The following is a 70,650-nucleotide window of genomic DNA, read 5'->3' as shown; positions in this document are numbered from 1 at the left end:
TTTTTTATTTTTTTGAATTGTGCACAGGGACTCCCTGAGTATGTTAAGGGATTATATCCACCCACAGTGTGAGCTGCAGATTTAGACATAACTGCAGGTAATGGCCATGTATAGAGGTGTAGACAAGGACACAGATGAGGACTCTATTCTCTGAAAGCAAAGCAGGGGAATAATCTTTCAGGCCTAGATCACAGCTCCAAAAATCTGCCTGTTTGGTTTCCAGGCACAGAGCTGGTTCCCTTCCTCACCTCCATGCTACCTGCCCCAAACCAGCGAGGCTGCTGTGCCTGGGCAGCTCAGCTCCTAAGAGCACGCTGAGATAAAGCAGAAGGCTGTGGAGAGAGCAGCTACCAACCAGCCAGCACCCCAGTGGCTTGGCATCACCTTCACAGGGTCTTCACAGGAAGGACTGAAAGCATCACAAACCTTCACCCATCGCACTGGCTCTGCAGTGCTAGAGGTAAAAATAACCAGCGCTGACAGACTGGAAACCCAAATGCTAAGAAAGAGCACCGCATTGGTACCTTCTCTCACCTCTGCAAACTCAGTTTCTCTCTCAGAAAGTGTTATTTCTCCCTCCTTCCAGAGGCCCCCTCTGACCCAGAATGCAGCTGCTGGCAGAAGGGAGCAGGCACTTGCCTGGCCACACAGCCCTCCCACAGAGCACTCAGTCTGTAATAAACTGCAAAGAAAGAAATGCAAGAGGCATCATCCATCACAGCAGACAAGCCCCTGATATCCTGATCCAGGTCTGCACCCTTATGCTTTAACCCAAAGGCAGATGGATAAAACAATGTGATGTTGCATACAGCTTCTCTCTGACAATAACAGCACTCTGCCTAAGTATTGGGCTGAACAATTTCCAGCCCATCATTTCTTTGCTGATTGTTTTGCCTCTACATGTCACTGTTCGTGCCTGTGGATGTGTAGCTGGTCAGTAGGCATTCTTTCTTCTCTCTAATTGTAGGCTTGAAATTTCTAAACTGGAGAATAATAACTAGCAGAAGGTGAATATTGAATCTCATGCCTATGGTATCAACTTCCAGGTGCATAATAACTCATGCTAGATATAGTGGATCTCTAAGAGTTTCGGAATACTTTCACCACATTATGCTCCTTTTGTTAGGAGCAAAATTTTTTTATTATTTCCTTTTATGCATGTGTGAACATGGAAAAAGCAGGAGCTGTGTCCTATGCATGGTATAACCACACAGGACAGCATATGTGAGGGGCAGGGGAGCACTGCTGCTGCTTTGAAGGTACCTTCCTGGCACAAAGCTCAGACCTCACAGCCCACCCTGATGAACTGGAGTGATGAAACCTCTTTTCAGGGATGCAGCTGTATGCCATCACTGGCTGGCTTTGCTGGGTGGCCCTCAGGGGACGGGTAAGGAAGACCCCAGGCTATCAGTGCTCATGGAGCAAATGCCCTGCTCCCTAGCCTGTTACTTACAGCTGCTCTTGCAGGAAAGAGGGGCATGTTGCTACGTTAAGGGCCAGCATAACGTTAGATCTGATGGTGCTGGAGCTGTGGATGCCAGCGCACACAGAGAAGAGAGCACTGAGCAGAGAGTTGTTAGATGGGATGGCAGCAGTGGGAGAAGAGTGATGCCAGGGCAACGGCAAACAGCCCCTGAGCTGTACGCAGAGCTGACAAGGTTGTGAACATGAGTTGGAGGACTTGTGCTTCCCAAGGTCCTGGAGCTTCTTCTACAGCCAGCTCCTGAAGGCAGGGCAGGCAGGGGCTCCCTGGAACCCTGGAGGTGTGGAATACTAGCATCTATTATATTGCAAGTGTTAGCTGGGGATGGAAAAACCTCCATCTAGCTTCCCCAGAGGAAACCTACCGCATCATTGTACAGTCCCTCTTTGTCAGGAGTGAGAATTAAACAGCCCTAGTAGGTCCCTTCTGGGCCATTTCCCTGAGAAAAACTGAGGCGGTATGGGGTGAAGATTATCTCTTCCAGCTTATCTTTTTCTGTCACTTCTTCAGCCTCATTGAAATCTGGCTTCCCACCTTATCTCTGCGACACTGTCTCACAGCCACACACACAGAGCCCGTATGTTGCTTTCTAAATCTTCCCAGCTGTAGTGCTGCCACTGCCAGCCAGAGGTGGCCTGGGCCTGTTTGCTTGTGTGTGATCTGTTCAACACTGTGAGATCCTGCAGCAGGAGCACCTTGCCTCCCTGCAGCTCAAGGAAGGTGTGTGCTGCCACTTTATGGATGAATCAAGGCCAAAATTTTCAAAGCTAGCCACAAATGTAGCTGTGCTTCCCTCATGCAGCAGTTTTAATGGCAGCTGTTTGGATAAATCCCCTGGACTGCTTTGAATCCCTCAAGAAAGATCTTGAGTCATCAAAGGGCTGTCTGTATTTCCCACAAGAACTATTGTCCTGAGAGTATTTCAGATCAAGAAAACATGTTTTGCTTCCACCTTTCATTTCTGCCGCGTGCAAGATCAGACACACACCCTGCTCTGACACTGTTGGGTATTGCTGACCAGCCCCCGGGGGCCACTTCCAAATACTCTTATTGTCTGTGAACATGGATCAGGTCAGACAAAGATAACCTTCCTCTCCGCCCCTGAGGAGGGAAGGGTGCCACCCTGCAGGCTGGTTCCTCCTTGCGGTTCTTTAAAGCCTCCAAGAAAGGAATATTTTGCCCTGCTTTCAACCGAGTGCTTTGTGGCTTTCCACGAATTTTGGTCTGTGGCCTCTGAATATCTTTAGCTGCCTGGGCAGACAGACAGCTGCACAGAGGATTCAGGCAGGGCCTTGGCTTAGTTTTCCTTTGCTGCATTTCACAGGTCCCACAGAAGCAGCCCATAGACTTGGGCCTACAGACCAGAGGCAGAAAGCTAAACCAGCAAGTGCTGCTCTGCGTCATATTCTAGCAAGCCTTTTCACACAGCATATCCAAGCCTCTGTTCCTCAGAGAACAGGGAACTGTAAAGGCCAAAATGTGTTTCCATTTTAATCATATCATGATTTCAGTAGGTGCCTGTGAAGCAGAAAAGAATGTCTCTCTTCCCATTATAGAGAGCTAAATAATTCAGACACCTTCTCTAGGCCTCCTCCTCTCTTCCAGGGTAATAATTGTCCCACATTTTAGTGTTGTAACAAAACCAGCCACACAGGACTTCACTGTGTTCACTAGGCTTCGTACTGACAGGAGGAGAAAACACAGAAAAGAGAGTTTTATTTAATTGCTGGAACATGAGGCCTGGGTCATAGCTGCACACGTCTGGTTCCCTGAGAGGACGGGCGGTGCAGGCACCCACATGTATGGGTACGTGCTCACACGTGGGAGCACACTAAGGAGGATGTTTTTGCAGCCCAAGACTGGGGATTCGGCTGAAATGGGAAAAATCTTGCTGCAGGTTTTCCCTGTGGTTTTGGCCACATCACTTTGCCTGTCTGTGACTCATTCCTCCACCTGCAAAGAGAGCAGTGAAAGCTTGTGCCGATGAGCATGGGTGGATTCAGCCGATTAAATGGAAGTTCCTGGGCCATAAAATTATACCATTATATATTGTATATTGATCAGAACCAGGGTAAATTTGTAATGGGTGTACAGATTATGGTCCTTACCTTACAATGTAAAACAGGCAATACCTCCAAGATAAAGTAATTATGAGGAAAAATGGTCAGGAAAGGAAAAGTGGTAGTTAAAACAAAAACCAAATACAAGAACAAACAAAAAAATCACCTCCCCTAGATATTACAAAAGTTAACATCATTTTTCAGTAGCTAAAAATATGTGTTCTGTTAAAAATATCCTGGCTGAGGGGAGCTCTGGAGAGAGCCAATTTGAGTAACACGCGTATAGGCAGTCTGTGAGTAGCTGTGAAAATGCATAACAAAGAGAAGAAGAGGAGGCTCTAACAGGAGTTGGAAGAAGTGGTGGCAAATCTATGACTCAACAATATCAAGATGGATAAAGTGGATAAAAATGTTCTGAGAACAAAGGAAATCCTGAACTTGTTATAGAGATTAAGATATCTTCTGATATATCTAATATTCCTGTAGGGAAACAAAACAAAACAAAACAAAACAAACAAAAAAAAGAAGCATCCAATTAATCTCTATTTTTTGTGTACTTAAAGAAATAAAATGGTATATTAGTATCCTATGAGATTAATGAATTATTCTACTCTATTATCTGTTAACAATCAAAGTTATTGAATATAATTTTCTACTGTTAAATATTTCAAAGTCAGGACATCCAGATAATGTTTAAAAGGTTTCTAAAAGCTCCCTAGACACCTCTCTAGATAGTTAATGCCAATTTTTAATAAAATTTGGGAAAACTGAGAAATGGCTGCAAACTGTCATACTATTAGCACTTTTAAAGTATGAACAGGACAACAAGGGTGCCGTATCCTGCTAAATAGAAACAAATTCTAAGCAAAGCAATGAACGATACAACACAGGATGTGGTGAGCGCAAAACTAACCAGTGGGAGTGTGAGAGCATACACTTTGAATAATATTGATACCAAAACAAGCATAGTCAGGGTATGAGGTGGCAGTGGAGGCTATGCACTTTCTCCTTCCTCCCCCATTCCCCTCTCCAGTTACCTCAGTGCTACCCACAAACACATTCCCTTTCCCAGCCCCCTTGCCCCCACTGCCCCTCTACACCCAGCTGCTTGGCTCCAGCACTGCAATGGACAGCAGGGCACGCCACTGGACCAGGGGAGGAAGGGAGGCAGGGAGATGAAGGCTGCCTCCAGCCCATTCCCTAGGGAAAAGTATGCAAGGAGGAGGCAATGGCATGTGGGTATGTGTTATCATTGTGCAGAGCAGAGTGCAGAGCAGAGATTACAGATACTGTGATGTTGTGGTTGTGTCTGAAGTCATCTGGAGCAAGGAGAACTGCAACTGCTGGCTTGGAACAGTGCCCATCACTAAACTGGCTAAATTACGCCAGGTCCCTGGGGCTCGTATTTCTTGCATTGCAAATTGACTGATTGATAGACCTAGGAGCATATTCACCAACCAGGAGTCATCAACGTATGCCCACTATCTCAAGAGATTTCGTAGAGGCGCCTTCCTGTCGTGCTGCTTTCTCGTGTTCCAGCAGCCATCTGGAAGGGAATTTAAAATCATTGCCAGCAAAGTCCTCAGCTCCCACTGCTTGTAAGTAATGAAGAAGGCTGTGTATTTGCCCAGGTAAATTTTGGTTACAGTGACAGAGAAAAGACTGTGCTCTCTATAAAATCATATTTCTGAACAGCGCTGTAGGAGCACAAGCACATGCAGCACAACAGCTATGAGCTGCCAAGAGCTGCTATGGCCAGAGGGAAAATTTAGTCTTTGATACACCAATGCGGTCCTGCAGAGCAGGTGCCCTGGCTGTATAATCCTGCATACGGCTGTGCGAGATACTGGCCAGACCTGCAATTACTGGGCAATGTGGACATCTAAAAAGCCGGCAATTTTTCTGCAAGAGCAGCTCTTCAAAAAAGCTCTCCTTGTTTCAAGACATTCCTGAGATGCTGAATTTGGACAAGGCAGATCTTCCCAAGCATTGCATGACTGAGCCAGCAGGGAAGCACCCTGAATCCCAGGAAGGACATGGGCACGGTGAGCAGCTGGGATTTGGGTTCCCTATCACCTAGCAAAGCCTACGCAGTGCACCTGCACGCATGCGGTCTATGCTGGCAGAAGAGGAGCACAGCCTGGGCATGAACACCTCCAGGAATGGCCACAAATCTGGCATTGCATCGTCCTTCAGTATTAAGGCTTCCTCTGTTTTTGGATACTGGCTGCTTCTTAAGGTGTTCTGGGGTGATGACCTTCCCACGTGGCTCTTTTCTTCTCCCAGGACCTTCCTCAGGTACCTGACCTCGCATGTTCCCTTGTAAACTGGAAACGCCTGGACCTGGTCACCATGGCTAAATCTAAGATAAATACAGATATACAGAGGTTATCCCTGGTTTTACTGCCTACGCTGCAACTCCATACAGTTGAGGTTAACTCTTGCCTGCCTCTACCCCACTGTTTGGGTTGAAACTGTAGTAGCCGTCCCCTCTCTTTCTATTCAATGTTTCTTAGGTAGCTTATGAGTATCAGGGATTCTGTTACAAAAAAAAAACAAACAAACAAAAAAAAAAACAAAAAAAAAGAAAAAAAAGAAAAAGATGGTCTTCTCCTTTTTTTTCCGTGATGCCGGCAGCAGCTTTTGCTAATGGAGGAGGGAGGACCTGGGCACTTGAAAAGGCTGCACATAGAGGTACGCTAATGCACTTGCACAGAAGAGAGAAAACCTCAAATTTCTAAGGCACTGGGAGGGGCATGAGGAAGTCATCTCTGTGTGTTTGTGTGTGAGGCACTGCCAGAGAAGATACATTGCTTTCTTTCGTGTATTTGAACACTTCCTATTTCTTTTGATACTTGCTCTTGTCAAACTTTTTCCCTTTGCCTGCAGATTCCCTGCTCCCTCCTGGGCATGAGGGCTGACTTATCTACCCACTGCATCAGCTTCTCTAGGCAGAGAGGTAAACACAGGCTCAGGGAAAAAAAGCTTTGTCAGCTTTATACAGGAAGATTAAAAGCAGGCAGTTACCAAACCTAAGGCAGCACCAGTGCCCAACGCATGAATCTCAGTAAACACCACAAATCCCTCCATTTCAGAGGCTGCAGCAGAGTGGGAAATGTGCCCCACTTAGCTGTGACAACTGATCTGAGCCCCAGGAAGCTAAAGCTCAGTCAGCCATGGTGCTCCTTATTCTCTTGCCGTGATTATTGCTTTGCCCGCCCTACGACAACACACTTACTGTATCAGCTGAGGATGTGCCATCCTCTGACACCCAGCCTGGTGCTTCTGATGGCAAGGTGGGCCCTCCTGCAGTTCCTCCATCACTTCTTCAACTGCATCTGGGCTTGGACTGGACATGCAAAGTGGCATGTACAGAGGCAATCAGCTAGCAGGTAACATGTGCCCATGTCCTCAGATGTGGTGATGGTGTTTTACAGGGCAAATGCATCACTGGGGAGCTAGACAGACATGAAGAGAGGGAAAATTGAAATGATCTCCCTGCGAAACATTGCTCAGGGCTTTTGCGGTATTCGCTGATACCACTTTGGGTGGGATCACAGCTGCTTTGAGGCTAGAGGGGTCAGCTGGCTGTTCAGAAAGTGAAGAAAGGTATCATAGTTCAGTGCGAGGGTCTGTGAAACTGTATCATAAGACACCCACTTACAAAACATGATGTGTTATGCCACCACGACTATCCAGAAAGACTGCATGTGTATCAACAGTAATGAGAGAGGAATACATTATTTCACTGTCTCCTACAAATGAACCCACGTTTGAATGGCCTCCTGGCCCAAAGTGGTGTAAACGACAGCGTAGGGGTAGTACCCGAGATCAGCCTGACAAAGTATTTTGAGCATTCATTTCATGCGGCCCTTCTGGGTGGCTCAGGCACACACAGAAACGCACAACCTGGACTTCAGAAGCTTTGCACAAAACCCACGCGGTGAAGCAGCTTCAGGTTTCAGCTGAAGATCTCTCATGCCCCTTGCTGGAGAAACTGTGCAACAGCAGAGCTCCTGACAACGGCTGGATGTGAAGAAAATAAAGCAGAGAATTACAGACAGTTAAAAGTAAATAAATAAAAATCGTGGATCTATATCCCCATGGATAATGGGTTTTCCAGAAACTCATTTACAGGAGTAAACACTAACAAAGAAAACCGCACAACTTAAGATGTAAACTAGGACATGCCTGCCACATTTTGGCACTGTGTCTGATGAAATACAGTGCAAATTCTCATGTTTTTAAAACCAGAAGGAGTGTTTCAGAAACTTGTAGTACACAGGAAATTATATTCGATGCTTATAAGAGATTTGGCATAGAAATAATTTGGTTGTAGTGTAAAGGTATTGAAATTAGCTTCAAAATAAGTAGCTGGTGTCCTGATAGCAATTTGGCTATCAGGTGTCCTGTTAGCCCCTGCTGGGCTCTGCATTGCCCCAGGCTGTTTCCATTGCTCAAGTTAGCAAGTTCCAGGCCAGCTGGGGAGTCTCTGTTGGTACCGCTCAGAGTCTGTGACTGCAGCTCGGGCACAGCCAAACTGCCCGAGCAGCTCCTCCACACAGACAGCAAATGCCACGAGAAGGGCATTAACTTAAAAAGAGAAGTGGTTTGGATTTGTTGCAGTTACGTGGAAAAAGGAAATGCTACAAAAAGTTCCTCAAAAGTCAGTGAGACTGCTGTCCTTGAAGGTAGCTGGAGCTTGCTGCTGGTGAGGGATCAGCAGTGCTGTGGAAAGGGGCTTTGCAGGTTTCAGCATCACTGCCTGACAAGATAGTTGCATTTGCATACTCGGCCAGCTCCCATCAGTGTGTTGTTGTTGTTGTTGGTTTTTTTTTGTTGTTTGTTTGGTTTTTTTTGTTTTGTTTTGCTTTGTTTTGTTTTGTTTTCCCTCTCCACTGCTCCACTTTGTTCTGTCCCACGTACAGGCTATCCCAATCCCCAAATACCTTCCTGACAATTTCCTCTTGCTCTGGCTTGTTTTCCATCCTCAGGGAGACACCTTCCTTGGAACTGAGCTTGATTAGAAAAATGGGTAAGTCCCTGTAAGCAGAGTCACAGCTGTGTTCACAAATCAGTTTGCACTGGCTGATTCAGGAGAGGCAAGAGAAGTGGCACCTGGCTTTGAGGGAGACACAACGCTTTCCTTGCTGTGCATCAGGTGCAGGAGCAGCACCAGGAGAACCTTGCAGGAGCCCAGGCTGAGGCTATGGTTCTGCACGCAGTCTTTGGGAAGCCTGAAGAAAGCCCAATTTGCTTTAAAATAGCCTTTATTATTATTATTATTTAGTAAAGATGATCGTGGTTGTTTGCTATTTAATGTGTTCCTAATGGAGCATAAAGTGAGTGGACTCATCTTTTAACATTTCATTTCCTCCTTTCTGCTTTGTCTCTTGGTAGTGACAGTAACCAAGCAGCCCAGAGGGAATTGCTAATGAAATTTCTGTAGCAATCCAAAACAAAATTGTTTTTAATCTAGGTCCTGCATAAACAAATGACTAATTTTCTGATGCCCTTTCTTTTAATTTTTAGTTTTCCAAAGTTAAAAGCAGCAGTAGCCACACATTTCTGATAACTGCGAGGGAGGAAAAGGATTTTTTACTCTCAAAAGAAATTCCTGTGTCCGATGAGAAACTATCACATTTTCTAGTTTTATCAAATAACAGAAACTTTGATAAGAAAATAGTCAGAAACTGAGTCTGGAAGATGTCTGTCGAGTAGGAAATTGGAAAGGAGAAGACATGGTTGAAAATGGCACTGGGAACCAGTCAGAAACAAAGGAAATAAAACAAGAAGGAAATACTTAGAAACTGTCAGAGGTGTCTCCTGCAGAAGTTGTTTTAAGTTGTGCATGTTGACCATGAAAGAGGGAGATGCTTTTCCAAAACACTTGGCAGTATAACACACCCCATAGCTCAGAGAGATCTCTTGGAGACAAAAACCCTCCTCTGGTAGCACAGCTGAGGAGCTACATGCCCCAAATCACAGCTACAGAATCCAGGTCCTTCATCGTGTTCTGTCCCAGGCATGTAGCAGTGGAAGTTACAAGATGACTACATCTGCTTTTTGTAAAAGAAAAGCAAAACCAGGCTGAGCTTTTGCTCCCACTTCAGCTCTGCTAAGCCTCCTGTCACCGTCCCTCCTTGGCACACAAAGGAGTGAGCGAGGGTGTCCCTGGCTCCGGGGGTATCTCTGAGCGTTAGTGGTTTGTGGGCGCCTGTAAGGATGATGCTTAGCCTCTGCGTGCAAACAGGAGCATATAACTCCTCACTGAGTACACCATGGGTGGCCCCGCTTTCCTCCTGTCACCCGGGGCTGCCACCATCCTCATGAACTTTCAGGCCAAGGAAAAATAATGTGCAAATGCAAAAAGCTTGGCCACGGCCGGTCTGAAGCCGGTAAAGTCTTCCGCCTGCCAGCGATTGTGGGCTTGCTGTGACATTCTCTTGGTTCTTTTTTAAAGACCCACACAAACAGGGGAAATTGCCTGAGTGCCCATACTGGGGGAACAATGAAAGGGAATATACACAATGTGCTATCATATTCACAAATAAACTGGAAAAAGAAAAGAAAAAAAAAAAAAAACAATATTTTTTCCTCTCACTAAAAAGGCCACTTATAAAAACACAAGACAAACAATTTTCAGACAAGACTGGACAAAACTGATAGTGCCAATTTAAAAGAAAATGAAAACTCTTTTAGATGGAAAGTCCACCAAACCCACCCCATACTTTTAAGGCATTTCTTTGCCCATGCATTATGTGAATTGACTAAAACATGAAACTCCATTTGAGTGATTTTTTTTATGCATTGAAGTTGTTTTAATCTCAAAACAGAAAAAAATGAAAGAAAAAGAAATAAAAAAAATCCATATTTTTTACTGATTTTGTCTCCATTTCCATCTATGTTACTGAAATAGTTGTTAAAAAACACTTTTGACATTTTCTATTAGACAAACACTTTGTTCCTTTGATGAGCAAATCCTTAACTACGATACTAGCGAAAAGAAAATAGAATCCAACTTTTGGGGAAAACCTAAAGCTTTCACCTGGTAAAAACACAGTGTTTTAGCTAAGAAATTTAAATTGAAAAAAATCAAACTTGTTGACATTTTCCTCTTCCCAACACAGTTTGAAGCACACCTTCAAAATTAAGCTCATATATTAAAAAACAGAAGAAGGAAAATGAGAAAAGAATCTTCAGGTATTTTTTGAAACATCTTGCAGTGCAACCCTTCCCAATGGAAGCCACTGTTTTCAGTCATTTTTGTCCCATTTTCAGCTCAGTGGGACTTTGATGAAGTTCTTCATCTTGAACAGGATCTGTACTGTTAGTTTTCATGCTTTTGATAAAGTCATTTGCTTAGCTTTGAAAATGCCCTGCATCACAGTCATTAATATTACTTGTATTAATGTAAGATTTAGAGACTGTTAGAAGCCCCAAGTGCTGCACAACCACACAATACAAAGGTGGTTCTTGCCCTAAACACACCGCAGGAGTGCTGGCAGCATGGAGAGAGAAGAAGAAAATAGCCAACAACTAAGCAGCCAGAGCTAACTTTAAAATCATGGCATGCAAAGAAATAAAAATTTAAAATAAATAAATAAATAAATAAATAAAAAGTTGCCTTTTATTTGCTTCTGGCTTGGGAATCTTTAAATATTTTGTGTGTAAGCTCAGGCTTTCTGCAACCTCTTAGCCAGAGGACAAGAAAGCACTATTTTTAAAATGAAAGCTGAGAAACCCAAGTAATCAGAAGCTTTAAGGAAAATACCAAGTGTCATGAGAGTTGGCAAAACTCTACCACTGTTGGTTTTGGTTTTGGTTTAGTTTTTTTCCAGATACTGTTTTTAATGCAAAATGAAGGTTGTTTTCCCCTTACATTCTTCAGTACTATAGTTAAGGGTAATGTGTTGCCCTTTAAGCAAACACTTCTTTAAAAAAGCAATTTGATTATCTTCAATTATGCCATTATCAACAGCTGAGAGCAGCAAAATATCAAAGGTTTATAATTATATTCAATTTTCCTCTCATTACAGACAATGAAGTCTGGATGGTCGTTTTCTTTTTTGTTTATAATTAGTTTCCAGTTACAATTATTTTCAGACTGTGATGCATTAGAACAACAAGAAATAGTTTGGATGGCAAAAAAGCAGGAGACAAATTACTTGCTACAAAAGTCTTTTTTTTTTTTTTTCTCCAGGACTTCAAAACCACACGGAAGTATTTATTTGACATAGACAAATGCTTCCTTTAAATAAAACTTTAATTCAAAGCTAAATTTGATCTACACGTCTCTAATTTGGAAGGGAGAATCCTGAGGTTTATAGATCATGTTCTCATGATGTAGTGCTCGTAACATAATACGCCGGGGCAGCAGCGAGCAGTGGAGGCTCTGTCCACGAAAATCTGCTGGAAGTATTTGCTTTAGTCCTCTGGTCACTCGGCTGAATTAACTTCTTTTAATAAAGTAGCCTGTAAGGGATAACACACAGCTAATAGATAACTGTTGCATAGACAGTCTGTAACGTACTGTCCTAACAGTTGTGGAAGCGCAACATCCCTGCCACCCCTGCAATAAAATGAATTATTAATAAATGACGTGTGCGGGAAGCACTCGGTCTGGCTGCACTTTCAAGCTGTAAGAAATTCCTGACCAGTGCTGTCCCCTCACGGTGCAGCGAGCTGCTAAGAGGGTCCCCAGCCCCCCAGCACAGCAGTCGGAGCAGGGCTGCCACTCCGTGGTACGAGAGGGTAGAGGATGCAGAAAGGTCAATGTGGAACAAAGCTACGGGACATACTGCAAAACTTGGGCTGGAGCAATGACAACATCTTGCAAATTGTGTCCCCTAGTCAGCAGCTCAGCCTCAAAGGTACTGTGATAGAGAAAATACTGGTGAGGAACCCATAAATATCCCAGGGAGAGGAAATGATGCAGCAGCATAGATGATGCCGTGGACCTGAAAGCATTCCTAGCTCTTTTCTCAGTGATGTGCTGGTCCCACAGGACAGAGGAGCAGGGGGTACTGTGTCCCACACTTTGGCGTGCAGCTGGAGGGAAGCCAATGCAAGGAGTTTGTACCAAGAAATCCCCCGGGGTAGGAATAAACTGCACATTACCACCATTACAGAAACCTGCTAATGTAGTGCTGATGACACTTTTAATTAATCCAGAATAGAATGATTTATATTAATAATGCACCCATTAACTAGATTAAGAGCTGGTTCCTTTTAGATCTCAAAAGTTAATCGTCGGTGGAGAATCCCCAGCAAACAGAGATGGTGCTGTGGTGGGGTTTTTAAAGGAGGGGTATTTATATTTTAACCGGTACCAGAAAGTTAAATATAAAATTACTGCTGATAAAATTCAGAAGTGACATGGAGATGTGCAAGCTAGGGAAGAGACAGTGTTATGCTATCTGATCTGGGAGTGTTTGATTTAACAAGCGTGGGCCCATTCACAAAACAGGGGGGTTCCAAGGGCAGTGCCATGCCCAGTGGTGCAGGCACAGCCCATCCCCACAGCACGATGGACCATCCCCTGGCAGCACCGACTCTGGAAAGGGTGAAAGGCTAAAAAGTTCACTGGGAGCTAGCAGTGTAACGGCATGACAAAATACTAAGGTGACCCTGGAAGCAAAGAACAAAGAAGCCATTTGTGTACATGTGCGTTTCGGGCTAGGTGGACCCTAACCACGTTTTAAAGGGGAAGTTTAAAAACTGAACAGAGTTCACAGCAAAACCTGGAAAGCAATACAAAGACTGGTGAAAATGTCTTGCAATGAGAACTTTAAAGAGATCAGTTTGTTAACTTACCCAGAAAGAAAGACTTTGTGTTCACTAGACTACAGTCTAGATATATCTTCCCAAGAAGAAAGTACCAAGACTGTATCAAAGAATAAAGGAAAGCATCAGAAGAACCGATGGCCACAATGTGGATGCAGTCTAAGTCATACAGGGAATTAACACCCATGTTCATAACAGGGAGGGGGAATGCAAAGGGAAAGAGAAGTTATTTGTCTCTTGATTCCTTCAAATCAGAACTTGGTGCCTTCCCTAAAGATAGCTTTTTAGTTAAATGCAAGTTATTTGGCTGAAGTCTGGGTAGCTGCTTGCGATATATAGAAATGCACATTCCTACAGACTGCCAAAACATGTGACAGATGCCTAGAAACAAACCGCTGAGTTTTTAAGTGTTTGTGAGTGGAGACATTCCTCACCCTGCAGCCTTTGGGGGAGCTACAGAGAAAACATTTCATATGGAAAAGCAGTTCTGATCATTCATTAAGAATACACCAGCGCAGATTCTCAGGCCCCAGTGTTTTAAAAAAGGCATTATTGGTATGTGTCTCACCTAGACTAAACGATTTCAGGACTGACCTTGGTCATCTCTTCTCTGGATTTCTGGCTTTGGTTTGAGTGCTCGCTCCTGCTGCTGTCCCTGCAGCCCTGTCGTGGAACCATGCTGAGAACGGGATCCGGGCACCGATCTGGGTAAAAGGCAATCTGCATGCACACACTAATACTACAATAACTAAGCAGATTTTTTTTTCATGGATTATTTTTAACCTGGTCCAGCTCACCGCTCCAGTTCCCAGCCTGCAAACAGCTTTGTCAGCACTGCCAGGGCTGGGCAGAGCAGAAAATCCTAAAGCCAGCACTGCCTGGGGGCACACGGATGCTGAGGCTGATGCTGCCATGAGAGAGGTCCTGCTTTCCTCATCTCCTCTGACAGCAGTCCCACCACCTCCTCTTTGCTGGTGTTGGCACTCACCTGGCTAGCTTTCCGCAGGGTCAGCCAGCAATTTCAGAGAGGAGGATGGTAGTGCCAGTATGAGGGACCGGTCCTGCTGGAGCAGCTCTCCCTACCTGCAGCATCACTCCAGTTTTGACAAAACCACAGCTCCAAATTCCCATACAGCTCTACAGTGCTCCCAGAGAGGGCTCCCTGGCTCCATACACAGATCTCAACCCCAGGCAGTATCATCCTACCCTGCTCACTGACCCTGTCAGTGCCTTGTCCTCCTCTCTTATGTTACGTGGCCACCAGGTGAGCAGGCTCGGGTGGCCTCTCAAGGTGGGCTCAGCAGACGGTGGCACAACTGCCAGGGATCAGAGGAAAGAAAAAGTTGGAGGGGGTTGCATCTATGAGTCTGGATTTAGATCAGCAACCTGGAGGCTTCTTGCTTTGCTATTGAACTCAGCAGGATTTTGTGGCCTCCCTGGGGGCCTGTTCATCAGGCTTAACCCAGAGTCATTCATAATATACCTGCAGAGCACTGCATTGCCAACACATTCATACACCTCTGCCATTAATGGTGAAAGACTCATACACCAAAGCGAGGAAAAAGACATATCCCTGCTGGGTATGGGTGCAGTTCTCCACAGACGCATGCTTTCAAAGAGCTCTTCCCCACACCTCCTTTAGGGCCTGTCCCACCCTGCTGCGGTCACTGGTAACTGGGAATTTCTGGCTGGGTTTCCTTCTTAGTCATGTAATTTCCTTTTTGCCTTTTTTTGTGGGACTTTTTCAGATTTTCAAAGGGAAAAACCTCTATTCTGATTCTCCATCCAACAACCATTAGTGTAGAAGAGAAATGTCCTTAATTTTCGTGTGGCTTCTCCCTGGTGCTTCTAGAGCTAAAAGCTGGCTGGCAGACTCACCAACCAGCTCATTTCGCACTTCATAAGAGAACCAACGTGACAGTCCTGCCAATCTGAGTCCTTTCCATGTGAGGAAAAAGTGTTGTTTTGTTAACGGCAGCACAATTTTCCTTTCTGCTTGCAACCACCTGACCTCTCCCAGAAGAAGGGGTAGGCCGGCCCCAAGGAACCTTTTCCTCGAAGCCTGGAGAGCAGACGTGAGCCCCCTGCTATGGACACCGTGTCCTGTGGTCACATAGCAATGTGATGGACACTCTGCACGTGGACTTGTAGAAGAAACTGAATGCTTTTCTGCCTCTCCCTGGATCCCCTATGGATGATAGCCAGGCAACCCCAGGGGAGCCAGCAGGAGGAACTCCCCACCCAGCCTGGTGTCCCCCCTCCTCACAGACTTGTGCTGGAACCCCCGAGGGTTTTTAGGGAATTTTTAGGGAATGCTGTGGTGCAAAGCACATCCAGCAGCTCGCGTGGCAGGGGTCAGACCTTCCAGCTGAAAGAGGTCCCCACCAGCCCACAGCACCACAAATGCTGACGGACATTTAAACACAGTTGTTGATAAGCCAGATTCTGTTTCATCCACTTTTGTGCACAATATTTTTTACACAACTGGCTAAAAGCTCGGTGTCAGTAAAGGAACCCTTTTGTCTCTCTGGGACACCATCCAGTAGTTCATGCAGGAAGAGATCTGACAGTCTAATGCCGGAAAATTGACACCTAATTACCTCGTTCCTAACTGACGTTGCCATTTATAATGTTTTTATTTTGTAAGAATGCAGCAGATGGAGGGGACTTGCTGTGGGTGGCAGAATGGGGTCTGAACACCAGCAAGTCCAGCAAGGAGAAGTGCTGAATTCAGCACGTGTACGAAAAAATTAATCCTATGTCTTCTTAATGAGGGAGGGGGCAGTTTGCTGAAGAAGGGGGGCGCCTTTCCAAACCAAAAAGGTAGGTTTTTTTGCAGAGATACCTCAGCCTTGTGCTGTGTTCCTTATGTGCCTAGTTTCTCAACAGAAAAGATGCAAAATCTTCTTTGTGGGGATTTTATTGCCTGACTATTAAACACATAGGGACACACTTTAAGACAAGAGAACTCCCTCCCAATAAATTAGCATGCCCGTGTTTGCAAGGAGACATAATAGCTGTTATTTATACTGTACTTAAATATTTAATTTTCTTTGTAAATAAAAGCTTTATGCCTCCCTTTGAGCCTGCTCTTACCGCCTTAGACTGCAACAGCTATGACAAAACTATTACTTCAAATTAACATGGCATTCAGCATGCATTTGTATTACTTCCATGATTTTTATTGTGTTTTTAATTATTTTTTTTTCTCGCAGTTCATTCATCAATCATATTTACAAGCCCATTGTCCGCCTGGCTGCCAGCGGAGTGTTCTCATACTTTTCAGCACATAGACAGAAACTGCAAACTAGAGCAGCTCTGCTAGGATCTCTAATATTTCTGAGGAGTCTGAAGGTGCTGACAGCTTATGGTATGCCTGTCCCAGGCAAGTGCAAGTGCCTCAAAGTCCATCTATCTGTGGTTACTGGTAAGGGTAAAATTACACAGCACGTTTACCCTTTGAGAAGGAATCCTCCCTCGAGAGGTTAGAAATGGGGAACAAAAAGCGTACCGCAGCTGGGGACCTGACGAACGGCACTCATTTAAACTTCAAAATAATCATCTGTGCTGCCGCTGTAAAGCAAGCTCATTCTGCACTTTTGTTGATTACCTTCCTCATTGTTTGGCCAGACAGTATCTTTAGCCAACTCAAGTAATATACCACGACCTGGTCCTGAAGTCCTGCCACCCCCAAGCCCTCAGTGACAGCAGTGGAAGCAGCTCAAGGATGGCAGGAGCAGGCCTTGATTTTGTTTAGGCTACGTCCTCACTACTCTCCATTCCACACCTCATCCAGTCCCTTTACAGCAGGCACCTCAGGATGGCAAGTAATAGGGAAGATCTGTATTTCTTGGGACTGCAGACGAGGGTATTTCTCAGGGCTGCAGAAAAAGGGAAGTAGCTCCAAGCACCGGAGCATGTACATTGCCACCACAGCCCTGTTCACATACAAGCTCATTGTCAACCAAAGGAACTGAAAAATTACGGCCATTTATCTATCCCTCTCTTTACCCCCCACTGTGCCTCTTTTGGCAAAGCAGCCAAGCAGTTTGCATTGTTTCAAGTTTAATGCTCGCAGATGGTTTTATTTAGAATTTGTTTTATTGGTGAGACGTTTCCTCCGTTTATTAAATTATGCCTACTTTTTGTCAGTCATCGCGCTGCCCGTAATTTCTGCGCAGAGCTCGGGGGGCTGGGTTCTTCTTATTGCTGTCGGGTGGGTTGGGTTGTGTTTTTTTGGGGGAGGGGGAGGATTAGAAACGAGTCCCCAGGCTCGCCTTTTCCTTGCGGGGGGCAATGACGCCTCGGGAGGGCCAGGGGCACCCGCAGGAGCCCGCAGGAGCCCGCAGGAGCCCCCTCGCTGCGGCCGAGGACCTCTCCTCCGCCTCTCCCCGGGCTGCCAGCGGCCCCCGGGGGGGCGGCCCGGCGGGCCCGGCCCGGCGGCAGGTGGTAGCCGCGGCGGCGGGCGGGCAGCGCGGGGGGAGCCCGGCACGGCACGGCACGGGGCCCCTCGGCCACCGGCTCCGTCCTTAAAAGCCCCCCCCCTCCCCCCCCGAGCCCCTGCCCGGCCGGGGCGGCTGCGGGCACAGATCGCCGCCGGCTCGGCGCGGAACTCGCAGGCTCCGGAGCAGGAGGTGGGAATTGAGGGCGGTTTGGGTTTCCTCGCTATTTTTTTTTTCCTGCTTTGTGCGTGTTTTTTTCTTTTTCTTTTTTTTTTTTTTTTTTTCCCCTTCTCGCTTCACCTCGCGCGCCAGGCACCGGGGCGGGCGTTCGCAGGCGAGGCGGGAGCGGCGCGGCCCCGGGAGAGCCCCAGCGGGCCGGGCCGGGCCGGGCCAGGCGGGCCGGCGGCGCCTCCCCCCGGTTCGGGGGGTCCCCGGGCTCGGCCCCCGAACGCCCCTCTCTTCCGTTCTCCATGTCATTTCCTGTGCTAATAAGATGGTGGTCACGGCCGGGAGGGAGGGAGCCGCCGCCGCCTCCGCCGAGCCCGGCCCGGCCCCGGGACCCGTCCTCGCCTCCGCCTAGCGAGCGGGGCCGGCGGGGCGGCGGGGAGGCAGGGCGCAGCCAGCCGGGCCCCCCCCCCCGTGCGGAGCGGGCCCCCCCCCCCCCGGGACGCCGAGGCGGGCCCCCCGCGCCCGCAGCGCCGAGGTGAGTCAGCCCCGCTGGTAGCCAAGGTGGCCACGAAAATGGCTGCGGGGGACGGGCGGGCGGCCAGCGCGGGGGCCCCGCCCGGGGGTCGCGCCGGAGGGCGGCGGGACGGCGGTGCCCGCGGCGGGGCGGCGGTGGCGACCCGCGGCCAGGTAGCGCCCCCTCCTCTCCTCCTCCTCCTCCTCCTCCCCGCCCGCTCCCTCCCGGCCCCGCCGCTCCCCTCCCGCCCGCGCCGCGGCGGCGGGAGCGCGGCCGCTGAGTGACGGCGCCGGCGGCCAATGGGCGGCGGGGGCGGGCGGGAGGGGCGGGGCGGAGCGGCGAGGGGCTCCCCGGGGGCCGCGGCCGGGAGCGCCCGGCGGGGAGGGGCTGGGGTGGCGCGGGGGGGGGGTGCCGGTGGCTGCCCCCCTCTGCCTTCGCCACCAGGAAACGTCTATAAAGTTCGTGACGTTGGAATAGCATCATTAAAGTGGTTATTGTTGATCCGGTGGTCGTGGTGGCGTTTGTGTAAAGGCTTGCGTGGAGAGGCTAAACATTGTCCCAGAGACAAAGTGACTGGGTTTAGGTCGATAACCAAGTAATAATACCATAGCTGAACTGGGGGGCCTCCAGAGGGAAGAAACCAGCTGCTGGAGCTTGATCTGGAGATCCAAGCCTTGTTCCCGCTGGTGGGAGGGCAGGTGGGAACTGTTGGTGTGGATTCCCAGCTTACGGAGACCTGTGAACAACCAGTTTTCCTGAAAAAGCCAAAACAAGCAAAAATAGCTTTCCTTCCTCGGTTTGGGTTGCAGCTTTCTGGCATTTTAAGAAATCTGGGCTCTTTATGACACACGTCAGGGTAGGCTTGAGGTTCTTCTTACCGCAGCGTGGAGCTCTCCAAGCACAGGTCCTTCTGCCCCAGGGCTGAGAGTTGCTGGAGGCAGGGACATGTCTGGTGACAAGGAGCTGGCCCGTGCCACCACGCTGTCGTAGAGCAAGTCCCAAGGCCTGCTGGTGGGCAGCAGTGCCATGGCGCTGGCCACAAGCATCCCTGCTCTGTATCTCTCTTGTTGTTTCTCTGCGTGTTGAAGTATTTCATCGCCAGCACTTCTCTGCGGTGCTGCTGCCTGAAGCTCTGTGGTGCAGGGGGAAGTGGCGTGGACCAGAAATCCTGTGCTGCTGCAGGCAGTTTTAGTGTTGTCTTCTGCACTGACCTCCTCTGCAGTAGTCGGGTGAGGAAGGCTTTAGTTTCACAGGCGCTGACTCCTCCGTTCTCCCTGTGACCTCTTTTCTGCTACTGAAGGTTCTTTTAAATAGGAGAAAAAATAAAGCCTGTGGAGCAGTGGTCCTTCTAAAATGACACTGTGAAATGTTGCTTTTCGAGAATCCCTGCTAGCTGAACTTGCCGGTGAAAGTGGATTCCAGTAGCGAGTCCAACCTCCTGAAGAAAAAACAGAGGACAAGGCGAGAGGCAGGCTCTTGCCTTGCTGAGCAGCATCTTCAGAAAGAAGGCTAGGGAAAAGTGCTCCAGAAACAGAGAAAGTGTGCAGGTAGAAGAGGCCGAACAAAGCGCTGTGGAAAATGCAGAACAGTTGTGTGGCTTCTCCGGAAGGTGAGGGCAGCCAAAGTGGATGCAGGAGTGACCTGGTGAGGAGGGCAGCACAAACATCCCACATTAGAGATGTTTTTCTTTAAAATGCCCATCACACGGTTGGCAGGCACTACACTAATACCAGAGAGAATTGGGAAGGGTGAGAGCAGGGAGGGAAGACCGCAGAGGGGAAGGGGTGCAAATTTTGACTTGTCATCTGGAGTTGGGTTTGCAGTATGGATCTTAGATGTCTAGTCACTGTCCTTACAGTGTAAGTTTCTGACTTAAGCTAGAGTTGGTGAGGGTAGCACTGGTGCTTTTCCTCCTTCCATCCCGAACTGCGCACATAATTGAAAGAACCTATATGTTTCAGCGGGGAGAGTGAAGCAATTCAAAATATTGACACTTAAACCTTTGCCATTATGCTTCCCGGTCAATGCTGTGCTTGTGTGAGCGGGATAGCCTACATCCCCGAGAGCTGTTGTTCAAAGGGCTCCTCTGTCCGCAACACGGGGAGGCAGCGGTCCAGCCTTTCATACTCGGAACAGCTTCTCTGCAGTCAGAAGGTAAAAACATTATACATGTAATTTAAGGTTTAAGCTGCAATCTGCAGAATCTGGCAGCCTCTGGAGGGGGATCGGTAATGCATACTGCAGAGCAGCGTTTCAGCACAGTCCCTCGGTCGCAAACAGCCATCAATAAGGGGCCCATCAGAAGGGTATCATAAGGGAAGTCGTCCCATTTGAGCATGCTGACAAATGGATTCATTTCTTTGCCCCTTTTCTTTTTTCCTCCTTAGGCTTTGGCTTCTCAGCCGGAATAGTTTTACTTCCGTGGTCTGACCAGTGAATCTATGGTTTCTGTTAGTGGGCAAACTGTACCATGTCCCGTGCCTTGGTAGTTATATGTAATTTCTGCATTTTCCATGAGAAATGTGCTTTAGGCACTTATATGATCATGAGAATTACTGGTGAAGGAGTCTAAGCTGGTGGATTGTTAACATGGAAAGTGAGTGTCTTCCCTTTAAAGGCTTTATGAAAAGTGTAGGTGCCTCGGGTTATGACTGTCAGAGGGAGGTGGAGACAGGATTTCCAAAATTCAGCACCTCTGTCAGGAGCCCGTTCTCCAGTACTGTGCTGGCAGCGGTGCTGCAGGAAGGGTTAGCCCAAGGGGGCACTGAAATGAGCTTCAGTGGCGAGGCCGAGCACTGAACGTCAGGAGCACTCCCAGGGGCTCTGTAAGGTTGCCAGGATGGCTTTTAGGAAGGGGTGTTGTTTAGGAATTCATCTCAGGCTTGCTGTAAGTGGCTTCTCCAGAGAGCTAGCAGCATCACCGCCTTGCACCGGGCACCTGCCCAGCAGCGTGCACCCTGTGCAGGTCCGTGGGCAGGGCACACCTGCATGCCTGGAAGCACTGCTTGCACCTTTCTCAGCGAGCATCGGAGTGCCGCGGGCACGTGGCTTTTGCTGGCTCCCAGCGAGCGCTGCTTCAGAGAGTATCATGTTGAAGGCCAGTAATTGGAGCTGATGTTGGCCAGGGACATCAGCTGTTTCCAGGCTGATAATCGACTTGAAATGTTGTCCAGCACATTCCCACTCAGTACAATGAAGCTTTATTTTGAAAATGTGTCATATAAACTATATCATAATAAACTGAGTGCAGTTAACTGCAGTCCTACACCCGGAGCCTCAAATAGCTGAGCAGACGAGGTTTACATACTATCTTCCTTGAAAGGCATCCTAGGTTTGGCTGGGGTTACCTTTTCACTCCTAGCACATCCCTCTTTACACCTTTCATTTGAATAATCCTTGACTTGCTGGTGTCTGTGTGCTTCAGGGTATTCAGAAGGGTTCTGTTCTTGTGTTGTTTTTTTTTTTTTTTTGTTTTGTTTTGTTTTGTTTTGTTTTTTCCCAATCTACTAGAGAGTACTTCATTAGGTCTGCTGCTTTCCTTCAATTGGAGACATTTTGCTTGGAAAGGCTGATGCAGATGTTAAATATGCCACGGTTTGCAGAGTCCAGTCTTTTCATTCAGAGGAAATTAATGAAAATACTTGGAAGCTAAAGGAAAAATCAGTATTGATGACATACTTCTGTGAACAATAACATACATTCTGGAGCTGTGTACTTGCCTAGGCTTGCAGTGTTTGTTTTTTTTTGATTTTTTTGGTGTTGATTTTTTTATTTGAGCCCATATGAGGTCAATCAGCTTTTGAAGAATAGAAACGAATCAGTTACTGAATTTTTGTTCCCCTTACAACTGCAAAGAAAACTTTGTTATATACAGTGTATAAGTTGCTTTGTTCCTTAACAGTTTTTTCCCAAACCACGTAGTGACGGACTGACTGATGGGTGCAGCAGTACCTGACTTCTTGCGCAGAACCTCGCCAGCCAGCACTGCATTGCTATTGCAAAGACGGCACCTCCAGAAAGGTGGATCCACTTACTGTGTCTCCTAGACGTGTTGAGAGCTAGCACCAACTAAATCAGATGTTAACATGTGCTCCCTAGGTCTGAGGGACTTAACTGGTGGTTGTGTTTCCTTTTAACCAGGTCTCATTCTGTTGTCAGGTGTTGAAATGTTGCCTTTGAGTTCTGTTGGTGTAGTCAGTGAATTTTTGTAGTGTGCCAATGACTCGTGTGCTTGAAGTCACCGTGACATGCCCCCTCTTCTCTTTGGACAGGCATTGAATGAGCTCTTCTGTGCTTCCACTAATCAGCGTTTTAAAAATGCCCATAGTGTAAAGGATTAGCTATTTCTGTGCAACCCGACACCTTTACGTCGAAGACATGCTTGACGAGGGGGTGTTGAAGGGGTAGACCAGAGGTGCTTGGCTCCTGCTGGAAACTTTTTGCTGCATTAGGATATGCAGGATCTGAACACCCCTCTCTCTGTATAGAAGGGAATGTGCAGATCAAGTGGTGGTGGTGGTGAATTCAGCACACGGATATCTGATTTCTTGGCAGATCTGACACTGGGAGTATCTGGACTGCTGCCTGCACCAAGGAAAGGGGGTCGGTGTGACCCACGCTCAGCCAGTACTCATCCAAGCGGTGTAACGTGAGCCCCTAACCTGTAGACAGATTTACCAGCCCTGAATAATGTCTGTTGTACTGTGAGATCTTATCTCCCTAATGGCCTGCAAGAGGGTACAAACGAGAAGAAATAAATATGGCTTTTGCTTTCCCTGCATTTTGTGAGCAGTTGATTTGTGCTCATTCTGCTTGGTGTGTTCATTAGCGCCTTTCAAGGGGTGGGCTAGTTTGTTAGAGTTCTAGAAACAGCTGAAAGTATGATTTACGTGTACCTTCTCACTTTCCCCCCAAATAGCTTGGAGGGGATGGAGGCAGAAGGCTGAATGTGTGCAAAGAAAGGAACTGCTTGCTGTGTCCTGTAGCCCAAGAAGGGTGACACCCCTATAAGAAGCATCAAGGAGCCGTCATGTAACATCCTTCAACAAAAGCAATATGGTACCAAATGGACAAATGATGCCAGAGCAGGATTTGGTATTGATGTTACATCCGTACCCACAGGTCCCAGCTGAATGGGGACCCCCCTTGTGGCTGAGACTGCCTGCCTGGAGGTGTCATTGCTCTGCTGCGGAGGCTTTGGCAGCTGGTTCCTGAAGCTTTTCCTTGGGGTGGTGGGAAGGAAGGGGCCTTGTGCAGTGGCCAGGTGCCTACTGGAAGTCCTGAGGTCTGATGGAGGGGCGGGAGGTGTCTCACCCGCCGTTAGGATGAAGAGCTGTTGGTCGTGATCTGTGAGTAGTGCCGGCTGCTCGAGAAACTTGATGTCACGTGGCCGTGTCAAGGATAACATTGTGTTTTGTGGCTTGTGCTTTTCATGTGACAGAATTTAGGGGAAGTTTCTGAAAAATCACCAGCGTTATAAAGGTGTGTGTATACACTGGTGTGCATAAAGGCGGACGGGGGCTCAGTTACCGCTGTGGAGTGGATTGCTGCCGTGGTGCAGGGGCAGGGTGCTCTGGTGACATGCGCTGAGCTTTCTGACTTGGTGGGGCGGTTTGGATTTCGGGCATAACTTGGCTGTGCTTTGCACGCGTGTGCAAGCCTGTGTGTCCTGCCAGTCCATCCCATCTACCACCAGTGGAAGAAAAAAAGACAGAGTACTTCAGGTAACATTTAAAAAAAAAGTCTGAACTTCTAGAAAAGCATTGAGTGAAAGGCTGTGTTGTTGTAAGATGGATGTGCTCTCCAGAGGAGCTAATTTAGACAGTAAGGAAATATATGTGAGGCTGATCACTGGCCGGATGCCAGTCACTGAAGGGCACCGGAGGCTGAAATGCCAGGCAGCGCTGGTAGTGCTGGCACTTCAGCCCGTGACGGTTGGGTTGCATGAATTATCTCTCTGCCTTCCAGCTAATTTTATCCTGTTGATTTTTCATGAATCATTTCCCATCTTTGTGGGTTAGAAATTGAGGTGGAAGTTTGCTCACCAGAATAGCCACATCTGCTATTTAGAAAGCAGCGACTTGGGTTTGCTTCCTGCCTGCCCCCACGCCTTCCCTTCCCTTTCCTTTCCCTTTTTACCTCGCCAGTATTAAAACTTCGTGAAACGCTGGTGTTGCTGATCCACGGGAGGTTTTCGGCTGGCTGGACACTGAGCTGTGGCGGCTCAGCCTGGCACCGAGCGTGGCCTTGCTCCAGCCTTTTTGTCTTTCCATAGATGAGAGTAGTAGAAGGCCATTTGAGCATGTTCCTTTGAAGCAAAGCATGCACTAGATTAACAAGAGGATGTCTCGGGCTTGCTGATGTTCACATTTCACCTCTCTTCATGTATCACAGAAAGTCCAGGAGAATGGAAGAGTGATTGTGTTGGGACGGTTCTGAAAATGGCCATGCGGATGGCCAAGGAAGTGATGGGTTGGATAGTGTACTGCCAGCTCTGGGTAAATGTAAAGAGATGAATTAAACTTGATTGAAGTTCAGCTGAATGTGATTGTTACGGGACGTGTCTTCTACCTGTCCATCTAACAGGTCTAATTTTATTCTTCAAGAAACTTAAAGTTGGTTTAAAGAAAGCTGAGTAGATGTGATATACTTGGATACTACATACGGCAGTTAACTCGGTGCAGGAGAACCCAATTAATATCCGATGCCAAAGAATACCAGTAAAATACAAGTGGCTTAGGAACTGAAGGTAGTGATTGATAGAGAGTCGGCATCCAATAAATAAACTGAAGCGGCAGTATAAACAGTAAGGAGGATGAAGGATACGCTAAGCTAAAGGACAGTGTTAGCACACAAATAAATCAACCGTTTGTGGTTTAACGTTAAGGTGAATATAGAAAACGGTTTTTCACCGCTGAAAGAGCAAGTCTGGCATTGCCACCTTAGACGAAGGGAGCAAATAATTCATCTATTTTAAGCTAGAGCTTGATCATTTTACAGAAGAGTCTCCGCAACGTGATACGTGGAGCCTGCATTTTCGAAGAAGTAGACTTGGTGACCCTTCCCTTGAACTGAGGGGAAGAAAGAAGCCAATTCTGTTTGACACCTACTCAATGATGCAGAAGAAAGCATGACTCATCACTGGTGAAATGTGTAGCTGAAACAAGTTTGGTGAACTGTAGCTATTGACAAGGGCAGGACAGCTGTGCAGAGTAATCAGTTAGTTTTGGTAAATGGACCGATATATACAAACTAAAAACCATATATAAAATAAAACCATTTTCATATAGACAAGTGGAGAGTTATGACCATGGAGAGGAATGGTCTGACCACAATCTGTGAAATGGGAGGTTGCGTCCCAAGCCATCCCTTGCAAGAGCAGAGGGGTCAGAAGGGGCAGGCAGCTCTGCGGAGCTTTCTGTGCCAAGTCACGGCTGAAAAAGACTACCGCAAGTCTGGACACACCGGTGGGGAAGTAATGAATAGGGGTACGGAGGCAGTTTTATGTCTGTAGCCCTTATGTTTACTTCAGATTCACTCTTACATCAGCGTGGCTTTCCAGTGCCAGCATCTTAAAATAACGTACAGCAAACTGGAACAGTGACACAGAACGATGAAAACTGTTGGAAAGCTGAGAATGCTGGATGGGGACATGTACTGAACTGAGTCATGGATATGTTTTTGTTCGGTGCTTATCGCTACTGCTATCCAAACACCTCTCAGTAGTACCTTAAGGAACAAGGCTTACATCTGTCACTTCGTTGTGTTCTTGCTCTGTCCTTGGGGAGAAAAATGTTGTTTGAATGGCATCTTGTTTTAGTACTGCATTTTTGTTCCTGTTTGTTTAACTTCATACACGTACGTATATATTATGTTGAGGAAGCCAAAGGCGAAGAGGTGCAACTGGCACTCCTGACCAAAGATGGTGAGGTTTCTTACAGCCATTAACCCTGGAAGCAAATCTTTCCATTTGCTCAAAGCAGCCCCCCAGCGTGCTGGGTATTTCAGCCTTTTCCACGAGGTTGCAGGGCCCTTTAAAAGAACTGCTGACTGGTGCCCAAAACTCGAAAGATTCACATATAACTTGTCAGCGGCAGTGATTAACAATTGAAATGAACTTCTGTTGGCTCCTCTTCCCCTTGCCAGACTCAGATGGAGATTTCGTCCCCTTTATAGGCTAAAGGTAAGGGCATGTGACTTGGAGGGGATCAGTCAGGTTGACCTAATTCTCCCTTCTGCCCTTAAACTATGAATCAGGGAGATCAGTGCAAAGAGCCAAATACACCAAAAAGAGAAGTTTTCAGTTTAAGGGAATTATTTTCAATGTACTTTGAAAATGCAAGTCCCGTGCAAATTCTTCTCGCTGCAGTGAGCAGCTGTCTTTGCTCCATAGCATGCTGCACTGTTTGAGAGGCTTGGGTTGCATGGGAGCTTTACTTTGTCAGCATCCTGCTGTGCAAATATGTCCTTACTCAATGCTTAATGTGGAGAAGTTGCGCCAAATAATCCAGTTTGCAGAGACTTCTGTTGAGCCATGATGAGCTTCCTGCTCTTGGATCAACAAAGGGTAAACGCTCTGAAATGACCATAATACAGGGTTTTGTGGTAAATTCTGTAAAGTCAGCAGTGTTTTCCACCTTGACTAGGAGCAACCATGGGTTCAGTAAGACAAACTAATTTAGACTAACTCAGGGATTATTTCAGATGTTGTTTTCCTTCTTCTTCCTCCAAATTATGTCTGTCCTGAGGTAGATCATGGCAGGTTTTGATGGCATGTTTTCTTAATGAACCATATAAGAGTGACAGTGAGAATGTGTCTTGCGTCTACTTGAAATGAAAGGAGGAGTTGAGGAGGCTGGCAAACGGAAATTTCCCTGTCCTCAGCCCTTATGCAGTGAGGATAATACTGGGAACTCAGCATTTGGGTGCCATGACACCGTTTGTCACCTCAGATGCTGGTCTTGAGCAGGTCACTGAAACCACTGACAACTCTCAGCCTTCCCTACTGTAAAACTGTTTAAAGTCCCGTGGTTTTGAGGGTGGTTCTTAAAACTTCAGAAAACTGCAGCAAAATTGGTGGTGTTTACGGTTGTCTTTGGTGCAGTCCTGATCTTCTTAAGTGTTTTGAGAATTCAAAACTCAAAGAAAATGTATCCTACTTCTCTTCCAGTGAGTTTATGGCTACCAACTGTAGTGAAGTAATTGGCAGTGTTTAAAACAAGTCGTGTTTGCAGCCCATGCTGCTCAAATCCTACATCACCCACGCCACTATAATGTTCACAAAGTTTGAATCTGTGAGTGCCCCAGCTTTCAACCTTGTGCAGCTGGATGCATTTCAGCCCTGTTCTGAGGCTGTCGAGGAAGAGCCCGGCAGCAGGCGAGGAGGCAGGTCACCGGTGTCACCGTGTCAGGACATCGCTCAGCTGTGCCACCGGCCACAGGACAGCTTTGACCCCAACATCGTACTCCAGCAGGGGGATGTTAAGCCAAGGCTGTGGCAACTGTTGACTTAGAAGCAATTTTCCCATCATAGCATGGGGTTAGTGTCTGTCTATGGACAGGGACCTCCGCTGAACAAACTGGTTCCCACTCTCATCCTGCGGGATCCATTGGTGTTTACATGGGTTGCGGCCATGCGTGGCCAGCTGTGTAGCCAGCTGATACCTCATAAAGTGACCTGAAACAGTTGGCATGGCCAAGGTCCTTGGTAAGTGAATACACCTCGAGGAAAATGGTCCTCCTAGGTCATTTGTGGCTGTCAGGGGGGACCTCAGCGCCTTGAATGCAGTGCTTTATTCCCCTTCTGGGCTCGTCAGTGGCTGAGTGTTCTGGATTACTATTTCTGGTAATAATATGCAACTGTAGGAAAAGCATATGAATTGAAGTCCATCTTTAACCATGGGCCCACACTTTAAAATGTTATACTAGCTATGCAAGATCTTTCTTAAAAGAAGAGGCGATGACCTCTAGAAGGCCAGCAGTGAGAAATGGAGGGAACGAGCTGTGTACTGAGGAGGGGATGGATTCCTATATGGCTGTTTCACATGCAAGAATGTCCAAATCTGGGAAATGCGCCAGTAAAACGTAAAATTAAAGCTCTGTTTTGGAGCCTGATCCACACAGATAAGAGTCTGTGGCTGTTAACTAATAACTACAAGAGGGGCAGTGATAAAGACGGCATTCTTGAGGACAGGAATTCACAGGTTTGTTCATGCTTAACCCCATTTGGACTTTTCTTCGCACATTTGAGGTTAACAGCTCAGATGTGCTTGTGCCTTCTGTTTCCTTTATTGTTAGCAACATGGTAAAGCCACTGGAGATCTTAACGTGTGTCGTGCAGCGATGTTACAGGTTCTTGCTTGCTTTGTAGTGAAAAAGGGAAAGATGACATGGCACTGCCTGTGCCTGTTGGGATTTGCCGCAGCTGTGCTGGTGTCCCAGGCCTCCTAAGGGGTGTTGTGTCTCACACCATGACTGTCTTTGCTGTCCAAAGGACTTGCTGTTGTGTGTAAACAGCACCGGGATCTTCACAGCATCCGTTTGACTGAAGGATTGTCTTCCCTAATGCGCTGCTGGGATTTTGCAGTAGGCTGTGTGCATGCTGACATTAAGGGGACTGAGTGTCTTGATGGTGACAGGGACATGTACATCCTGGGAATGCCTTCAGCAGTTTACCAAAGCAGCCTGCTCTGAATATGCGTATGCTTTGCTTCTCTACGTTATCTGAAATCTTCAGAGGAAATTGGTATTTAGGTATAAAAACCAACACAGCTATAAAAATTGCCCAAAAATGAAGTGGAAGAAGGCAGTGAAAAGTGTAGAATGTGAATTGGAAACTTGTAATTGTGGAAAACTAGGAGAATGGGCAAGAAAAAAAAAGTGGGAGGTAAAATTTAGAAAAATTAAATACAGCTTTATATACATCAGGAACTTGAAGAGTCCTAAAAGCACGGTCATCTACTGGTACCTGGAATTGGAGAAATGATGAACGTTTCTTTTCTGCAACTCAAGGAAAAGCTAGGTAAGTTGGATGACGATACCAGTTACAGCAGCAGCATAATGCTTTCTGTTGTAATATTAGCTTGGGAAATTAACAAACAACAGCTACTAAAGCAGAACATTTTTAGGCTGGCTGTTCTGGCTAACTTAAATTGAGGGACTTTGAAAGTGCTGGCTGAACAGCTCTCTGTGGGCCATAAATGCAAAAAACTTTTTTTTAATGTATTCATAACAAGTTAGACTGAAAAAAAATGCTCTGTGCTAGTGATTAAGTCATAAATAAGCAAGCTAATACCAAGTTTAATCTGTTCAAACTGGGATGTTAGGCTACCTTTGGTCTGAAGTTGGCATCCAGTAAAATAATATAATAGCTGATAGGGATTTGATTGGTTATGATGAAAGGGAGCATTATTTGTAATAATCCATCTGTATGGATTTTTGGAAAATAGGTCTTTGCAAGCATGATGTCATCTTGTGATGTTGCTTTATTATTGCTCAATAAAGGTAAAAGTGGTGGTGTGTCTTAAGTCTTTAATGCACAGAAGTTGTTCCACAGGTCGTTGGAATACACAGCTAGAATGATTCAGCCTGTCACACTGAATAAACAGAAACCCAACTAAATGAAAGGTCACAGTAACAAGAAGAGAACCATGCTTGATCGGGTGTATTTCTGGTTGTGTCCGCTGGGATTCAGTTTCTTGGCTTGATGCTAATCAACAAGTTTATTGGTGTCCTGGAAGAAAACACAAATTAATCTTGGTATTTGTGGACAATGCAAAGTTTAATAGAGTCGCTAATGAAGAAAAAAAAGGAGTTACTGATAGGGATGTGATCTCATGCTTGCTGGATGAGAAAACAGCAAGTTACATGAGTATTGTATGTAAAACCAGGCACCCAGGAACAGTGACAGTAGGTGTGCTGGCAGTGGTGGTGTCCGGAGAGCTCTGCAGGAGCTAGGACTCTTACAGCAGCGCGGTGGTTTGCTGAACACAAAATCCCAGCCGGGCACGGTGGCCAGAAAGTACATGTGGGACTTGGACACAAACATGGAAATCTTGAGCCGGAGCAGGGAGGGCGTTATCTTAGTGCAAGGTACTGCTGCAGTCTGTGCAGGAACATGGCTGTCAGTGCTGGGCAGGAATGTTGCTGATAAGTTGCAGCGAGTTCAGGGGGGACCATGAGAACCAAGGGCTGGAAAACACACTTTGCAGTGAAACAAGGAACCTCCATATGTAAAATCAACACTACATTTCTGTGTTTTTTTTTTTTTTCCCTGCTCTTCTTGGAGGTATTCTGTAGTTTAGTCAGGAATTCACTCAAGGAAGTGCCACGGCCCGCGTTGTGCAGGAGGTCAGACTGCACAGTCCTGGGGTCTCTCTTGCTTCATAACGCAGGAATCTCCTCAAGGAAGAATGGGAGAGGAAGAGCCATTGTCTGTTTGCAGGGGCATGTGTCTGCAGCTCTTCCTACTAAAAGGCCTTGGGGTTTGTGGGCAACTAAATTCCTCATGCCCTGTCCTCCAAGCTTCCCAAATGTGTGATATTTTTTTCGGACAGTGTTCACTGCAGAACATCTGCCCCACCGCCAGCATCCGCCTCGCCTGCGCCAGCACAGGCCCTGCAGCTAGTCAGCTCTGGGGCAGCATCCATCTATTTGTTTCTTAAGCAATGCCCCACATACACACAGCTGCTGCTTTTTTCCTCATGAGCTGATTTTCTGCAGAGTTCTCAGGAAAGACCTTTGCTTCTCCTCTGGGAGAGGCTGGTAGCCTTGGCCGTGGAGAGGGGATCTTTCTCTTTCCTCTCTCTCTGGAGAATGCAGACCGGTGGCTCAGCCTGCTGAAATGATGAGCACCCCCATCACCTTCTTTTTGACTGTCTATAGTAATTCTAAAAGAAAATGTATCCTGTGCTGGACGTGTTGTAAAGGCATAAATTGTGTGTTTGCATGTATCTGGTTGTACTTAGGTTGAGGCTTTGCTTTCAGTGTTGTATGAACATTAACCAGTGCTTCCTTGATACACACATGATAAAGGTCTTTCAGGCTGCTCGTTGGCATGTGAGAAGTTGGGCTGGAAAAATTAATCATTTGTCCCCCGGCACAAAGAAGAGCCACAAAGGCTGGGAGTAGAGTTCCTTCTTATTGTAAACAGGGTACAAATGCAGACCAGATTTCCATGGTGCTCAGTCCTCCACAAGCGTGTGTGGCATAAGAAAATTCCTGTCCTCGGGGATTTGTGGCCTAAGAACATGAATTTCAGGATGTCCAGAGCCAAGTTGTGATGGGGATGGGCTCTTCCACCAGCTTCCCTGACAGAAGGGGACTGATCAGCTGCAGAGGCCCGTCTGTTGGTTGCTGCTCATATGCAACATATCATCGGGCAGCAGATATGGAGAAGGGGGGGTCACAGGAGACTTTGGGGGAGCAGCCGTGAAGCCTGTCCAATTTGGTAGCAGGCCTGAGAACAGCCAGTTTATGCACTTTAGAGGAAATCTTAAGACAAATATAACAAAGAGATGAGCAACCCTCTGTTTTATTCCTTGTCTCAAGCTGTGATGCTCTGATACTCAGTGGCCGTTCCAAAAAATCCTAAGATTAACTAAACTAATTCTGAATTATCATCACTTGCCATACTAATGTTTTCGGTTCAGCAACACCCTGTGGCAAGTGGTGTGAGAGGTTATTGGTTTGACGCTTGCTGTCTTTAAGCGTCATTAAGTAGTTCCTGTCTCCTGTGATGGGCTACAGGAGAAGCATTTTTGTTATGGTGGCCTGTGTTTTGGAAGGGTGGTGATAGCTCAGCTCCATTCACTGCGAGGGACAGGAAGATGGAGAACATGACTTGTGCAGTTTTGTCAGAGTCCTGCAGGGCATTGTGGGCACTTAACCTGTTTGTCAAAGGTGTCCAAAGTGTACAGAAAGCTCCATCTTCAGAGCTGTAATATGCCTTGCTCTGTTCCCAGGATACCGACGTGTTATATTCATATGCAGCGCCTGGTTCATGCTGCCACCTGTATTCCTTTTTCTTGGCATTCTGTCCCCGAAGACCTGCTCTGAAATAATCGTGCCCTGCCTTTCAGTAACACATCCCATCAATCAGCCTTAAATTCCATGCACAACGTTTTCAGTGAGCGCGGTGGAGCATACTTTGCATTCCCTGTGCCTCAGGTTGCTCCACAGTGTCTCACATTCTTCACCTGACCTGAGACTGAACTGCTGCTTCCTCCCCACCACAGGAAGGGGTTTCCACCTACGTATGCATGTAGGTGCCCCCGTTTCGGCGTGGTGGCTGTTCTTGGTGCCCAGGGTTAGGGCGGAACCTCCTGGCTGGGTCCTCGCCTCAGGGAGAAAGGTTGTGATTTCCTGGCTGCTCATTTTTCTCCTCCCTTGCCTTCTTTTTCAGAACATGAGTGAAAACTTGAAGGACTGTTTGAACCAGACCCAGGCTTCCTTAGGGGAGATGGTGACAATAAAAACAGAGGCCTGCTCTCCGCACCGGGACCAGGAGTATGGACAACCTTGGTACGTGGCTGAGCTTTGGTCGGATGCACTCTCGCCTCTTCTCTCCACCTCCCCGTTACCTTAAAGTTTGAGGGATATGCTCGAACCTCGCAAAGCTGCTAAAACCCTCTCTTGTGAGATCTGCCTTGAGGTGCACGACTGGGATGGTCACCCACTCATGTGCTAGGCACGTGTCTGCTACACACACTAGTTCACACCCAGCCTTGTGCTGGCTTGTATTGAGGGCCATGCTTTGCCTTTGATCAGCACATTTTGGGGGCTGTGGCAGAGCAGCTCAGCCTTTTCTGTTGGTGGAAATCCTGTTGGTGGGTGGGACGGGCCAGGTGCATGTCATATGTGGAGGTGCTCTAGCTGAAGCCACTAACTCCTGTAGGCTTTAGCCATAAAGCCTCTCAAGTATTGGCTTTTGGCAGCTTAGATGACAAATTGAATCACTTCTGTGCTACAGGTGTAGGGACTAAGTGTTGTTTAGTCCCCATGGCTTGATTGCCTCTGTTCCTCTTTGTTAGTTTCCCAGGTCTCAGTAACTTAAAGTCATCTTTCTGTTGTTTTCTCCGCAGCTCTGGAAGGCCTGATCCGCAGTCCATGGATGTAGAGCCCAAGAAACTGAAAGGGAAACGGGATTTGATCGTGACCAAGAGCTTCCAGCAAGTGGATTTCTGGTGTAAGTGTCTTGGTGGTGGGGGAAGAGTAATGCCTCTTCTTAAATAGCGTTCAGGCTTTCCTAATTGACAACCTGTTGATTTGGGGCAGGAAGTAAGCAAGGAAGGAAAAAGCCAGGGACAAACACACGTGGTCTTCTAAGACATTTGATAGGGAAGCCGTTGCACGAAAGTGGCTTGTCAGTCATGGGGCTGTGCAGTGGTAGGGAGATAGGTGGTAAGTGTGCTAGAAACGTGAAAATACAAGTTCAAGTGACATGGGAAAAACCCCAAGAGTCTGCAAAAGCCAAAGGTGTGAGACCTGAAACTAAGAAGGGAGTATGGTGTGGACAACAGCTCTTTGCTCTTATTTTGAGAAAGAAAACATGTGCCAGTTACATTGGCATACCCTGAATATTGTAGGCCTAAGTCCCTGTTTGGCCACAGGGCCAGTGCCTGGGGTGCCATCTCTCTCTGCAGAGCACAAGATGAAGGCTGTAGGTGACGGTATTTTTTTCAGGGATATTAGTTTTCATTTCCCTCTGGTGTGTGGGGAGTCAAACTTCCTGGGTAGAGGAGGTTACTGCTAATGGGTAATCTGCAGGGGTCTCCCTGTGGACAGTGAATGGATTTCTCACTTCATGGAGCCACTGGTGGCACTGCTGGTGCTTGCCCAAGAAGCTGGCGAAAAAGGGACACTTTTGTCAGACCGCACAGGTTTTGTGGCCAGGGACACAGCTCTGGGGAAGGGGGCCAGCCCCTCTGGTCACCGTGGCCTCAGCTGAGCCAGGGCCAGAACGGGGAGCTGAGGTGAGCAGGCCTCAGCACCGTGTGTTGTATGAGCTGGTGTGGGCATCCCGTCTGCCAAACCTAACCCCTGCTCCCCTCACACCCACAGTCTGCGAGTCCTGCCAGGAGTACTTTGTGGATGAGTGCCCCAACCACGGCCCCCCAGTGTTCGTCTCCGACACCCCGGTGCCTGTTGGCATCCCTGACCGGGCAGCGCTGACCATCCCGCCTGGCATGGAGGTGGTGAAAGAGCCCAGCGGGGAGAACGACGTGCGCTGTATGAACGAGGTGATCCCCAAAGGTCATATCTTCGGACCGTACGAGGGGCAGATCTCTAGCCAGGACAAGTCTGCAGGATTCTTCTCGTGGCTGGTAAGTGAGGTGTCTCCCTAACAAAGTGGCTTCCCGGTTGCACAGCTCAGGGCTGGGACTTGCGGGCACATGGAGCCAGAGCTTAGCCATCTTCCCCCTTTCCCAAAGCTCCTCTGCTGACCCATGCGGGCTACGGGCTGACATTGACTTGCCATAATGATTAGTGGCTTAAGGGCAGAGATAAGTGAAAGCAGATGAGGTGCCATGATGCATGAGTTCAGTTCACAGCTGCAGGAAGCAGAGCTTGCTTCTCCTCTCGCTCTTGCCATGTTCTTCCATCCCCACTCAGTCTCAAAGACGTCTCTGGTACCTCCTCTGCTCTGATCATCATTTGGAGGAGAGAGGAAAGATCATATTTAGAGACTGCAGAGCTCATTTTCGGGCCTTCAGCATCCCTCCCATCCAGCTTGAGCAGAGCAGGTGGCCCAAGGGGCCAGGAAAGAGGAGGTGCAGCTCTACCAGTCCATCAGGAACTGATCTACAAGCAGCCTCCAACACCAAAAAAACATTTTTTACCCTAGTACTAAAATCCTCTGTTAGCCTGTGAGGTAGAGGTATCACTAGATCAACAAATATTAATTATTGTTAAAAATAAGATGTGGGACTTGAATTCTAGGTAGGAAAAAAAGGAGAGCTTCTTGTATGAAATGCTGCTCGCACTCTTCTGTCTGAAATAAATGTGTGTCTCAGCTATGCCCTGAAAAGGAAGTTAATCTTTTGTATCTTGGGACTTAACCATTTTGTCCGCTGCATCCATAGTTCTGTGTTACAGATATTTGTACATAGGAAGAAGTCACCAGACTAGCTACAAGTTCAGAGTAGCCTTCACACAAATGCCCTGTGCAGCAGCCTGTAACTATGAAACTTAGATTCTAGCATAGTTAGTTTTATGTCCTGACCTGAGGCTGAAACTGAAACTGATTTGGAAGTCGAAGACTTCCTTCTGTCTGAACCAGCTAGTTCACATGTTTGCATCTCTTCTGTTCTGCAGATTGTTGACAAGAACAACCGCTATAAATCCATTGATGGGACAGATGAAACCAAAGCAAACTGGATGAGGTGAGTCCAGTTCTCTTCTACCTTCACTTTTGGGGCTTTGTGTTCCAGAGAGGCCATCAAACACTCCTTGTTTTGTGTGACAGAAAAACAAATCAGAACGACACAACCACTTCCATAAAGGGTTTGCTTGTGCTCTTCAGCATTTGCTGTGTTAAGAATTCTTCAGAGTCAATGACAGGAACTAAAACAAGGATGTGTGTAGAGCATGGCTATTTTCTGGAATGAGAACAAATGATAAAGACCAAGCCTATTTATCCACTCTTAGAAATGCCGACAGATCTCACTTCATTTTTTGTTTTCCTTACTTTATGTTCAAATATTTGCAAAATGCTTTGAATAAATCCCCAAGGTAGTATTTGTTCTGTTTGGTTTTTTTTGTCCTTTCCTAATTGACAGACATTGAAAGAGGTGTGTTTTTTTTTTTTCCCTTTCTGGACTTCACTTAAAACAGTTGTCTGTGGTGGCTGTCATTGGTAGTGTCAGCTCTGCTGTGTTACGAGAAACATGGAGTGAGTTGCTGCAGCTCCAAATGTAGACATGAACGTGCTTGTGCTCCCTCTGCCGGCCCAGGGACTCAAGAGAGCACATCCCAAATACCAGTTAGTGCTGAACCAGGAGTGTGGCAGGCTCTGGTTTGTTGACTGCAGCAGTAAGAGAAAATGTTTGAAAACAATACAGTGCTTCAAATATCTGTGTATGTAGGTCGCTCTTGCAGCCTCCTGAGGCAGAGGCAAAACACTGATGTGCCCTTGTGCATGTGGTGAGTCACTGGAACGGGACACTGCTGTGTACTGTGGCCTGTCCCACTTCGGACCAATCCTGCCTTCAGGGGTGAATTTTGGAAGCGGTTGTTGTCAGGAAGGCATTTTGTACAACAGTAAGTTAGCGTGGGAGTTAACTGGATCGTTGGCCTGGATGCCTGGGATTTTCGGTTGCCGGTCACTGCAAGAAGAGAGAGCATGAAGTACAGACGTGTAGATGTAAGACCAGTGTAGCTGATCAAAACCAGTAGCACAACTTCTTGCTCCATTTGAGTCCTTGCTAGGATAACAGCTGTTCTGATACTTACGTTCATTAAGTTCAGCAAATGATCTAATTTTTCTGTAAGAATTCCAGCCATTACAGTTGTTCACTACTATGTGAGAGAAACTGATAGTCCTGTGCTGAGACTGGAGTTGTTGCTTCCAAAAAAAGCAGTGGTATTGTGGACAGTTAGGTAGGAGGATGCATATCTTGAAGTAAAGAGTGTGAAGTTCAGAAATCAGTGAGACTTTTCTGCTTGGATTATATCACCTCTTTACGTGATCTGGACGACAGTGAAACTGGGGGAAAACGGTCTTGGAAAGCAAAAATCATATGATGAACTCTTCTTCCTTGTACCACCAACATGGATTTGATATCTGGATTTATATGGGCATTACTCATGATTCCAGCACCAAAGAATAGAATGTACTTGTTTAAACATGTATTTGCCATAGTTAAGTCTTAAGACAAGTGTGGTCTGGGCCATTTTGTACAGCCTTGAAAGGCAGAGAGGTTACAGTTTAATGAGAAGGGTAGGGACAGTAAAGGGGATATTTGCAGCTTCTGGGGAAGAGGACCTGTGCAGGCTATATTTACTGATCTTTCTGTTTTTACTCTTGAAAAATACTTGTAATATCAGTACTACTTGGAGTCTGACAGACAGTACAAGTGGAAATAGTGGTCCTCAAAAAGCGTTGCTTTTGTATGTTGCTGGCCTTCAAACAGAGATGCACTCAATATCCTGCACTAGGGTATTACCTGTCACGGAGATTACCCACAGAAATCATACTTCCAGGACGCTGTAGACAGCGCTCTTTTTGTTTTTCAGATGGTGCTCTTTGCCATCACTCACAGATGGAGTGCTTTGCAAAGCAGATCTACTCACCCTCTGGGTAGGTGGGTATGGCACGGGGAGGGCAGCTTGGGCTGACTCCTCTCTCTTCTTGTAGATCTGGCTATTGTTTTTGTTGTTTGACTACCACATCTGAGTCATTTTCATGTTCCCGCTGAGAACAATTTGTACACCACAGCACTTGCTGTTTTAACTTCAAGTCCCTGTTTACCCAGGGCAGCGGAAGGAAGGAAGGAGTACAAAGCATAGCAGATGACATGGCAATGACAATATCTTCTTGCCCTTTCCCTCTTTAGTCAGTCAAGATGCTCCTGATACTGCAAGCATCTTCCCCTAAGCTGGCCACTGGCACAATAACACACCCTTTATCTCCGTCTAGTGTAAAGTGCTGTTGTTTCCAATTCTTTATGAAACTCCATGGTTTTGAACTGCAGGGATGTGTGTAAACCTCTTCCTATGTTTTTTTGTTTGTTTGTTTCTGGGGACTCAGTGACCAAATACTGTGAATCACAGCAAACATGAAAAAAAATTGTTGCTTTCTCAGACGTAAATTCTTAGACTGTTGCTGCTGAGGTTAGGTCTTCTGAAGGCTTACACAGAACCAGCTGTTGTTCCTGTTTACTTCTGAGGAAATTCTGTTACTCAGTTGTTGGGGATCCTACTTAAAAAAAACGGATCTGACCAAAAATGGAAAGTCGTTCAGAAAGTCCAGGAAACGTGCCCCTGTGTGTCTATCACTTTGCTCAGACTGAGGTGCAGGATAGGAAGCACCTGCAAACTGGTGGTGCCTAAATGAACTGTTGGAGTGCAGTGCCTCATGTGGGGGGTCTCCAGGCTAATTTTGGCATATATATTCTCTGTCCATTCTTACATGGGACTATCTCAGTTCTCGGGTTTTTAGTACAGTTGAAATTCATCCTCTCCCTCAGCCCATATGAAAAGGCTAGTGCAAAATTCATTCATCTCTTTCTCCTTTGCCTTTTCCCTTCCCCTTCCAAAACATGATGACAGAGAGGCCATGGGGAGCAAGACTGTTTTATATCTTCCTTATAATGAAGATGTCTGCAAGTTGATCTTCGTTCAGTACTAGAGCTGGGAAGGGACCTCTGGAGGTCATACATTCCAGTGGCCTACTCAAAGCAGGACAAACCCGGATCAATAGATCTTTAAGCAATGAGCTGTTTTTTTGATTTTACAGGACCTCTTTCAAAATATATATATATATATATATATTATAACCATCGTTACTGTCACTATCCATGTGTTCAGGAGGAGTGAAAGCCACGAGCCTGTGCGCAAGTCGTTTTGCTGAGCTTCATATACTGCTCTCTGTTACCTTCTAGCAAGTGGCTGAAATGTTCTTATGTGTTACAGACAGAAAGTTATGCAGAGCAAATGGATCCTAAACTAAAGCACTGCAGGACTGCGATCACTGTAATTTTTTTCGCCAGGGCTCTGAAGCAACTATATGCTTGCTTCTTAGAGGCAAAGGCTTCTTAGAGGCTGAGAGTTGGTTGATGTCTTTGTAAGGGTGATCATTAAGTGCCCACTGTTCATGTAGTTTACAACTTCACTTTTGGTTTTAAAGAAACAGCTGTAAGGTCTTACGCTTTCAGATTGACTTGGGCTACAGAGCAGATTCAAAGCGTCACTGCTGTGCCTCCTCTGGAGCTTGTAAAACCCACACAGCATCCCCAGAGAGGTACTTGCAGCTTACAGTGACTGCTCCTACTGATAACCTGCGTGTTAGGGGAAGTGCATGAGCAGAAGATCTCTCTGACAGAAACTAGTAATATTGTCTCCATTTTTAGGAGGAGGAGGTTAATATGCCTGCTGGGAATCTAACATTAATTGAATTAAATGATTAAAACTGTCCAGAACTCATTACTCTTTATGTGGCGAGTTTGCTATTGCAATACTTATGTTGTCGTAAATAGTTTTGACCGAAGTCCTGCTGGAGCAGATAAGAGGAAACCCTGAAACCTGAATAGCTGGGTCTGCCAGACGTTGTGCTAAATGCACTTAATGGGATACCCTGTCTGGGAAGGGTAAAAAAGGGACTCTAATTCCTCGTCGGTGCAGTTGTGCTGGTGACAGCAGCCATAGGTTCAGCAGAGTAGAAAGAGCACAGATTTCCTGACCCCATCAGAGGCTCTGAGCAGCTCCTGAGAGAATTAGGTACTGCAAGTTCACCTGTACCAAGGGGCACTTAGCGAAATAGCGTTACTCCTTTTCACCAGAGCAGCTTGTCAGTGTAGGTTTGTTTCTACTGCAGGGAAGAGTTGATGGTTCTATGCAGTTGTGGGTACTCAAAGAAAGTACACATGAAGCCCAATTTTGCTGGATATGATAAAAATCAAATAGTAAACGTTCTCTTGCTCAGTGTTTCACATAGCCTTTTCCCCCTCTTCCAGCGTTCAGCTGGGAAAACTCCTTTTTCCTTTTAAGTTTTTTGTTGGTGGTGGTGTTTTGTGTTTTTTTTTTTTTCTGGAGATCAGTGTCTCAAGTGCTTTGCTGGCTCTCCATCATTTAATTACCATCTTCCCTAAACGCTCCTTCTGTCCCTGCATAAATGAAGCTTCACCAAAACAGTATCTCAAGGATTAATTTACAGTTGTCCCAGTGAAATATTTCTGTGCACTTAGCTCCTGGCTCTCCCCGTACATGTCTTGGGTCTGAGCAGCATTTCCCACTGGTGTTTCAGCTTCAACCAAGGTTAACAGCTTCTGACACTTTCCCTGATGGAAGGCAGCAGTGTCAGCAAGATTTGTTAACGGAAGTGTAACAGTGCTAAGAAGAAACTAGGATGATGGCTGACAAGAGTCACTTTACCTTTCTGTGAGTTTTTCTTAGTCTGAAGTCTACAAGCTCCTTTCACATGAGCGTACCCCAAGCCACCTCTCTTCTGCTGGGCCATGGCAGTGCTGAAAGGCCTGGGGTGCCAGCGGGGCCATCACCATTGTGGGACGAGTGAGGCCTTTGGCTCGTTCCAGCGTCTCAGAAAGTACTGTGGGGTGGCTGAAGTCTGGCTGTGAGAGATAGGACATCCAGCGTAGATTTTAGGATTAAATCTCATTTCTTGGAATAGGAGGGTCTGAGCTATCCCAGTGAGATTATTTTTCCCTAATATCACAATAATGCTAACAACAGCATCTTTGCTTTCATTTAGTTTGGGACCATGAACAGAAAATTTAGCATATGGGGAAGCCAGTATGTTTTCCCTCCCACGGTGTCACTTTAGAGCAATACTAAGGAAGGTTGTTAGGTGTCCTAACTATGAAGATGTTTTACTTCTGTGTTACATCTTGATATCCTTTTTAAACATTAGTTTTCTAGGTTTGTAGTAATGGTTTGGGGAATGATTTATATTAACACTGAAGTCTTTTACCTCGGATGTGTTGTGTTCTCAACAAACAGTCCATGCCGACGCAGATTTCTGAGAAATTCCTTTTAAAATACTTAGAATTATATCACAAGAATACTGAAAAAGTTGACCTCTCTCAAAAAAAAGCCCCCAACATACCTGCTTTTAACTGCTTGAAGAGAAGTAAAAGAAATCTTTTCTAAAGTGTATAACACTAGAGTAACCGTTTTGACCTTTTACTTCACTCTGTTGTAATTCAGATCAACACGTGCACTAAAATATCCCAATGGTTCTTCTCGTCCACGGCCACCTGATCCCTTCAGGTTCCCATCGCCCAGGCTGTGGATTATTCCTCTATCCACAATCCCACCCTGGTTACACATAGAATTGCACATTCACACAATCCATTTTCTCCTTCCCTAGGGTATAGATATACTCTTTTTTTTTTCCCCCCAGTAAAAAAACATATCAGGACTAATATTTTGCTTATTTTTTTTAAGTTTCCTTTGACTGTCGCTGAAAAAATGAATGCTTCTGACCCCCCCTTGGAGGCTCCACACAGAATTGCTCGTTCTCAGAATGGCTGCTGCTCCTCAGTGGGCTGAGGCTGCGTGTTGTTCTTTTGAAGCACCAGAGGCTAGGCACAGGATCCTGTCAGCAGCAGTGACAGCAAAGCCTAGCCAAGAAAAGCAAGTGGGTGGCCTCATTCCTTTTGAGAACAATAGGAAATGGCAACCATTTCTGGGTAAAACAAAAGCTTACTGTGAAGCAGACAGACGTTGGAGGCTCAGTACTGTGGTGCTGAAGAAGAGACTTTTCCTTAGGAAAAACAAATTACAGAAATTGCCCATGAATCTACTTAAAATCTCTCTCCCCTGAAAATAAAAATAAAAAATCCACTTTAGTGTAGCCTCTGCATGAGATTCTGTGAGTTTTAACAAAAAGGGTAGTGTAAAAGTTTCCATGGCATGTTCTGCCAGGCAGAACAATGAGATATGTTTCAGGCCTCTAAATTTCCTCAAGAACCTGTTTTTGAGCAATGTCACCTTAGAAACTAATTCATGAATATGATTGCAAGTCCTCGTGCTTTTTTTTTCTGTATACAAACTGCAGCAACTGATATGAGGCTGTACTGAAATTCTCCTATGTGAGCCAGGGCATCAGGCTAAGTGTAAAATTTGATTTTAACTGCTAATCTGAGAAGGCTCCTTCACACTGCTCTCGCTTGGTGTTTGTCTTTCGTTGTTGTTTTTTTTTTTTTAAGCTTGTAAATTGCCTCTTAAAAACAAAACGACTGCCTTTTCTTGGTGCGATTGAGGGAAAACTGAGAGGCTGATGAGGGCGGGGGGGAGCTGGATCCCACCAAACTCCTCTGCCCAGACGCAGCACTGGTCAAGTGGTTGGATACAGGGGGATACTTTGCGCTGATTTCCTTTTACCCAATTGTGCTTTGTGGGATGTTCAACCCAAGGAACATGGCTGAACGAAAGAGGAAGCCCAAGTTTTCCAAGGAAGAACTGGACATTCTGGTCACTGAGGTGACCCGAAATGAAGCCATGCTGTTTGGGAGGGAGACAATGCGTCTATCCCATGCTGACAGGGACAAGATCTGGGAAGACATAGCCAGGCAGATCACATCAGTCAGCCAGGTCCCCAGGTCTGTAAAAGACATTAAACACAGATGGGACGACATGAAGAGAAGGACCAAGGACAAACTGGCATTCATGCAGAGGTCCCTCTCTAGCCCCAGCAGCAAGGGGCGGCCCTCGGCCATCGTCCTGACCGCCCACGAGAGAGCCATCGAGTCAACGCTGCATTCATCACGCCAGATGCACGGCTTCCGGAGAGCGGATCTGGACGTGGTTGACAGCCCGTCAACAAGCTGTAAGTATCATTGCCTTAACACCTCTCTGTCTTATGCTTGCCTTTCTCAGTTTGACACTGGAGGAGCGTTGTGTGTTTTGTGAGGTGCTGGGTTGCCTGTCAAGCCAGGTCCTGCTGCAGTGTTTGGTTTCAAGGCAAGGCTCTGGTGATCATGGGGTGATGAGATGGATTGAGGGAAGATTGTTTCTGAGTTAAGATCATCTTCTTTATCTATTTATCTAGTACTTTTCCATTCTGTCTTCTAAGGGTAGACATTGGATTACGCTTTCTTAACAGGTCATAAGCCTGAACTAATCCTACAAGTGAGGGAACAGCAGTAGTTGAAGTGCAACTGCCTCCAGTCCGTGAAAGAGCATTTGTGAAGGATTAGGAGTTCTTCATCTTGCATGCACCCCAGTAAAACGGCAGAGCTGTCAAGCTGTGAGCCGTGTGCCTGTCACTAATGGATCGCTGCATGGTAACCATCTTCCTTCCAAGAGGGCTCTTGGGTGTAGCTCAGTGATCACTGCCATTTGTGGCATGAGGCCAGGCCACTAGTAATTTCTTACTAGTGGTCTGAAGGCTCAGTGCAAGTGCTATGAAAAAGGTAGATGATAATGGCTCCCTTCTCCACTCTTTTTTAAAAAACTACTGGCCCTGCTTTCTAAGTTAATCTTCCTGCATCACTACTCTCGGATACCTTCCAGTGCTGAACCACGAGCTGCTTTTTGCAAGTCTTTCCCCAGTTGCGTATATACGGTTTTCGTGTGTGGTGGTGGAAACTTCTTGGTCTGTGAGCTGTTAGAGATACACAGGAGAGAAAGAGGAGATAACTTCTTGGAAATAGGCCAACTAATACATCATGGATGGCACTGTCCTATCATGTTAGGTCTTATCTCATATCTGAAGTAACACTGTTAGTGGGAATGCAAGGACAAAAATCTTCCAAGTACTGATGAGGTGGGACTTGGTCATTCTTTGCATCTATCTTGGAAGCCAGTTGTGCTATTTCAGAGGTAAAATTAATACAGCTTGAGCAAGGAGATAGTGGACAGTTGCAACAACTGTAATATCATCTCTTCTTATACTTGGCATGCCTGTACCCATGAACTGGCACATCACTAGATATTTGTCAGACTAACAAGAACTTTCTGGTAGTGTTTTGCTTTGATTTTGTTTTTGCATCAAGTATGCTTGCCCGGTAAATATGAGGTCCTGTTGCTGCTGTGCCTGACTGCCTGTTCACCTTACTCAGTGGTGGCAAACCACATAGTGGCCTTGCAGTACAGACTTTGTGAGCAGCAAGTGCTACATCTGTGTCTTTCTTGATGAGGAGGATGTAAGAAATAACATGGGAGCAGGGGTCTGGCATGAGGAACCAAATGTGTCGGGTATTTTGAGGCTCAACCAAAGACCAGGCACCTTTGTCTCCCCAGAATACTGGAGTGTTCTAGCTAGTTGTGATTTTGCAAAAAGTGAGTCATTGCTATGGTCCGAAATTGGTTGATCTTCTGGTAATGAATAATGCTATGTAGAAGACACCATGGCAGCTTGGACTCCTCCTCAGTTGGCTGGGTTTGCCTGCTCTTCAGGCCTCTTGTGGCTAAGCTTGTCAGCCAGCTGCTAACATTGCAGCGTGTGCATGTTGAGTTACACGCCAGCATCTACAGGCTGCAGGGGTGGGGGGGAACTCTTTTTCCACATGCTTTGAGATACCTTGAAACAGAAGTCAGGGTTGTGAGGGTTTTCGCGTTAATAATTCATGCTTCCTTTTCTGTTTAAGCTGACGAAGATGAAGAGATGCCAGGCACTTCTCGGGAACACTGCTCCTCCTCGCTGAAGAGGGCCAGTGCAGGAGTCAGCCAGCTCTCTGGGCCCTCCTTCCTCCACACCTCTTCCTCGTCAGAGCACTCAGAAGCTATCAGCCAAAGGCAGGAATTGCACCGTCCATCACCACGCACCTCCTCGTCCTGCAGACCCCCACGCCCCCGCACAAGGAGCCCGCCCCTCTCCAGCTTCGATCGCCAGCTTCTTCATTCCCACTCGCAGCAAACAGAGCTGTTCAGGCAGTTCTGCCAGGAGCTGGTGGCTATTCACAGGGACATGGCAGAGAGCATGCACGTCATCGGTCAGAAGATGGCTGACCTCACCAGCCAGGTTGGCCGGATGTGCCAAACCCTATCAGAAATCCGTGATGGGGTCCAGGCTTTTCATAGGATACAGGGTCCTAGTGTCATGCAGGGGTCTCTTCTGCAAGCAGCTTGCACAAAACCAGCCCCTGAGCCCAGTGCAGAGTCTAATCAAACCCCCTCAAAACAGACTCCTCCTGCACGGACTACCAGGTCACGAAAGAGAAAACACCATTTTTAGTCTGCTTCATATAAAGAAGGGTGCCCTGTCCTGAGCTGCTGCATGCTCACATGGCCTCTACATGTGTATTAGTACTATGTGGGGAAGGTCAACAGCCACCCCCAACCCATCCATCCCCCAGCTAACATCTAACAAAGCACTGTGAATTATGGCAGCTGACTAGTAGTGCTGTCCCTCTGCAGTGGCAAAGAGGAATCTCAGACCTTATAGAGCTTGGGATGTAGGGCATCTTTCTATTCATAGAGATTAGGAGATTTCACTGTTTTCCCCATGCTTTAAACACTCTGTAAGCTAAGAGATACAGTAGGGAATCATTATCTTGATCTCTTTTTGTGCCTGTGAAACATTATTTACTGAGGCAGTGTCCTAGAGAGCTCCCTTGCAATCAACCCACAAATTTACCCTAATACTACCTTCCCATCATCTTCCTGTGAATTAGTGTATGCACTCTGCAGAGTGTTAACTAACAGATGCATCCTTACAGCTCTAAAGATTTATTGCTCATTATTTTTATCTTGTGTTCAGCAATAATGGGCAATTCAGGGCTTACTGTGACTGTTAGGCATAGGTTTGGGAAAGGTATATAAAAGCAGAGCATATGCAGGAAAGGGAAGAAAGCACAAAGATGAGAGAACTTTCTGCCATCAGAATGACAGGAGAAAAGATCTGAGCCCTGTGTGGCATTAGACTGCTGAGAAGGGCTGCTATTGCACGTGCCTGGATGCTGCAATACCACGTGCATTTATATCAAATAGTTTAATCTTTGTCTCCTCCAGTCTATCTGAAACCCTCACCTACCTTTCACAATTGCACTTAAAATACGGTTATTTCGTAATATGACAGCTCTTAAACAAAATTGTATCATATTATTTTCTTGCATGTTGTAATCTTTAGTTTTGAATCACCTCTGCCTCCTCAAAATGTGAGAGACTGCACAGAAACAAGGGAAGATACAGGGCCTGCTTCTGACCTCAAGAACAATTTGGTTTTGTGTCACTGTAACTCTGTCAACTTCAGTACAGTTACTTTGGACTTGCTCAGTATTACTTAGGGTGGAATATGTACTGTGTTCTCCTATCATGAAGAGTTTACAACCTCAAGTCCCAGCTGTATAGTTTTAAGTTCTTGAACATGTTGGTTTTATACTGCTTCCTTTTCCCTTAGAGATGCAAGAAAGAACTGTTTAAACATTTTAATTGCTTTAGTGCTGCATGAGGTTTCCATGTACAATCCCAATTCCTAAACTAGTCTTTAATAATGTCACCTTAGGTGGTGATAACACATGTGGCAGCTTTTTTACAGCATCTCTGTTTTCTGCTTGATTTGCACGTCCGCACCTACTGTGCTGCCCCCATCTCTGGATAAATCTGGACCATTATCGTGTCGTGCCTCAGCAGGGAAGAGGGCCCAGGTGTTATCCACACACAGTTAGCACACCACTGCTCTCTGGGGTGTTCTATTGTGGGGAAAGGTGGGTTGCTGAAAACTATTCAAGTTAACATGAATGCCCATCATCACGTAACGTGGGCTACAGGCTTAGCCAAAAAGCTGTATAAATTTCAGCAGGAATGGAACATAGGCAGCACAGAATAGCAGAAGGATGGCTCATTTTATGTCTTCTTGAAGGATCTTCTTCAATCTGTTGGCCTATCCTTTGAAAGAATAGTGCACTAGCTTCTCTGATGGGAAGGTGACTGTACGTCTCCCGTGTCAGGCATTCCTGATGTTCTTTTCCTTTTTCCTTCTTAATTGTTCTGTAATCCTAATTCGAGTAATTTATTTTTAGTGGTTTGGTAAAAGGCCCTTGCTCAAGAAAGTAGAGGTCTGGTAAAAACAAAGACCTCCTTTCTTCTGAGGAATGACCCACTTTGGTTTCATGCAAAGGAAGTTCCTCATAGTGCTGGCGCCAGACCAGGGCACTTACCTTCCTGTGAGGATGTCCTTCTACTTCTGTTGTACCGTTTGTGTTCTGCAAAAGTCACAGTCTCTCTTCAGTTGAAGGGAAGATTGGGGAAAATGGTGTAAGCGGATCTAATAATATGAATCACAGAGAAATGAAAAAAGGTGATAAGTTTTAAAGGCTTTCTGAGTCAATACAGTGCTGCTGCTATATATTAGAGGTAGTATTTTATATTTTTATAATAAATGGTCCCTGCTGATGTTCTCCCATGGATGTACTGATAGGATTAGTTCCTTCAATGTTGCCTGGGGGGATTCCATGCAGGAACCCTCAGGTCAGCATAGGAGGAGGCTCCCGCCAGTGCTGAGCGCTAGAGGGAGTTAGGGGTGCTGTTGGCATCATCGCTGCCAACAGTTTGCCTGCACAGACGCCTTGAGAGAGAGAGAGAACCTGTTGTCCTTGCGCAGGAATTGCAACCTTCGTAGAACTCCCCAGAGGCTGGGCTCTGGTCTGGAGAAGGGGCCTTGTACTATGGACTGACTGAGTTCTCCCCCAGTTTCCTCTGTGGACTATTACAGATTGGCCCAGCTCTGGGGACCTGTTGCCTGCCCTGTGTAGACCCCTTGGTGGAATGGCTTTTCTGTACTGGCTCGCAAAGGATACTTCCTCCTGCAGACAGCATGTTAACTGGCTGTTGAAGTAAGTGCCCGTGTTAAAGCAAACTGCTGTGCTCAGCCCCACTGTCTCCATGTCTTGTCCGTGCTGAAAAATCCTCTCTCTCAAAGTATTTTTGTTAAGATTACAATAAATATATAACACTTTTAACACACCTGCTGTTGAGTCATTTGTTTCTCTCTTCAAATTTCTGCCTGAACATGTTACACGTTGCTCCAGACCGTACCCGTCACAGATGCTGAGTCTCCTCAGGAGTGCTCAGCATCAGAGAGCTGGGGCGGTGGTTGAGTGGTGGCACCCCATGGTGCCTGCCTTGGCTGCTAGCAGCTCTCCTGCTGCACCTTCCGCCACAGTGCTGCGCCCCACCTTGACTTTGGAAAGACCCGTGGCCTTTTCCTGGTGGTACTCTGTGATGACAGGCTGTCAGCAGAGCATCGCTGGGGCTGGCCAAAGGATGAGCAGTGGAGGGGTCAGCAGGGAGGGGAAAGCATGGGGCAAATCCTTGGGAGAGGAGCAGAAGCCTGAGCCACTGGCTGCAAGGTCTCCCTTGTACCCCACCATCTCTCCCAGCTGCTCCCATTGCCTTGCTGCTAAGGCTGGGGAGGAAGAGGCCCTGGCTGCCAAAAAATACTTTGACGTTTTTTTAAGTGTGCTCAGTGGACTATCCCAAAACGTGACCATTTGGCTTCCTAAAAGGGCCATGGCTCAGAAAAAAAGGATTATGAGGATAGTCATTGCTGGGGCAGGTGTCCCTGTGGAGCTGTGCTTCTGCCAGCTATGAGGTTGATCCGAGCCCCCACAGCAGCAAGTAGAGCTCGTAGATGCTCTCCTTCGGTGCCAGGACTGTCTCAGCGGCTGGTCCTGAGCAGCCTGGGCAGAGTCTGTTGGCCTCAAGCCTCGCCGGGAGCCTGGTCCATCCCAGGGCCCAAGTGGATGGGAGGTCTGTCCCTCAGGGCAGATGAAGTGTCCTGCTTGGAGCTCCAGATGGCTGGGCCTGCCCCAGCAGTGGTCCCATCCCTGCTCTTCCTCCAGGGATCACAGTCCCACAGGAAACCCGCTGTGACAGCAGTGCCATTTTTGTCCCAGGTGTCTGAACAAAGGCTGTTTGTTGCCTTAGTACCAGTTGCGTGTTGGGCACAGGCTCTCCTCAGGCAGCCTGTGTGGCCCTGCCTCGCTGAGCAGACTGGGGGTTTTGGAGTGGCTCAAACCATGGTGCGCAGCAGCACTGGGCATCTTAGTCCAACAGCTGGAATTTGAGTTTTATGCAATCCTTCCTAACCTGTGTAATTTGTGCCTTTGGGGCTGCTGGAGTCAGGGCTGGGCAGCGTTGGTTGGAAAGCATTTTGTCTTTGTGGATGATCTCATCCGCATTCACGTTACCTCAGGAAATTATCGCGGATACAACCTTTCTCTCTCACAACATAAACCAGCTCCGAGCTGCCAGCAGCGATGAAGAAACGTGTTAATGGCCGGATTATTCCACAACTGTCTGCTAAAGGCTTCCTTAATCTCTCCTAGTGAAATCTCCAGTGCCAGTCGCTGCTGGCCAGCAGCGCTGACAGACTCTCGGAGGCAGAACCTTGGAGGAGCTCAGGGGCAGGAGGAGAGCCAGCAGGAAAAGCACACTAACTCTTAATAAAATACTTCATAAGAGAAGTGAGGAGTGGTTACCCAGTCTCTCCCCTCCCTGTACAAAGTGATGTGTTAGAGAATTTTCTAACCCTCATTGCTGGGAGACGTGGGGTGGACCTGCCTTGCTAGCCACTGCCCTGTGAAGCCCTCAGTACCACTGGTGGTGGGGATTTGGGTCCTGCATTAAGGAGCTATGAGCTGCAGGTTCTCTCCTTTGCTGTCACTAGAAAGCATCCCAGCATTTTGCTAGCACGGGGGAGAGCATCTCTGAGGATCACCCACGCAACAGAGCATCAGACTGACTGCAGCAAATGGCTGCATCTTCAGGGTGCGGTGGCAGGTCTGTCTGGATGACCACCACAGCTTTTGTGATGACTAATATCCAGGAGTGTCGGCCTGGCAGCATCAGCTGAGCACCTTTGCTGGACTTCCTTCCCACCACACTGCTCCAGGCCTCGGCTCCTTCTCAAATGCATAAACCAGTGGTCTAAAGGTTCATTAGTTTTGTCATAAAAAATACATAAAATAAGAGTTAATAAAAGTCAATGTTTGGCTTATTTTGGCAATGTCAGAGCCTGTTTAAATAATTGCTGAAGATTGCAGAGCATCCTGGGTAACACAGTTGGGAAAAATGCAGCTGATTCCAGGCACATGCACAGTTGCTTAACATTAAAACCAGAACCGCTGCAGCCTTGGGCAGTCTGAGACACTGCCGACTCATTTTCTGTGTTTTGTGGGAAGTTTGACCAAGTTTATGACCTTATCTGTGCGGGTGAGTGTGGTCACATGCATGTGGGCTGGTGTCTTTATCTGTTCATGCACGTGGCCAGAGAAAAAAAGAGCATTCAGAGAAAAATTGACAGCTTCCTTAAGCCAAGGAAATGCCTGTGAGCTAGAGGGGAACGTTTGGGCAAGGGCTAATAGCAACACACTGCTCATCTCCATCAATGTCACTGCAGCAGGGAGTGCTGAATAACTGAGGCAAATGGCATACGAGAGGAAAAGGCTTTCAGCTGTGAACTGGTCCGGTCTGCGCTCAGGTCTTCTAGTCCTGGGCAGTTGTTGTCAGCTTGTGCACAGAGGCAGCTAGAGCCATTATTACCAAGTCTTTTCATTTCCACTAACAAGAAAAGGAGTGTAAGGATGAATAATATGATCCTACCTATAGATCTCTATCTTACCAAGTCGCACAGGGGGCCAGCTGGTTGGAGTGGTGAATTAGTATGTTTCTACTGAGCTGAAACTTAAACATTTTATATCTGGAAAACAAACCCCATGCTCAGAAAGCAACTTTTCTGTCAGCACTGCCCAGAGGTCCCCACAGCACAGTGCTGGCATTTCAGGCAGTTAGTGTTTCCCTAGACTTCCAGTGCTGAATGTCCAAATGCAAAATCTTCCAGTACTGGCACGACCTTGGTTTCCTTTTGGACTACCAGCAAATACCCCTGTGCATGTTGGATGTCTGTCTTTCTCTCCTAAGTTATCTCAATTCTGCTTGACCAAGAGGAGAGAAGCAAGGAAATCTGGTTTCCACTAAAAGGAAGATGATGTTGGGGAAGAGACCAGAAGAGTGGCCCAGCCATATTCAGGATGCCCCTGAGAACAAGGGAGGCCCTGGGATGTGAAATGCTGGTAGGGAATCTAGAAGTCCTTGTTTCCATCACTAGGCAAAGAATCTTCTGCCAGTGAGAATCTGCATCGCCATTACTAGTAGAGATACTCCTTCAGGTCAGATGTACAGTGTAGTAGTCGCTTCCCCAGCAGAAATGAACTCACTGGTTTAGTGCTCCCTGGGTGTCCATGCTCGTTGTCCTGTATCTCTGGCAGTTTGCACACCATTGCGTATAACTCCATGCTTTCCAGTCTGGCTGTGTTGATGGCTCTCTCTGAAGCTCATTCCAGCATCATCATGGTTGTCGTCATGGTGCAAGGGCGGGGGGGCACAGGAGAGAAAATGCGTGCTTCACACCTGCCTTGTCACCTCACCCGCAGGTATGTGATCATTTCCCGGGAGGAGAGGGAACAGAACCTGATGGCCTTCCAGCACAGCGAGAGGATTTACTTCCGTGCCTGTCGTGACATCCGGCCTGGGGAGAAGCTGCGGGTCTGGTACAGCGAGGACTACATGAAGCGGTTGCACAGTATGTCCCAGGAGACCATCAACAGAAATCTCACAAGAGGTGAGTCTCTTTCCACCCTTTCCCCAGTCCCCTTTGGCCGCCACATTTGTTGCACCAAGTGCAGTGGGTGAAGTAGGTAATGCCCAGGCTGTGCGAGGAGAGCTGCCCTTGTACAAGCAGCTCACATCTGGGCAAGAGCCCCCAGTTCTGCGTGCCGTGAATGGAAGTTGCTGCACAAGAAGGACAATGTGAACACTGTCATGGAATCATAAGAGAAAGATTTGTGTTGTGTTGTGTTTTGTTCTGTCATGTTATGTCGTGTCGTATTGTGTTGTGTTGTGCCATGTAGTGTTGTGTTGTGTCGTGTCGTGTTGTGTCGTGTTGTGTTGTATATTCTGTGTGCTACCAGGGCCTGATACAAAGCCCAGGAATCACAGAGCTCCCCGTCACAAAACTTTCTGGCCTGAGGATTGCCAAACTGGTGGTCCCAGAGACAGGTGCTGGGTTTTTCTTTGAACATACCGCTTTCTCTGGCTCCTGTGAGCAGCTTGTTGAAAGGAGCTCTGGCTGGTTTTGCGTGCATATGAAAGAGAGATTTCCTTGGTGTGTTTGTATGTCCATTTTCCTGGCTTAATATATCTCCTCTTTCTTCAGAAAGATAATTTGGGATCGGCGCGACATCAGCTCCTTAGTCTTACAACCTTAGAGTGCTTGTACAACGTACAGAAGGCTTTGTACTTGTCAGATTGATTCTTCCCTGGATAAAAATTGTTACCTTATCTTAGCAATAGTCATGCTGGAACAAACCCAGCGGTCCTTTAGGTCAGTGTAATGTCAGCAATACAGGAAGCTTTAGAGGAAGGCAAAAATTCTTAATGCATCTATTCATCTGTACAATGCTGAGACCTGAAGTTAATTAAGGGCATTTCTTTCCAGGCCTAGCCACAGAACAGCAGGGCCTCGGAGGGGCAGCCACACTAAAAATAACTTTCTAATTAAAATTCCCGTGTATATTATTACACAGCTGCTGTTGCTGCCTTGACTTGGTAAAAGGTGTCTCCTCTTTAAGCATGGGGTGGACAAGATGTCCTGAAAAAGCTGGTTGTCCTCCATCACCTTGGAGTTCTTATGCACTTGCAGTGTTACATCTTGATGGCTGTGCTTGGGCAATTCCCACTTCTGAATTAACACTGGTATGAATGTGCGTTTCTCTGTTAATGACCGTATTAATCACTGAGTGATCAGGTACATGCTGCAGTGGTTTTGCTGCATCCCATGCAGATGTTAGCTGTCCAGATGGCTTAGTACTTTCTGAAAGGGCTGCAAAAGACAGACTGTGCCCTGAGAGGAGCTGTGTTGCAGCACTGGTCTGGAGGGGCTCCAAGGCTTTGAGCCCTGCCCTACAGACTTGCCTTTAGTCTTGATTCATCATGGTGCCATGGTTTGTGTCAGCTGAAATGATAACACAGCTGGCTCGGTGCTACGAGTGCTGTGAAGATCTGCCTCTGAGCTCCTCAGGACCTGCCTCACACTTGGGTAGAAGCTTAGGTGGCTGTGTATACCGTCCGAGAAAACTCCTGACATCCTAGTGAGCCCATCCTGCGGCCAGCTGGGCTTCAGGCTGTGTTCGCAAGAGGACCACAGAAGCGTTGTTAAAATGGAGCATCACTTGGGGCCACTGCTAGACTTGCGAGACATTGCAGCCTCAGCTGGGAGGGCACTAGGGGGGGCGATCAGAGAAGGGCACAAAAATCTGCTGGGCTGTTTCCTGTTTAAAAGATTCCAAATTCCCTGCAGATGAACCAGTAAAGTGAAGTCGCAAGCTTTACTAACTCACAAAAAGTAACATGGTTCCTGGGTTTTGTTTCTATCGGTAGTTTCTGACCCGCCTCATCACTGGAGTTGATACCAATAATATGAGGGATCGTCTTGTGATTTCTGGCTTTTCCATAGGGCCAAATCGTTCAGTTGGCTAGGGGAAAAAAATCACCAAGAAAGAAGAAGGATCCATTCTCTAAAACCCTACCTCTGCCAATAGTTCTTAGAGTCCATAACAGAGAAAATGTTAAGACAGAGACCCAAAGCTCTGCCCTTAGAAATTCTCCAACAGGATGTGTTGCAAACAAGGTCTATTGTTATGGATTCCCTCAAGAAGTGTCTGGGGTTCCCAGCCAGCATCAAACCCAGTACAGACCCCTGCCATGCAGGCCAACCCTTTTTATGGTGCCTTACTCTAACTGTTTTGAGTCTTGCATCTTTTCTGCATTCTTAGCATTGCTCTCCTTAGAGAGGGAACAGTAGCTTTTACTCCGTAACTCTTATGAAAGCATGAATACACTTTAAAAGCAAACAAAACCAAAAAGCAGCATAAAGCAGCGTCTTGTTTGGGAAGCCATCAATGCTTGAAGTTATTTACAAGATAGAAGAATGATGGAAATTGAGCCAAACCTATCGTCTTTTGAATTTCCAGGTAAGGAAATCTGGCTATTCCCTTTATTTTAAGCAATTAATAATTTGTATGAGGTTGCTTTTATTAATGTGTTTTGTTTTTTTTTAATCACTGAATGGCCATGCTCTTAGACTCCACTGGCACAAGCTAGGTATCCCATCCTTGGAGGGCATACACCATAGCTCAGCTGACAATGCGTACCTTGGGCTTTAAGAGTGCAAGTTATTTCTACTCCTTTGCCTTTGCATTTCTGGAGCAGCCTCCAAACTGAAAGAGAGTAAAGGGGTTTGCAACCTTTGTGCTGTGGCGTGCACAGATGCTGGGGTTCTTGTGAAACAGTCTGAATCTCTCACTGCACTGCTGTACACTCGATACCTTTTACCAAGTCAAAACAGGCACAGGTCTTCCAGCCAGCCAAAATGGCATTTGGGCTCTGGGCGTTAGGTTCCACCATGATCAGTGATTTACCTCATAGGCTCCTTCCACCGCAGGTTGGTTATACCGCCAGGTTAAACAGGCTGCCTGTAGTTTCTCTTCTCTTTAAAGTGTGTGGGTCCTACTCCACTGTGGCTACCCAGGACTGTCTCTGTTTTTGCGGACGTGCCCATTAGCAGGGCTCCTCCTCTCGCGAGCCTCGGTTTCCACTGAGTTGTATCAGTTCCCTGGTTTATAACGCAATGTACAGACTGCAGGGATTCAGCCTACCTTTTTGTTCTTTTTTTTTTTTTTTCATTCAAGTTTTAGATTGAGGGATGTTGCTCGGTTCCCGGTGATAATCCCCACCCCTCATTTTCCTTTCTAGGAGACAAAAGGTTACAGAGGGAAAAGTCAGAAAAGAATGTGGAAAATCAAGAGGATATGAGGGGGCCACTCCAGCTCACGACATTAAAGCAAGGGAAGAGCCCCTACAAGCGCAGCTGTGACGAGGGGGAATCTCACCCCCAAACAAAGAAAAAAAAGATTGACCTCATCTTCAAAGACGTCCTGGAGGCTTCATTGGAGTCTGCCAAATTTGAAGAGAACCAGGTAGCAACTAGTACACCACTTTCCGTCAGAACAGCATCTAAATACCAGGCTGAAGACATATTTGAGAGGTGTGGCACTGCCATGCAGCACGGCTCCCTGAACCTCGGCAGAAACCGGAGTGAAGGGGAGTGGAAGATCCCCCATGGTTCCTCTTTTAGTTCTGCCAAAGAAGTGGGGATCCTTGAAGACGAGGAAGAAGAGCCTCTGTCTCTGAAAGCAGACAGCCCAACTGAGCTGTCACTGGCCTCTGCACAGGGCAACTCCCATGAAATCCCCACCACCTCCTTCTGCCCTAACTGCATCCGTCTGAAGAAGAAGATCCGAGAGCTGCAGGCCGAGTTAGACATGCTGAGATCTGGGAAGTTACCTGAGCCACCTGTGCTACCGCCCCAGGTACCCGAGCTCCAAGAGTTCTCAGACCCCACAGGTAAGCCTTGCCGAGTATCAGCCTTCTCCAAACCCTGCCTAAGGAAAGTAGTGAGATGCCTGTGTGCTGTGTACCCATCTAAAGCGTTTTGCTCTGAGTATTCAGGTGAACACGTGGTTCCATGGAAAGTTCGTTGTCAGGTTTTGTGAACGGGTGGGACAAGAACTGATGCTGGAGGCACAGTGGAAGACACTGTCTGGGAAAGACTCTGTATGACGACTCTCTCTATTTGTTGCCATTGTAATCAATCATGCACTGCCAATAAAAAAGACATTCCATTGCAGACAGTTTGTTTGCTGTATTTTTGATGCATTCTCTTTCAGCGGAAGCCCCTCCCCAGTACCTTATATGCTACCAAGAAGCATTGCTTGAAAGTCCGAATGACTCAGTGGTAACACTGAAATTTGCGCTCTTTGTGTATGAAGTAATGTGTGCCTCACTGGAAGGCACTCTCTGTTTTCTCCACTGCCTTACCACAAAACATGTGCCCCTTTCTGAAGGTACTTCATTTCTAACAGGAACATGCTATTGAGCAGCCAGGAGCCTTCACCAAAGGAATATTTGGGTCATATCATGTAATGTGCAAGTAGCCAGGATGTACTGTCATTTCTTGCTGTCCTTTGTGGCATGTTGGAGACAAAGTTCATATACAGAAACGTTGATTTATTTTTCCTTCAAAGATGTAATTCAAATTCTACCCATAGTGCATTGTGGGCAGGGTATGTCCAGCTCATCAGGCAGTGCTCTACTGTCACAAGTAGTATGCTTCTCTAGCTCAAAGTCTTGGTAAATACCTTATTTTTTCCTCCTTTTCTTTTTTCTTTTTTTTTTTCCAGCTTCAGAAAGCATCATCTCTGTTCCCACTATCATGGAGGATGATGATCAAGAGGTGGATTCTGCTGATGAATCAGTTTCCAATGACATGATTGCTGCTACAGACGAGCCTTCCAAGATGTCTTCTGCAACGGGCCGGAGGATACGGCGGTTCAAGCAAGAGTGGCTTAAAAAGTTTTGGTTTCTGCGGTACTCCCCGACATTGAATGAAATGTGGTGCCATGTCTGTAGGCAGTACACAGTGCAATCCTCTCGGACTTCAGCCTTCATCATTGGCTCGAAGCAGTTCAAGATACACACAATAAAGCTTCACAGCCAGAGCAACCTCCACAAGAAGTGCCTGCAGCTTTACAAGCTCAGAATGCACCCAGAGAAGACAGAAGAGATGTGCCGAAATATGACCCTGCTCTTCAATACGGCCTACCACTTGGCTCTGGAGGGCAGGCCCTACTATGACTTCCGGCCTCTGGCAGAACTACTGAGAAAGTGTGAACTCAAGGTGGTGGATCAATACATGAATGAAGGAGACTGCCAAATCTTAATCCACCATATCGCCCGGGCTCTTCGAGAGGACCTGGTCGAGCGCATCCGACAGTCTCCTTTCCTCAGCATCATTCTGGACGGGCAGAGTGATGACGTGCTTGCCGACACAGTTGCAGTTTATGTACAGTACACAAGCAGTGATGGGCCTCCGGCAACCGAATTCCTGTCTCTTCAGGAACTGGGCTTTTCTACAACAGACAGTTACCTCCAAGCATTAGACAGGGCCTTTTCCAGCCTGGGAATCCGATTGCAGGATGAGAAGCCAACTATTGGCTTGGGAGTTGATGGTGCTAACATTACCGCCAGCCTGAGAGCTAACTTGTTCATGACAATCAGAAAGACCTTGCCGTGGCTTCTCTGCTTGCCCTTTATGGTACACAGACCTCATTTGGAGATTTTGGATGCAATCAGTGGGAAGGAACTGCCATGCCTGGAGGAGCTGGAAAACAATCTGAAGCAGCTGCTCAGTTTCTATCGTTACTCTCCCCGACTCATGTGCGAGTTGAGGGTCACTGCTGCCACTTTGTGCGAGGAGACTGAGTTCTTGGGCGACATTCGAGCAGTGAAGTGGATCATTGGGGAGCAGAATGTGCTCAATGCTCTAATCAAGGATTACCTTGAGGTTGTGGCCCATCTCAAAGACGTCAGCGGCCAGACCCAGAGGGCAGATGCTTCCGCAATTGCCTTGGCCCTCCTCCAGTTCCTAATGGACTACCAATCGATTAAACTCATCTACTTCCTGCTGGATGTGATTGCTGTGCTTTCACGCCTTGCCTATGTCTTCCAAGGGGAGTACCTTCTTGTGTCGCAGGTGGACGATAAAATAGAGGAGGCTATCCAGGAGATCAGTCGGCTAGCAGACTCACCTGGGGAGTACCTGCAGGAATTTGAGGAAAACTTCCGTGAAAGCTTTAATGGCATTGCTGTGAAAAACCTACGGGTGGCTGAAGCCAAATTCCAGTCAATCAGAGAAAAGATCTGCCAGAAGACCCAGGTGATCCTAGCCCAAAGGTTCGATTCCCGTAGCCGGACATTTGTGAAAGCCTGTCAGGTATTTGACCTTGCAGCTTGGCCCAGAAGCACTGATGAGCTCATGAGCTATGGGAAGGAGGATATGGTACAAATATTTGAACACCTGGAGACGGTCCCATCATTTTCCAGAGAGGTTTGCAGAGAGGGGATGGACACCCGAGGGAGTTTGCTGATGGAGTGGCGAGAACTCAAGGTGGATTATTATACCAAAAATGGTTTTAAAGACTTACTCAGTCACATTTGTAAATACAAACAGAGATTCCCCCTCTTAAATAAAATAGTTCAGATCCTCAAAGTCCTTCCCACCTCATCGGCCTGCTGTGAGAAGGGGCGCAATGCCCTGCAGAGAGTGCGCAAAAACAACCGCTCTCGGCTCACACTGGAGCAGCTCAGTGATTTGCTGACAATTGCCGTTAACGGGCCGCCCATTGCCAACTTCGATTGCAAACGGGCGCTAGATAGTTGGTTCGAGGAAAAGTCGGGCAATAGTTACGCACTGTCAGCTGAGATGCTGAGCAGGATGTCGTCTCTCGATCAGAAGCCGATGTTGCAGAGCATGGACCATGGCTCTGAGTTTTACCCCGATATTTAGAAAGGAATGCCTCAGATCAGAAAGCTGTTGAATAATTTTTTAAATCTATACTCTAAACTTTGATATATTATATAAAATATATATATATTATATATATTAAGGAAAAACCCACACTGAAAATTTAAAAGTTAAGACGATGTGCGTCTGATAGAAGCTAAGCAGAATTTTAAAGATTGAGACAATGTTTAGAAATTTACTGGTGTCTCCAACCATGGCAGCTGCAGTGTAGGTGGCAACATTTCATTCTTTAGAAGCATGTGCTGGGGCCATACTCTACATGTTCAAACCTAACAATCTATAAGCTAGATGACGGGTCTTTGTCAGCCTCCTCCTCCCGGTGGTTTCCTTTGTACGTGTGTTGTTGGTTTGTTGGGTTGATTTTTGTGTTGTTGTTGTTTTTGTTGTTTTCCTCAGTTTTAATCTCTGCCTCTCTTTTCGTTGTTCAGTCCAGTTATTGAGCCATTTGAGCCTTTTGTTGACGACCGTCAGATTTCTGATTTCCGACAGAGCATCCTGTGCATTTATGTTGTCCCTGGCTGCCCAGCTCCACCTGGTGCTCTCTGTTTGAGTGGGAGCTTCTCGCACTCACAGAGGTTACTGGGTGGGGGGAAGGGCTGGGGCTGGGTTTTTGTTTTTTTTTCTGATTCAGAAACACATGCCTCCACTAAACTGTGATGTCCCTTTCTCAGTTCTCCCTACTTTTGGGCTGTAGAGTAATACTTGGCTTTCAGCTCCTTTTATGATAACCATAGTACCAGTCTATCATACATATATTATAACATGATGTCATGTGCAGACTATAAAATAGCAAAATAGAGAAGGCAGGGGGAAATTTTTGCATTTATATTTTTATATTGTAGGAAATAAATATATATATATATATATACAACTATTCATTCAAAACCAGGGCTGCTGTGGAAGCTAGACAGCCAATGAGTCAAGAGCCATCTCTGGGCAGAGATTCAAAGGCTTAAAAAATTATATTCTAATTTACATTATTTATACTATGTCTTTATAATCCTAGATTGTTGTGGGGTTTTTTTGTTTGTTTTGTTTTGTTCTGTTTTGTTTGGAATGACTGAAAGAAAAACCTGCTGCAGTTTGGTAGCAGGGGCTATCAATGCAAGATTATCTTGGATTATAATCATGTGATGATGTCCTATAAAGGTTCACGTATTCTCTTGTGACCAAGGTAACATGTTCTACAGCACAGCAGACTGATGACAGCAGGAAGAAGGGATGCTCTACTTCTTCCTGTGAAACATTTCTTCCTTTCTTGAAGGGATGCGGAGTCCAGCCAAAATGTGAATGGGGGACTTGCACCTTCTATCACAAAAGAGATTGTTCTGTGGGCTTGGGGTTCTTCTTTGTTTTATTATTGTAAAGTAAACGAGCTCCACGCTTTCACAAAATATCACTTCAGGTTAGAAAAGAAAAAAAAAAAAGAAAAAAAAAGAAACAAAAAAGGTGCAAAAACTCCACAGATGCTAGTGCCTTGCCCCGCTGATGTGGCATGGACAGCACCAACCTGACCAGACCATCATGGGAGTGAGAACCTGTTGTCCAGAAGGTCTCCGAGCTGACAAGTTCTCACTTCCCAGAGGGATGAGCTTTGTGCCAAGCTGTGTTGTTTGGAAACATGATGGTGGTATCAGCAACACTGAACCTTTCCTTTCTCCTGTTACCCCCCTGCCCTTGGTCTTGGTGCTAAGATATCTCTAGAACCGTTGCTGCTAGTTGATAGCTTTTCATTTATATAAATATATATATATATATAATATTATTTTATTTTTTAAACTTTTTCGTTTGTTTTCAATGGAGATGTAGCATGTTTGGAACCGATCTCTCTCGGAGTCACTTTCACTGCCAGGGTTCACACACTGTCTTCCCCAGGAAAACACACACCTCTACCTAGATCTCACTCACCTCCCACTAACCCGTTTGCCCTCAGCAGACCTGCACGGTTAATGTCGGTGGGCAACCAAGCCACTGCCTACCGGCTCAGCTCTCAGACCCGCGGACACAGCCAGGCTCATGTTTTTGTCCGAGCTTTGGAAATGCTTCCCCTCTATTCCCATGGCGAGGAGAGGTGGAGCCTGGCTGGAGCTCTTGCAGTGGCCAACCCTTGCCTCCTCTGCCCCGACTCGGCCCTGTTGCGTTTTGAGAGGGGCAGAGCAGCTCCCGCACATGCCGCGGGATGGCCGGGTGGGCAGGCTGCAGTCCGTAGCACTTACTCCCTTTCCCTCATGCCGTACCTCAGATGATGTGTGGCCTGCCGCGGGCTCGTTCAGATGGGGGGCAGCAAATGTGCTGGGGCCCCCTGTGTGCCTCCAAACAGCAGGTGGGCACGGGCACCGGGGCACTTCTCCCCGCCACCCTCTGGCATGTCGCGGGCTAGGTTGGGGCATCGCTCCGTAGTGGCGCCAGGGCATCAGTACACAGCGCCTAGGAAGCAGAAAATTGTTTTATTTGCCTAAACTGTTCTTGCATTTTTTCCTGCCTTTCCCAGTAAATTATGTGATCAAATTGATCCATTTGCCTAAAAGCATAAGAGTTAAGCTGGAAACCCTCCGGCATGGTACAGACTCAAGGCAGCTCTTTGTGTGACCACAAAATAGGGATCTCTGTACACGAGGTGTTTGTGGCCCTCCAGACCCAGCAGTTAGTTTTGTTCATGGTGCTGCCATAAAGCTGACGGACCTGTTTCCTTCCAGGGAGATGGCAGGTCTCCTCCTTAATTACAATTTGAGGAGATGGTAAAAGCAAAAAGAGAGTCCCTGTAGAAGAATTGCTGCTTAGTGGGTCCCTGACCTGGAGATGGGCGAGGTAAACTTAGATGTTGGAGACAGGCAGATGTGGGAGAGTCTTCCTGCTCAAGGTGTGCACAGATGTCTAGGGAAGTGTGGCAGCAGGAGCAAAAATAACAAATATATATATATATATTTGCTGTGAGCTGCTGTCAGAGAGGCCAGCAAGACAGTTTCCCTCCTCCTCTTTTTTAATTTTCCTTTTCTCAACTCCATACCTCTTTGTGGGGGAGAAAAAAATCACCTGCCTTACTGTTTGCAGCACTGAAAACTTCTTGGCATGGGGCTTTTTTTCATGGAGGCCTACGTGAGGGAAGAGACACTTGGGAACAGGCTCCAGGCACCTCTGTAAACAGGAACAATTCCCCAGTGCTTGTGCTGAGCCACCTAAAATGCCTGTGTGCAGCCTCCACTCCAAACCTCTTTGCTTTTTTTGCCACTGGGGAAAAAATGGTACCTTGCCTTGGTTGGCAAGGTAAAAGCTGCCAGAGACTTGTTCAGAAATGAGTCCTGTCATTTGCCACTCCTTCCTTTTGGTTCATTTGCAAATCCCACTCTCATCAGTGACATCTTTCACCGGCTGCTCTTATTCCCAGTGGCAAAATGAAACGTGCAGCGGGTGGCTTTTTCTCCAGGCAGCCAGCTGAAAAAGGGAAAGCGTTTGTTTCTTTTGCAAATAACTTTGCTTGTATCCGTGAGCAGTGTCTGTGGGAAGAGCAATTCCCCGTGACTGGATATTGCTAATACCCATGAGCGGGAAAGGTCAGAGACCCCTTGCATTGGTTATGGGGAGGGGGGAAATGAGCAGTCGCTGCAGCAGCCGCAACACAAAGAAATCCCCATCACCCCCACATGAGAAAATAAACCCAGCCTTTGTAATAGACAAACACAGGTGCTTTGCAAGTTTTCCCTCCAGGTTTATCCACCTATCTCAGATCTGTAGCTGTTACTCACATGGATAGTCCTGTGGATGGAAACGTGACTGCCCGCACGAGCAAGACTGGGGGGAGAGGAATAACAATGCAAAGCGCCGTTGGCTTTTCGGCACCCTGCCTGGCCAGCCTTTCCTGAGAGCAGGTGCCTTTCCGTGCCCTGTTTGCAAATGCAAGCAGCCGGCTCGAGGGGATGCGAGGCCGGGCAGTGGCAGCGGTAGGGAGGTCATGGCGCAGGGCAGAGAGGGGCCACCTCGGCTGGGAGGTCGCTGTGCACTGGCTTTAATCAGTGCCCTTCCCACTGCCCTGACCCAAGGGGAGGTTGTTTTGAGCATATTGCTCACAGCATCTTGAGCGGCTGCAGCAGTGGAGAAAGGAGGGTTTTGTTTTTCTCAGATGAACTCTTTGTCTTCTCTCCTCCCCTTCCTAGCTAGGGCATCTGACTGTGAATAATATGCACCTCTTCAGACCCCAGGGTTTGTACTTCTAGCCCATGGGATTTTTGGTTGCCAATTTCCCCTACCCACTTTTTGCTCAAGCTCCTTGACTCTTATCACCTGCTGCGAAGCAGAACCCCTTAAGCACATGCAGACATCCTTCTGCAGGGCTCGCCCATGGCTGTGGGATCCAGGGCCCTCTGGCCACAAGACCGAACTCAGCAGGGATAATCCTCATGGAACAAGAGACCAAAGCTCTTCCCATACCAGCAGCAGCGCGTGGGAGCCATGGGGAGGAGAGGTGGTGGGCAGGGTCCCGGTGTGTTGTCCATGCTGGGGTTTGCGCTGACCCCGGCAATGTCCCCCATGCCAGTTGCGCTTTTGCTGATAGGAATCCTCAGACGTGATTCAGGCTCCGTCTATTTCTTTCTCACAGCACAAACTCAACCAGGTGGCCCGCAGGGTCTTCGGTGTCCCCTTTCCTTTTTATCTCATTTGTATTGCTGTTTGACCGATGGGTAAAACACCTTAAACAGCCAGCTTGCAAATAAGCAGCAACATGCTCTGCTTTTGCAGATTCCCCTCTCAGCCCTGTCGAAAGAGGTCTTCAAAGCAGAGAAATGGTACGTTGCTCCCCCAGCCATTGTATTCAATGCAGTAATGCCTATGCAATTCCTGTCTCCCTTGGAGACATGTATGATGTGTGTGCATGTAAGCTAGTGTATGTATACAGTACATATGCATACAGTCTATATATTGTATATACGCACATCCCAGTACATATACACACCGTACAAAAGATAAAATCACATGCTTATATATCTATAAATAAAATCCTATATATTTATATATTTCTATGTTTTCGATAGATATAAAGATATAATATAGAGATAGAATCAACCACCCTTGTGTAAGGCTGGCCCTGTGTTCTGGCACAAGGCTTGTAACACTGAAGACTTTGGACTTTGAGACAGTTTTAGCCATACACTGAGGCCTACATTTACACATATAGCACTCTACAGAGAGGGGCTTTGCTGTGGTTAGGGCAAGGGGGCTCCTTGCTGGCATGTTCACCAAGTGCTCAATAAGGTTTGTGTAACACAGGAATGTCATGGTGTGGGAGAACACTCGAGTGTCCTTGTCTTCTTCTGAGCAAGCCTTTGGTGAAGGTCCTGTGTGCTCACACTTGGACAGACATGTATCCCACCCTCGTATGCACTTTTCTGTCTCTGCGTGGATGTGGTTGGCAACTGAGCGTACCCGTGCTGCGAAAGCATGGCTCTACTTTTCCCACCTGTTGTCACTAGCACAGCACGGGGCAAGAGAGCGCGTTTGCACCAGTTATCAGTCGGTGATCAGCGATGTAGCTGGAATAAAGCAAGGAGAGCCGATGCGTTGTAAGTTGAGGGACAGTCACACGGTCAGAGCTGGCAGGGATGCTCTATGGAGCCAGAGTAGCAAGCAAGAAGGGAATGGCTTTGTCAGGCACATCATGCCGCCGCTGTGCTCCAGGAGCCCGTGGGAGCCCTCCCTGTGCAAGCAGACCTGTGCTTATGTGCCCAGCATATCTGTGCTGGGACTTGGGGTGGATCCAGGCAGTGGCTCCCGTGGTTCAGCTCCTCCACCTGCCCCCGTGCCTCTCTCCTCACGCGGCAGCTGTTGGCACGGGCCCGGCCGCACAGTGGGTCTGGCGGTGACAGACCACGAGCAGAGGCCTGGCTGGGCCTGGTGGCCACCTCAATGTACGCTTGGTTGTTTTCATTTTCACCTTCTGCTGGGAGGAGGGTGGGCGTTAATCCCGACAGTTGGCTTACACTGGTATCGCACGAGCCGGCGCTGTGCAAGCTTCCCCCCAAACTCCACATCCCCCCCCCACAAGGCCTCTCACCTCCACACAACTGGTAATCCACCTCAGCCGCGTCCCGCCCGCAGCGGGCAGCTCCCGGCCCCGCTCCTCACCAACCTCAGAGAGGGTTTCCTTGCTCCCAGCCCCCTCCTCTGGATGCCACTGACACTCATGCAGGCTCGGCGAGCGGGCACGCTGCCGCCGGGCCACGGACTCTGATGCACTGCACCTCATGTCGAATAAGCTCGCTGGGCCAGGTGGGGGAACTGCGTCTCATATGCTGTAATGTCCCAGATGCTACGGGAGGGCTGCAGAGCTTTCTGCCAGTTGTGGCGTCCTCACAGGCTCACCCGACTGTTGGCGAGATGCGTTTCTCGTTCTTACTTCCAGAAAACAGAAGGTTTTGTCCCAAACCTCTCCGTACCCCCACCCAAGCACAGCCCTGCTGAACTGTTTCAAGCTATCTCACACCCACCCACCTACCACACACACACACACACAATGAGAGAAAAATATCTAGAAGTCTATTACTACATATGTATTAATATGTTAATATCACTCTTTTGGAGAACATTAAAATGTTATTACTTTACAGACTATGCTTTATAGTACCTGTGTGAAAGGACCTAGGACACTGGATACGAATAGAGCTATGTTGATATATCATAGTATGTACACGAGAACCTTCCTTTTGTCATATTATCCTTGTAATGTAAAATGATTGTTAATAAAAAAACATTTAAATTTATCAAGTCGGATTGCTAATGCTTTCTATTGTTATTGGAGGTTAACATGATTTTCCTAAAACAAGGGCATCCAAACAGATGCACCCCCTCATCCCCAGCCCATTTCGGTGGATGGTGAGTGTAAGGCACGGGTCCAGTGATCATTTATCCAGCAGGGTAAGCTGCAGCCTCCTGAGGTACTGGTAGCTCTCCTTCTTAGGTGACCCATTCCCAAATGTGCTGTGTGTAACTGCAAAAATCCCACAAAATGCTCCTGCCAGCTGCTCAGTGAGCAGGTCCACCACCTCCTGGGCTGGAGCTGCATCATTTCACCAAGGGGAAGCAGGAGCGTCCGTGGATGAGCACTGGGCTCTGAGATGTGTTTCCTGAATAAACAGCTGTCAAAGCTTGAAGTATGACCTCCTCCCATCGCCGGCGCAGCCTGGTAGCTGCTGGGTACTGAGCCCCCCAGGAAGGTGCAACAGGGCCCATCCTTCCTTTGCTTTGGTTCAGTTTTGCACGCCAGCCCTGGCACAGACTGCCAATATCTGGTAGACGGAAACGTAGGTGGGCAAGGCCCTTCCAGCTCAAACAGTTACTCTCTCAAATGTAAATGTGTCTGTATGTCAGTGGGAGAGAACCAGAAAACACAGGAGGAGGGATCCTGTATGAAGAACTACAACTGAGCATGTTGATACAGATAATATTGCTGAGGCTCAGTACTGAGACGTGAAAACTGTTGTAAACAGGACTTGCTGTTTAATTTAACTGGGTCTGGGTGAATCTTGAGTTTTCCAGTTGATCCTGGAAATGGATACCAGTGAATAAGCTAGTGTTACATGAGGTAGGCAAGTTATTTAACCTGCTAGCAAACTTAATACAATGGATGTGTATGGTTTAGAAAGGGGTTTTGCCCCCTTAGAGAATCCATAGGCATATAAATCCTCACAGTCCTGGGCTTTAACCTGGTGACTTGCTGTGTCCCGCTGGTGGTTGTTCAGATCACAACACCCTGGTGCTGGGCGGTTTGCTGGTCCTGGATGGAAGGAAACATGAGTGCAAATTCTGGCCTTGAAGGAGGTTTGGGCTTAGAGGGCTCACAGGCTGTAGCTGATGGGAGAGTTGGGCCTAGGGGGAAAACACGCACTCAGGAGCACAGATGACTGCCAGTGAGTAGCTGTACATCAGTTTCAGAACTCAGTGTTCCCAGTTTTAGCCAAAGACAATGACAGCCGTAGGGACTAGAAGCGAGAGGCAATTTCCAGACTCAGAAGTGAAAATAGCCAAAAATTAGTGCTCACTTAGAAAAGGTTTTTCTTAGTGACTTCCTTGAAGTCATGAAGCAATCCAAGTATTACAAATAATTTGCCATTTTCTGGCAGCTTTCACTGCACTGATTAAACTTGTTTGTTTCTGAGCAGTGAATAAGCCCAGCTAAACCCGGTCAGCAGCCAGGGCATAGCTCCAGCTCCGCAGGCTTGGGGTTTGCTGGGCACTCGGCAGCCAGCAGTGGAAACCCTGTCGCTGAGGTTTTGTCTTTGCTAGTCAATTGGTAGCACACCAGGCAGGGTGATGCTTCACTTTCAGCAGATCAACCGTGTGTGAAGAGTAAGAGCAGCATGCAAAATTCATTGCTGATTTGTAATTAATTTCCTAGAAGTGGTTTTGTGCTGTGGACACTTGACCACTGCTGTTGGCAGTGATTGGCCTCCTTGCTGATAACTGCAGACTGAGGACTTAAAAGCAAGATTTCTTCAAGCAAAGTACACGATCTGAGTTAGTGTAAGGAAGGGAAGCTTGCATGAATTTATCTGGTCTACGGCTAAAGGTGCCTTTCATTTTTAGGACCACCGATTCCCATGTCAATATGAGTGAAAAGGAAATTGAAAAATTCCTTGGTGATGGTTGTCATAGCATTAACGCCTGGCACGCTCATCCCCAGCTCTGCTGGTGTCTTGGCCGTGCTCCACAAAGATGGCTGTTGTTAGCAGCTGGCACTCAAAACTTAATTTAGCCAAAAACCAAACGTGCTGTCCCTTCCTGGAAACAGGAGGCTTGTAGGGGAAACAGGGTCCAGCCCCACGGCACCACACAGCAGTGGGCACAGGGGAACAGATGCAGCTGCTTGCAGAGCTGTTGCCACACAAACAGAAGCACAGCTCGTTTACAAGGGGCTCTAAAAATATCCGACGGATAATCAAAGGCTCCTGCGGAACAGCATCTGCACTAACTAGACTTCTCAGCTCTCTGAAGTCCCTCGTTTTAAGTTGTTTTGATGCAAGGGGAAAAACAAGCTTGCTGTCTGCACTGCTGTCAACTGTCCCCATTTCTGGGGAGACGGTGCGGGGTGGACGAGCCACGTGGCACGGCAGGCACACCAGGGCCGGGATGGAGATGGGGCTGGCAGAGCCAGCGGGTACATGTCAGGCCTGAGGTGTCTTTCCAGGGACATTTGGGGCCCCTTCCTTGTTCAGTTTATCAGAGGTCACCACTCAAGGTGCAAGGAAAGGGAGGAACAGGCTACAGACCTCTATGCCCAGCACTTGCCACAGCTGTGACAAATCCACTGGGTTAGGTGCCCCTCTCTCCTGGCACACAGAGGATTAAGGACCAGCCCCATTTTAATTTTTAAATAATGGTGGGAAAAAAGTTCTAATAAACCTGATGTGGCAATGAACAGTAGGGGCAAAAGAAGGATGGTTCTGTAGAGGCTATTGCTGCTTCTGAATAGGCTGGGCTGGGAATTACTGAGTAGTCCAGCATCGATCCCCTGGGCAGGGAGATTTGTCCATGTCAAACATACTGCCCCTGTTCAATGCCCTGTGGGGCATACATGCAGCTCCTTTCCCTCCGCCTCTGCGGCAAATGCTCCAGCAGCATCAGCTCTGTGGTGCAGCTGACAGACGAGCAGCAGCCCTCTTTGTGAAGCCAGCAACAGCCTGGAGCTCCATCAGACTCGCTTTGCTGTTTCTCCTTGTGCTCTAACACTGACTGTGATGGGTGACAGATTGCCCCCAAACTGTCAATGAGGTAAATAGCTCCCACTCCTGCCCCCAAAATCTGTCTTCAGTTTCTTTTATGTGTAGTTTTAGATCTTTGTGTCTTGTTAGGAACCAGCTAATTCCGGTGATAGTATTAGGTCAGGCAGGTATTTGCTCTAATTGGTGCGTGGTTTGCAGAGTATCATCAGCACCCCCTGGAAAGTACTGAGAACAGCAAAAAGGCTGAATCCAAGTTCACTTCTTAGCTTTGTTTCAGAGATGGAGCCTGTATCTGGGTGGAAGCTGACTGCCAGATCCTATTCCCTAACCTCTTCAAGCTGCAGGAAAGCCTTTACAGCTTTGCTTAGCTACCACCCTGCTGAAAAGCCAACAGCTTTCCAATGTGTGGCCAGAACAGGACTCCACTTCTGGCTGCTCCCCTTCTCATAGTATACCCATTCCTTGGAGGTACCGTGCACAGGACCTTCTGTGGACTTATCCCAGTGTTTTGTACGTCTGGCTTGTGAGCTGCACACACAGGGGACTTACCCTACAGCAAACAAACAGACACAATGTCAATACAGTTTGGAATTATTTACTTGTGGTGATTTACATTTTGTGCTGTAACATTAGACACAATGGTTGAGACTCATGCTCTTGTTTGTGCTTTGGACTGTGCGTACAATATAGTCTTGACAAACAATATCTGCTCTGTACAATAAACACATTCAAACACTGAAGTACTGAGTAAGCAGAAAAGCCTTCTCATGCTGGAAGGCCACAAAACGCTACTTCACTTTGCCACTGTTGTTGTAGAGTTTGATATTACCAACACAAAATAAAACAATATAAAGTGTCAAGTATTTATATTTGCTCATCATGCTTATCTTTCAGCACACGAACCAAATTCATTTTGAGACATCGCTACATTCTGAAACACATAAAAGATGCTGCCAAAGCTCTGCCCTTCAGTCCAATTGAACTTCAAACTGACCTCCAAAAGAGTGCAAGAAGCGTGGTCCAAGCTACCTTGGCTTCTGGATTTAACTAAATGTCATTGTGCTTAACTCAGACCCCTGCTATTGATACAGTTTTTAAACTATTTCCCACCATATTGCTGTCTATGAATCATGTGCTTGCCAGTGGTGAAGAACAGTTGAGCTGTAATGCATAGTATGCAATTTACAGCTATTGTGTCTTTATGCTGCAGAGGTGGCAGCACTGATGTGAGAAATCACTACACAGTTTGCCTTTTCAATGGTCATCACAGGAAGCAAGTAATTAAAGTAACATGCAGTTTCCTGCACATGATTTGATGAAGATCATGTCCAGAATCTCAGATTCACACACATCAGGAAAATTTGGGTAAACCTTGGGCTGTATTTCTAGAGCCCAGTTTACAACCTCCTCCATTCCAGTAAAAAATGTGTGTCTTGGGACACTACTCCCACAAAGTACTGATGACAGATGCTAAAAAAATTCAGAGTACTTTTGTTCAAAGTGTTGAAAGCACAGTAATGCCTGGGAGAATAGTTGAGCCTGAAAAATTTCCCAGCCTTATCCCAGTCCTGTTGAAGGGAATTTTCCATTAATTTCTGAAGTGTTACCTCTTTGCAAAGCAAAGATGGTTCCTATCATCATGCAAGGATATTTGGGACAAGAAATGAGGGAAATAAGTTGTCCACTGAAAAAGTGCTACACTTAGAGGAGACAAGCTGCAACCACTGGCCCTTACAACTCAGGAAGGTGGCCAAGGGTAGTAATGACTCTAAAATATCCCAGAGATGTTTTAGGGACTATTGGTGATCTATGCTTTTTTTGCCTCTTTTACAGTATCACAAATAGACTAAAATCAAACTAGGTCATTTGTTTGGGAAGATCTAGCTCTGAGGGCAGGCCAAGGCAAAACAACATATGGCTATCATGTATGCTTTGACCAAATAGCACCTAATGTAGCCACAGGTTACTTCTTCTGGCCTCTCAGTTCCCTCCTCTGAACAGAGGTCTCAGCAGAAGACCAGCTCTCCCAAGAGATGCTGGATGCAATATGGGAACTGCATTTCTCATTCTGTCTGACAGCAGTAGTGTCATTTGGTTTCTGTCACTGGATGAGGGATAGTGAACCCCCATCTTCAGAGTCCTTGTCCCCTGGCGCTTTGTGAAAAGGGCTGTTCTTTCTGACCAGATAGACTGCATTTTTTTCCTTCCTCCCTACTTCACTTATGGCCATACTTGCACCTTCATGTTAGTGGGTTATAGTAGGCAGAATGATCTGTGCAACCGCTGAATCACCACTGGGGAATCTAAATACCTGGCTGCTTGGTCACACACAGAGCTTACGAACATTAATTGTCATAACTGCTTTTTTTTTAGCTTCTTCTCGTA

General features: G+C 47.0%; 2 protein-coding genes across 5 annotated transcripts in view; one reads left to right on the top strand and one right to left on the bottom strand.

Moving 5' to 3' along the window:
- The first annotated feature begins 17,895 nt into the window (after nucleotides 1–17,895).
- Nucleotides 17,896–58,537, top strand: PRDM11 (PR/SET domain 11). Of its 3 annotated transcripts, XM_035550392.1 has the most exons (8): nucleotides 18,436–18,474; nucleotides 32,855–32,973; nucleotides 33,534–33,637; nucleotides 34,513–34,775; nucleotides 35,767–35,834; nucleotides 51,507–51,694; nucleotides 54,886–55,536; nucleotides 56,373–58,537. In XM_035550392.1, exons 2-8 carry the CDS (start codon nucleotides 32,858–32,860, stop codon nucleotides 58,535–58,537), a joined length of 3,555 nt encoding a protein of 1,184 aa, XP_035406285.1. In that variant the 5' UTR covers nucleotides 18,436–18,474; nucleotides 32,855–32,857. The 3 variants fall into 3 exon arrangements, with proteins under 3 accessions (XP_050567265.1, XP_035406285.1, XP_050567264.1); XM_050711308.1 differs by lacking the exons at nucleotides 18,436–18,474; nucleotides 51,507–51,694; nucleotides 54,886–55,536; nucleotides 56,373–58,537 and adding exons at nucleotides 17,896–17,963; nucleotides 42,546–42,958; nucleotides 44,721–48,030; XM_050711307.1 differs by lacking the exons at nucleotides 51,507–51,694; nucleotides 54,886–55,536; nucleotides 56,373–58,537 and adding exons at nucleotides 42,546–42,958; nucleotides 44,721–48,030.
- A 10,308-nt stretch (nucleotides 58,538–68,845) lies between these two features.
- SYT13 (synaptotagmin 13) overlaps nucleotides 68,846–70,650 on the bottom strand; it is a 21,864-nt gene continuing 20,059 nt past the window's right edge. The window contains exon 6 of one of the 2 annotated variants that reach the window (XM_035550394.1): nucleotides 68,846–70,650. This exon is cut by the window's right edge and continues 3,925 nt beyond it. The gene's annotated coding sequence lies outside the window, so the exon portion shown is untranslated. The other variant, XM_050710921.1, reaches the window with a different exon arrangement.

Source organism: Cygnus atratus, chromosome 5, assembly GCF_013377495.2.
Source record: "Cygnus atratus isolate AKBS03 ecotype Queensland, Australia chromosome 5, CAtr_DNAZoo_HiC_assembly, whole genome shotgun sequence".
In the NCBI taxonomy this organism is placed as follows: domain Eukaryota; kingdom Metazoa; phylum Chordata; class Aves; order Anseriformes; family Anatidae; genus Cygnus; species Cygnus atratus.
This window is presented reverse-complemented; position numbering and strand designations above follow the sequence as displayed.

Excerpts from the sequence above, each read along its gene's own strand:
- PRDM11 (XM_035550392.1), top strand. The coding sequence starts at position 32,858 with ATGAGTGAAAACTTGAAGGACTGTTTGAACCAGACCCAGGCTTCCTTA. Across the intron at positions 34,776-35,766 it reads CAGGATTCTTCTCGTGGCTG|ATTGTTGACAAGAACAACCG; the intron begins GTAAGTGAGGTG and ends TCTGTTCTGCAG. Across the intron at positions 51,695-54,885 it reads CAACAGAAATCTCACAAGAG|GAGACAAAAGGTTACAGAGG; the intron begins GTGAGTCTCTTT and ends TTTCCTTTCTAG.